This window comes from Bombina bombina, chromosome 9, assembly GCF_027579735.1.
Source record: "Bombina bombina isolate aBomBom1 chromosome 9, aBomBom1.pri, whole genome shotgun sequence".
In the NCBI taxonomy this organism is placed as follows: domain Eukaryota; kingdom Metazoa; phylum Chordata; class Amphibia; order Anura; family Bombinatoridae; genus Bombina; species Bombina bombina.
Window position 1 is genome coordinate 170,100,629 of NC_069507.1, and position 72,089 is coordinate 170,172,717.

Here is a 72,089-nt window from a genome sequence, read left to right on the forward strand (position 1 = left end):
TATGTGTGTGTGTGTGAGTATTTGAGGGAGTGAGTATATGTGTGTGTTTGCGTGTGTGTATATGTGTGTGTAAGTGAGTGTTTGTGTGAGTGAGTATATGTGTGTGTTTGCGTGTGTGTTTGCGTGTGTGTATATGTGTGTGTGAGTGTTTGTGTGAGTGTGTGTGTTTGCATGTGTGTAAATGTATGTGTGAGTTTTTGTGTGAGTGTGTGTGTGTTTGCGTGTGTGTGAGTGAGTGTTTGTGTGAGTGTGTGTTTGCGTGTGTGTATATGTATGTGTGAGTGTTTGTGTTTGCATGTGTGTGTGTATATGTGTGAGTGTTTGTGTGTATATGTGTGTGTTTGCGTGTGTGTATATGTGTGTGTGAGTGTTTGTGTGATGGTATTAGTGAGTATATGTGTGTGTTTGCATGTGTATATGTATTTGTGAGTGAGTGTTTGTGTGATTGTATGAATGAGTATATGTGTGTGTTTGCGTGTATATGTATGTGTGAGTGAGTGTTTGTGTGAGTGTATATGTGTGTGTGAGTGAGTATATGTGTGTGTTTGCATGTGTGTATATGTATGTGTGAGTGAGTGTTTGTGTGGGTGTATAGTGAGTATATGTGTGTGTTTGCATGTGTGTATATGTATGTGTGAGTGAGTGTTTGTGTGAGTGTATGAGTGAGTATATGTGTGTGTTTGTGTCTATATGTGTGTGAGTGTGAGTGAGTGTTTTTGTGAGTGTATATGTGTGTGTTTGTGTGTGTATGTGTGAGTGAGTGTTAATGTGAGTGTAAGAGTGAGTATATGTGTGTGTTTGCATGTGTGTTTATGTATGTGTTAGTGAGTGTTTGTGTGTGTATGAGTGAGTATATGTGTGTGTTTGCGTGTGTGTGTGTGTGTGAGTGTGTGAGTGTATTTGTGTGTGTTTGCGTGTGTGTATATGTGTGTGTGAGTGTATGAGTGAGTATATGTGTGTGTTTGCGTGTTTGTATATGTATGTGTGAGTGAGTGTTTGTGTGTGTATGAGTGAGTATATGTGTGTGTTTGCATGTGTGTGTATGTGTGAGTGAGTGTTTGTGTGAGTGTATGAGTGAGTATATGTGAGTGTTTGCGTGTGTGTATATGTGTATGTGTGTGAGTGAGTGTGTGTATTTCCGTGTGTATATGTATGTGTGAGTGAGTGAGTGTTTGTGTGTGTGTATGAGTAAGTATATGTGTGAGTTTGCATGTGTGTGTATGTATGTGTGAGTGTATGAGTGAGTATATGTGAGTGTTTGCGTGTGTGTATATGTGTATGTGTGTGAGTGTGTGTATTTGCGCGTGTGTATATGTATGTGTGAGTGAGTGTTTGTGTGAGTGTATGAGTGAGTAAATGTGTGTGTTTGCGTGTGTGTATATGTGTATCTGTGTGAGTGAGTGTGTGTATATGTATGTGTGGGTAAGTGTTTGTGTGAGTGTATGAGTGAGTATAAGTGTGTGTTTGCGTGTGTGTATATATATATATATATATATATATATATATATACTGTATGTATATGAGTGAGTGAGTTAGTGAGTGTGTGTATATGTGTATATGTGTATGCGTGTGAGTGGGTGTGTGTATATGTGTGTGTTTGCGCGTGTGTTTCTTGCCTGATGAGACAAAACAAGACAGATAATACGATTCTTGATGGATAATGTCTAGGGATATTAGATACAAGCAAACAAACCTGTAAGTTGTAATTTATCAAATTGCCCAGTGATAGATAACACCAAAGTGTTTTCAACACTGTAAGAATTTTTTTACATTCATTTGTGTTTTTATGACATTTTTAATGATTGATTGATTCTTATACACAATTTGTTACTTTTTGTATTCAAGTTATAAAATAGCAGATCCGGGGTGTTTTTCCAAAATAGCGGCATCTAGGTTTCATTAAATGGTATTTTAATTATATATTTGTAAAGTGCTACCAAATTCCATAGTTCTGGATTTATGTTCTAAAAAAGTTTGTTGCTTATAATGTTGCCAGGTACTGGCTTAGAAAAGTGACAGGAACAAAGAAAAAAGGTAACCCCTGTCTGTCTGCAGAGCATCTTGATGCAGAAGCAGATATTAAACCTAGATAGAATATATAGCTAAATGATCATTGCTTGTCCGCTTAAATTAAATATAGAATGTAAGTAATAAAGTCACTGCAGGTGGTAACCAAATAGGGGTGCAAATATAAAGTCTGGCATCACAAAGGATAAACTATATTGGCAGAAGCGCACATTCAGTGTATCAATTATTTCACAAGGACGGAGAAGGGAAGACTGTGCTGTCTTAAAGGGACATGAAGCCCACCAGCTTAAATAAAAAGTGCTTTACCTAGGTGACAGCCATGACAGGCAATTGAAAAAGGCATCTACCACTGATCCTTACCCAACGTGTTTGTAATGCATTTCAGAACATAATTACTTGTTACTATCTCTTTAATTCTGGTTCTGTAACAGGATACCAAATGTAAGCAAAAAAAAGTTAGATTTACGTCTTAACAAAATATTTCACCAAACATTTTTTTCTTTCTTTGTTTATTTTTAAACTGCAGTAGAATAAGAATCTTTGACAAATTATCAATAAAAGAAAAAAATTCCCACATGACCTGGTATCAATTTGTCTATCATTATGTATGTGTGTGTGTGTTTGTGTATGTGTGTGTATGTCTGTGTATGTATGTCTGTGTATGTGTGTGTATGTCTGTGTGTATGTCTGTGTATGTGTGTGTATGTCTGTGTATGTGTATGTATGTCTGTGTATGTGTGTGTATGTCTGTGTATGTGTGTGTATGTGTGTGTGTATGTCTGTGTATGTGTGTGTATGTGTGTGTATGTCTGTGTATGTGTATGTATGTCTGTGTATGTGTGTGTATGTCTGTGTATGTGTGTGTATGTGTGTGTGTATGTCTGTGTATGTGTGTGTATGTCTGTGTATGTGTATGTATGTCTGTGTATGTGTGTGTATGTGTGTGTATGTGTGTGTATGTGTGTGTGTATGTCTGTGTATGTGTGTGTGTATGTCTGTGTATGTCTGTGTATGTGTATGTATGTCTGTGTATGTGTGTGTATGTCTGTGTATGTGTGTGTATGTGTGTGTGTATGTCTGTGTATGTGTGTGTATGTCTGTGTATGTCTGTGTATGTGTGTGTATGTCTGTGTATGTGTGTGTATGTGTGTGTATGTCTGTGTATGTGTATGTATGTCTGTGTATGTCTGTGTATGTCTGTGTATGTGTGTGTATGTCTGTGTATGTGTGTGTATGTCTGTGTATGTCTGTGTATGTGTATGTATGTCTGTGTATGTGTGTGTATGTCTGTGTATGTGTGTGTATGTGTGTGTGTATGTCTGTGTATGTGTGTGTATGTCTGTGTATGTCTGTGTATGTATGTCTGTGTATGTGTGTGTATGTCTGTGTATGTGTGTGTATGTGTGTGTGTATGTCTGTGTATGTGTGTGTATGTCTGTGTATGTGTATGTATGTCTGTGTATGTGTGTGTATGTCTGTGTATGTGTGTGTATGTCTGTGTATGTCTGTGTATGTGTGTGTATATGTGTGTGTATGTCTGTGTATGTGTGTGTATATGTGTGTATGTATGTGTATGTATGTCTGTGTATGTGTGTGTATGTCTGTGTATGTGTGTGTATGTGTATGTATGTCTGTGTATCTGTGTGTATGTGTGTGTATGTGTGTGTATATGTGTGTATGTCTGTGTATGTGTATGTATGTCTGTGTATCTGTGTGTATGTGTGTGTATGTGTATGTGTGTGTATGTCTGTGTATGTGTATGTATGTCTGTGTATCTGTGTGTATGTCTGTGTATGTGTGTGTATGTGTGTGTATGTCGGTGTGTGTTTGTGAGTGTATATATATATATATGTGTGTGTGTGTGTGTGTTTTTATATAAATATATATATATGTGTACTATTAGTTTTTTAATTAAAATTTATTGCAAAATATTGCTTTTAATATGGTAAATTTGAGAGAAGATGACAGGAAGTCTGTAGGATGAGTCAAAGCTACATACTCCCACTACTGAATCACTGTATTTAAAATATAGGAATCTCTCTTTACAATTCCAGTAATGTTTTTGACATGTGAGTCTTTGCAATCCCCAAAGGCTGTTTATATGTCTGTGTCTGCCATTAAAACAGAGGATTGAGAGGGAGAAAAATCAAACAATACATCAATGTAGCTGTAGATACAACACAAAAAAAGGTTTAACAGCAAAATACAAATAATATAATTCTCATTAAAAGATTACATTTAGTATAAATAATTTTATTAAAGGGAAAATTAAGCCACATTTAAAAATGCTTTTATTTGTCCCTAGCACAACATATAAGATAACATTGCTATATTTTATTATGAAATTCTTAAAGGGACAGTCTACACCAGAATTTTTATTGTTTTAAAGATAGATAATCCCTTTATTACCAATTCCCTAGTTTTGCATAACCAACACAATTATATTAAAACACTTTTTACCTCTGCAAACTGCCCCCTTATTTCAGTTATTTTGACAGACTTGCATTTTAGCCAATCAGTGCTGACTCATAGGTAACTCCACGTGCGTGAGCACAGTCTCATCTATATGACACACATTAACTAACACCCTCTTGTGGTGAAAAACTGTCAAAATGCATTCAGATAAGAGGTGGCCTTCAAGGTCTAAGAAATTAGCATAAGAACCTCCTAGGTTTAGCTTTCAACTAAGAATTCCAAGAGAACAAAGCAACATTGGTGATAAAAGTAAATGGGAAAGTTGTTTAAAATGATATGCCCTATTTGAATCATGAAAGTTTATTTTGGACTAGACTGTCCCTTTAACCTTTCAATGTCTTTATTTAACCCCTTAACGACCGAGGACGTGCAAGGTACGTCCTCAAAAAAAAGGCAGTTAACGCCTGAGGACGTACCCTGCACGTCCTCGGTGTGGAAAGCAGCTGGAAGCGATCCTGCTCGCTTCCAGCTGCTTTCCGGTTATTGCAGTGATGCCTCGATATGGAGGCATCCTGCAATAACCGTTTTAAGCCATCCGGTGCAGAGAGAGCCACTCTGTGGCCCTCTCTGCACCGGAGATCGGTGGCTTACAGCGTTGGTGGGTGGGAGCCGGACCGGGAGGCGGGTGGCGGCCATCGATGGCCCTAGAGGTGTGGAGGGTGGCGGGATCGTGGGCGGGGATGCCAGGGGGCACGCACTGACGCGCGCACGTGCACGGGAGGGTGGGGGCGGGCGCGTGCACAGGGAGGGAGCGGGTGGGAACCGCTACACACAGAAAAAAAAGTGTAGCAAAATGGAAAAAGATTGTATAAAAAAATAAACAAATCGGATAAAAAAGAAATCAGTTAGGTGGTGGGGGTTGGTCTGTGGGGAGGGGGAAGCTACACTACAGAAAAACAGGGCAAAAAGTAAAAAAAAAACATATTTTTTTGCAAACTGGGTACTGGCAGACAGCTACCAGTACCCAAGATGGCCCCCAATAAGGCAGAGGGGAGGGTTAGAGATCGGTTTTGGGGGGGATCAGGGAGGTTGGGGGCTAAGGGGGGGATCCTAAACAGTAGCATATGTAAATATGCTATAAAAAAAAGTTTATTATTTTTAAAAACCCTTTTATTTCAGTACTGGCAGACTTTCTGCCAGTACTTAAGATGGCGGGGACAATTGTGGGGTGGGGGAGGGAAGGGAGCTGTTTGGGAGGGATCAGGGGGTGGGATGTGTCAGGTGGGAGGCTGATCTCTACACTAAAGCTAAAATTAACCCTGCAAGCTCCCTACAAACTCCCTAATTAACCCCTTCACTGCTAGCCATAATACACGTGTGAGGCGCAGCAGCATTTAGCGGCCTTCTAATTACCAGAAAGCAACGCCAAAGTCATATATGTCTGCTATTTCTGAACAAAGGGGATCCCAGAGAAGCATTTACAACCATTTGTGCCATAATTGCACAAGCTGTTTGTAAAAGATTTCATTGAGAAACCTAAAATTGTGAAACATTTTACGTTTTTTTTTTTAATTTGATCGCATTTGGTGGTGAAATGGCGGCATGAAATATACCAAAATGGGCCTAGATTAATACTTGGGGTCGTCTACTACACTACACTAAAGCTAAAATTAACCCTACAAGCTCCCTAAAAGCTCCCTAATTAACCCCTTAACTGCTGGGCATAATACACGTGTGGTGCGCAGCAGCATTTAGCGGCCTTCTAATTACCAAAAAGCAACGCCAAAGCCATATATGCCTGCTATTTCTGAACAAAGGGGATCCCAGAGAAGAATTTACAACCATTTATACCATAATTGCACAAGCTGTTTGTAAATAATTTCAGTGAGAAACTGAAAGTTTGTGAAAAAATTTGTGAAAAAGTGAACGATTTTTTGTATTTGATCGCATTTGGCCGTGAAATGGTGGTATGAAATATACCAAAATTGACGTAGATCAATACTTTGGGATGTCTACTAAAAAAATATATACACATGTCAAGGGATATTCAGGGATTCCTGAAAGATATTAGTGTTCTAACGTAACTAGCGCTAATTTTGAAAAAAATGGTTTGGAAATAGCAAAGTGCTACTTGTATTTATGGCCCTATAACTTGCAAAAAAAGCAAAGAACATGTAAACATTGGGTATTTCTAAACTCAGGACAAAATTTAGAAACTATTTAGCATGGGTGTTTTTTGGTGGTTGTAGATATGTAACAGATTTTGGGGGTCAAAGTTAGAAAAAGTGTGTTTTTTTTCCATTTTTCCTCATATTTTATAATTTTTTTATAGTAAATTATAAGATATGATGAAAATAATGGTATCTTTAGAAAGTGCATTTAATGGCGAGAAAAACGGTATATAATATGTGTGGGTACAGTAAATGAGCAAGAGGAAAATTACAGCTAAACACAAACACCGCAAAAATGAAAAAATAGCCTTGGTCCCAAACGGACAGAAAATGGAAAAGTGCTGTGGTCATTAAGGGGTTAAGTCAGGGAAACAGCAAAATCTGATAACTAATTAAAGGGTCAGGGTACTATAAAAATGCTTCCCCTTATTGTGTCCTCCATGACTTGTCATACCAGGTGCAGAGTATTAAATGTATTGGATATGGCTCATTTATGTTTACTTGTGCACTTGAAATAGCATGTTTTGCTAATTGAAACACAGTTTTATGCTAATTCTTTTTTACAAGATGATATATAGCAAAAGTATGTAAGTGATGTGCTAAATGAAAGCCAATGCAGGATTTTGTAAAGTTACATATTTTTAACCATTTTACAATTGCCAAATATTGGCAACTATGTAAACAAGGCTGTAATTAAAGGGATAAGAAAGTCAAAATTAAACTTGCATGATTCAGATAGAGCATGCACTTTTAAATTCACTTCTATTTTCAAATGGGCTTCATTCTGTTGGTATCCCTTGTTGAAAAGGAATATGCACATATCCTATACTAGTGGGAGCTAGTTAGCGGATTGGTGCCTGCACACATTTGTCTCTTGTGATTGGCTAACTAGATGTGTTCAGCTAGCTGTCAGTAGTGCAATGCTGTTCCTTCAGCAAAGGATAACAAGAGAATGAAGCAAAATTGATAATAGAAGTAAACTGGAAAGTTGTTTAAAATTGTATTTTCTATCCAAATCCTGAAGAAATGTTTGGGGTTTCTGTTCCTTTAAACTTATGCACCAGACATGCTCCCAACGGGTTCCTAAGTGGTACATGCAATAAGCAGTTGCTAAATAATAAAATACTTGAACAAATTAGAACATTTCATTTATATTTATAGACTAGAAGGCACCTTTAAAGGGACACTGAACCCAAATTTTTTCTTTAGTGATTCAGATAGAGAATGCAATTTTAAGCAACTTTCTAATTCACTCCTATTAGCAAATGTTCTTCATTCTCTTGGTATCTTTATTTGAATAGCAAGAATGTAAGTTTAGATGCTGGCCCATTTTGGTGAACACCCTCGGTTGTTCTTGCTGATTGGTGGATAAATTCATCCACCAATAAACAAGTGCTGTCCAAGGTTCTGGACTTTCTTTTTCAAATAAAGATAGCAAGAGAACGAGGAAAATTGATAATAGGAGTAAATTAGAACGTTGCTTAAAATTTCATGCTCTATCTGAATCAGAAAAGAAAAAATTTGGGGTTCAGTGTCCCTTTAAAGAATGTAAAATGAAAATGCTAAATGACTGAAAATTGTTTGACCATTTCTTCATGGGAAATATTTAATATTTTTATCAGCAATGAAATGGCCAACGCTAAGCTATACATGCAGGTAGGTCTGCACTGCTGCCTTGTACAAAAATGTCTCTTCTGTTTAACATGCCTAAGTCTCTTTATATCCCGTGCAAGTCTGCCCTGGAGGGAATCCTAGGGAAAATACTCTGTGACTGACACTAAGGTCAACCTATTTAGCACTTTAAATTAAGAGCTTTACAAAAGTTAAAATGTTCATTTTGTACTCCTAATAGGTCAGAAAAGTCCCAGGGCAATTTAGGATCAACTTGTTTTCATTCATAGGCAATGGGGCAATTAGGCTGAACATTTTAATATATATAGGGCATGTGGTTTTGCCAGTTACTGGAAGAACAGAATGTATTGTTTATAGCAACATGATTTTGTATATTATTCCACAGTAATCCTAAAGGGTGACATAAAGTGTAAAAACAAAACGTAATAAAATGTGTTAGAGCACTTTATTCTTGAATATAACTGTGCTTATTCATTACAAGGGGTTAAACACATTTTTCAAGTCATCTCCAGAGGAGGAAAGTGCTACTGGGAGCTAGCTGAATACATCTGGTGAGCCCTGGTAAGCAAATGACAAGAGGCATATGTGTGTAGCCACAAGTCAGCAGATAGCTCCTATTACTGCATTGCTGCTTGTGAGCCTACCTAGGTATGCTTTTAAGCAAAGGATACCATGAGAACAAAGCTAATTTGATAATAGAAGTCAACTAAAAGTTTCTTGAAATTGCATGTTCTATCGGAAATATGAAAGTTTTAGTTTGACTTTAATGTCCCTTTAATAAAAAACCTGGGTCAAAATACATTCACAGAGACATAACAGGGGGGTCTTTATAGTGCATCAGTATCAAATATACCATATAATATTGCTACAAACATTGTTGCAATCACGGCTGAAGACACATTCATGCCCCTGAGCCTACTACCTAGGTAGGAAATGAACTATCAACAAATGATACTAAAAGACTGAAGTAAAATGTTTGAGATAAGTCGATTGTAGGCATGTATATTAGTTTTAACAAAACTAATATCTGAATGAAAGCAGAAACTAATTTAAAAAGAATAATTAATATAATTTATGAGTATATTCATTATTCTTTAAATTAAGTGTATTACTAACCTGTAGGGTGCTGGGGAGCTGAGATAATCATCTTCTTCATAGATTCCGGGGCCACACTAATGCTCATATAAGCGCGGGTCCCCTGTGTAATACAGGTACATAGGTATAACGGATCCCTTCTCTTTTAAAGCAGACGAGGTGGAGAATCCAACCATCTGTACAGAGACCAGGGCCACGCTAATAGGAGAATTAGGTCCTGGGCAATGTGAAGAAGGGTAGGATAAGTGCACACACCCCTGCACGCCTGCGCTAAAGGAGAAGGTATCATATGTGCTTATGTACCGAATAGTGCAGCACATTAATATTCTGAAAAATTAATTCATAATAATTATTTCAACTGATTTTTCTGAAATGGATTATTCAGTGCTGCACAGGTCTAGGAAATTGAAAACGATTTTGAAAATTGCACATTCTAGATTAATCATGAAAGTTTATTTTTAACTCTTACGTTTTTTTTTAAATACTGATCTATACTTTGCTTATACAAAAACGAGCTGTGTCCTTTTAAATTGCATTAGTAGTGTTGGCTTAAAATTATATTGATTGATGAAAAATAGGCTAAAATGTCACATTATGGGCAAGATTACTAGTGGAGCACAAACGTTTGCGCACAAGCAATAATGGGTTTATCGTGAGTGTTTGTGCTCATTGGGCTTATCACTCATATTATGAGTTGAAAGTAAACAAGATCACTTGAGCGCAATCACGATTTACGCTAGAATGATTAAGGCGACTGCAGAGATCTGGTTAACTGTTTTGCAAAACTAAAAAGTTGCACAAAACACGTAAAAATGCATTAACTATAGTTACACTCAAAATAACACTATCTAAAAATGTATTAAGAAATAACATTGCACAAAAAGTTATAAAGGCTCAAAAATCAACATAGTGATACATACATATACATGTCTAAAGATGTAAATGTATGTATATATATATATATATATATATATATATATATAGATATATATGTCTAAATATGTATACATTTGTATTTATTTATATATATATATGTATTTACAGACATATATACACATATAAACATATAAATACATATGTACACATATATAGACATATTTATAGAAGTGCATTGGATCCCTTTGCAGTTAAGTAGATGAAAACATAAAAAAGCATTTATGCAATATTCATATTTAATAAAGTGTTTAATGTATTTACTGTAAATATTTTGCATTTCAATGTTCTGCACATAGCAGAATATGTTTTATGTATTTATAAATATTCATATATATATATATATCGACCTATATATAATCATGTTTATATATAGATATAGATATATATTTTAAAAACAAACCATCAGGTATATGTAGAAATATTCTTCTGTGTGAAGAACATTGGAATGTGAAATATTCATATTTTCATGTAGGGTTAGCGCACATGAGACTATGCAAACGGGTTTGCGCGAGAGTAGGGTGTTAGTTATTTTTACACTTTTTTGTTTTGTTTTGTTACGGGAACACGCACAAGATATTCTAACTTTGGTTTTTTTTTTCGCTCGTCGGGATAGTGTATGAGCAAAAAAAGTTTACTTTCAACTCATAATACGAGCTTAACCTGAGGAGTGCAAAAAGCATACTTCTAGCGCAATTCGAGATGGAGCGTTAATTAGCGCTCCACCTATAATCTGGCCCTTAATCATGAGAGCTATGATTGATCCAATACAATGTACTTGTTGGGCCTATGAACTAGGCTTTCTAGCTCTGGGTTGTACATTTTCTCCACTGACTGCCATAGGGACATGCTCTCCCTCTGGATACTTCTCAAAAATGACTTCCCACTTCAATGTTCCTAATGAATCCAAGGTACCCATCAATATGAATTTCACCCCTTAGTGATGAGACCAGAGGTTGTTCTAGGAGGTTAAATGCATTTATCTAGCACTGCCAATCCTCAAAGGTGCCAACTGCCCTGAATTTGCAAAATAGTAAAGATGTGCATCCAGGCATCGGATTTTGTAGATTCTTCTAGTCACGTGATATACGAACAGCCAAATATATTATTGGGGAAAAGAGATGAAAAATAAATTATTGTTTTAAAAGATCGACTTGTTCATTCATTCCATTTGGTGCCAAAAAAAGCAGCAAGAATGGATGGGGGGAGTTATAATATTTGGTTAATAAGCTCCTTTGTTTGTAATGATATACAGGGGGTATGACCAATCATTTGTCTTACTAATGACATATGTTAGGGACAGACGGTCATACACTAAATGTTGGATTTTAGTCATACAGGAGTTGTATGTTTTTTTATTACTACTATTAATTTAACATGTTATGTGAATTTCATTCTTGAGTTTAATTTTCTTTTAATTTATCTGAGCCCTGCTTAAAAATACAAATGATATGGAAGTTTCCTGGAAATGTATTTCAAGAATCTAGGCTACTAAATACTATCAAATCAAAGTCAATGTACAGGGACAGTTTTAAATAAACAATATACTCAAGCAAGCAGCTAACAATAGTTACTTGTATTCAAAGCAGCTGCAGGAACACCCATTCAAATAGACTGGACTCTCTCCTACTCCGGCTGGGAGGTCGATTTCTGCAGCTGCCTGATAGTTAAATAGCTTTTCTATAGTCAATACTGCAGTATTGACATTTTCAGTATAAGTTGTAATTTCAACAGGCAAAATCAACTGTTTCAAGTAAAGGAGATTTTTATAAACACTTTAATACACTTCAGCAGATAATTGGGAACACATTAGAGAAGGGAAAAGTTTACAATCCAATGTACCTTTGATTTTGAAGTCACTGCATGTGACATGGTGACAAAAGGGGGTGAAGTTAAAAATGTATCTTGTCTTCTATGACAAGGGAAATATTTTGAACTGACTTTATGCCCTTCTCAGTTTTAAATGATAGTCATTCAAATCCCATAGCTAGCCACAATTACCTCATACCTACTTTCAGTAACTCTTCGCTCACAAAGCAAATCAGTGTCTTCTTGATGCAATAATTGCCTTGGGCAAGTGGACAGTCTATTTTCTAATCTAAGTTGAAATCAGAACTCTTTATGCACCATTTAGTCATATAATAACAGATACCCTTTAAATTCACAAATAATTGGTACAAACAATGCTCTAATTTATTGAAAGCATGTTAAGCCCAAAAACCATCCTAAAATCTGTAATTAAAATGACATTGACAATCTATTGGTTTTGTGTAAAATTGTGCTTTACCTCACACTCCTGAGAGAGGTCAAAAGCAAATTCTGTTACCTGCAAATAGTTGTTATAGGCAATTTGAAGCATTTTAAAAACAAGGGTTACAGATTATGCTATTTGGCACCTCTATGGAACGCGGCACAAAGCATGTTTTTTTTTTACATAAAACCAATAGGTGTTTAATGTCCCTTTAAAGGGACACTCAAGTCAAAATTAAATGTTCATGATTCAGATAGAACATGCAATTTGAAAAAAACTTTCCAACTTTCTTTTTATATATACACTTTTGAGTCACCAGCTGAACATGTGCAAGAATTCAAAGAATACAGTATCCAACAAAAGTTAGTACACCCCTCACATGTTTGTAAATATTGTATTATATCTTTTCATGTGACAACACTGAAGAAATGACACTTTGCTAAAAAGTAAAGTAGTGAGTGTAAAGCCTGTATAACAGTGTAAATTTGCTGTCCCCTCAAAATAACTCAACACACAGCCATTAATGTCTAAACCGTTGGCAAAAAAAGTGAGTACACCCCTAAGTGGAGATGTCCAAATTGGGCCCAATTAGCCATTTTCCCTCCCCGGTGTCATGTGACTCGTTAGTGTTACAAGGTCTCAGGTGTGAATGGGGAGCAGGTGTGTTAAATTTGGTGATCACTCTCACACTCTCTCATACTGGTCACTGGAAGTTCAACATGGCACCTTATGGCAAAGAACTCTCTGAGGAGCTGAAAAAAAGAATTGTTGCTCTACATAAAGATGGCCTAGACTATAAGAAGATTGCCAAGACCCTTAAACTGAGCTGTAGCACGGTGGGCAAGACCATACACCGGTTTCACAGGACAGGTTCCACTCAGAAAAGGCCTCGCCATGGTTGACCAAAGAAGTTTAATGCATGTGCTCAGCATCATATCCAGAGGTTGTCTTTGGGAAATAGACGTGTGAGTGCTGCCAGCATTGCTGCAGAGGTTGAAGGGGTGGGGGGGTCAGCCTGTCAGTGCTCGCACCATACGCCACACACTGCATCAAATTGGTCTGCATGGCTGTCATCCCAGAAGGAAGCCTCTTCTAAAGATGATGCACAAGAAAGCCTGCAAACAGTTTGCTGAAGACAAGCAGACTAAGGATATGGATTACTGGAACCATGTCCTGTGGTCCGATGAGACCAAGATAAACTTATTTGGATCAGATGTTGTCAAGCGTGTGTGGCGGCAACCAGGTGAGGAGTACAAAGATAAGTGTGTCTTGCCTACAGTCAAGCATGGTGGTGGGAGTGTCATGGTCTGGGCCTGCATGAGTGCTGCTGGAACTGGGGAGCTACAGTTCATTGAGGGAATCATGAATGACAACATGTACTGTGACATACTGAAGCAGAGCATGATCCCCTCCCTTCGGAGACTGGGCCACAGGGCAGTACTTCAACATGATAAGGACTCCAAACACACCTCCAAGATGACCACTGCCTTGCTAAAGAAGTTGAGGGTAAAGGTGATGGACTGGCCAAGCATGTCTCCAGACCTAAGCCCTATTAAGCATCTGTTGGGCATCCTCAAACGGAAGGTAGGGGAGCACAACATTTCTAACATCCACCAGCTCAGTGATGTTGTCAAGGAGGAGTGTAAGAGGACTCCAGTGGGAACCTGTGAAGCTCTGGTGATCTCTATGCCCAAGAGGGTTAAGGCAGTGCTGGAAAAAAATGGTCGCCACACAAAATATTGACACTTTGGGCCCAATTTGGACATTTCCACTTAGGGGTGTACTCACTTTTGTTGCCAATGGTTTAGACATTAATGGCTGTGTGTTGGGTTATTTTGAGGGGACAACAAATTTACACTTTTATACAGGCTGTACACTCACTACTTTACATTGTAGCAATGTTGTCACATGAAAAGCTATATAATAAAATATTACCAAAAATGTGAGGGGTGTACTCACTTTTGTGGGATACTGTATTCGAATATGCATTTGTGATTGGCTGATAGCTGTCATATGATACAGGGGGAGTGGAAATAGACATAACTAATAGTTGTCAGAAAAAGTCTGCTACTCATTTGAAGTTCAGGCTAAGGGGATGATTTATTATGGCCCGTATTGTGCCTAATGCACCTGTTTCCGCACGAGCCTTCAGGCTCGCCGGAAACAGGAGTTAAGAAGCAGCGGTCTTAAGACCACTGCTCCTTAACTCGTCCGCTGCCTCTGAGGCTGCGGACATCAATCCACCCAATCTCATACGATCGGGTTGATTGACACCCCCTGCTAGATAGATGTCTGGCGGACATGAATGATACAGCAGATCTTGTCCGCCAGACACTTGACAAATCAGCCCCTAAGTACTATTGCATTGTCTTGTTATCATGCCTTTGTTGATTATGCAAATCTACTGTATCTAGTGGTCTTTTAAGCATAGTCAAAATAATAAAGATGGCTCCTGGACATGGGAGAATCAGTAGTGGGACGGGGCTTTCGACCCCTCAAAGCAAATTAGGCCTCTTTTGGGTTGTAAGAGGTTGGGCTAGAGGAGAGTGTATTTAAGGAGGAGCACGGAAAAGGCTGCATCCTGGTGTCTCAGGAGCAACTAATGTTTTCCCTCCTGCCCTCCCCTTTTTTGTTATTTTGTCCTGGGTATTTTTGTCACAGCTGGAGGGGGTGCTAGTCCTCCTCCCTTCAGTAACAAAATCAAGGTCTGTTATGTGTTTTACTTTGTTTTCCTAAGATTAACCTCTACAAAACTGTGTTATTCCAATCCCCAGTGATGCTGAAATATATCCTACACACCAGATCACATTGCTGTCTCCAACTCTGCTACATGCTACACAGTGATTATTTTGATTAGTGCACACTTTGATTTGCATCTGGCCGTTGACCTACCACAGCAAACCAAAAAATCATGTTCAAGGTGGGTTTTCAATGGGATAAGCGAACTGTTCTAAATTTGCAAAACTGTAAAGTTTGCTAAAAAATATTAATTTTAAAACATTTATTTTATACAAAGAACTTTTGTAATGTGCTGCCTAATTACTAATACATGTGAAGCAACTCTCCTTCAGATATTTGCAGTGAAACCTAATGTAAAAAATGGCACCACCTATTATTAGAGAGAGATTGATGAAATGTATTTAGTCATTAATGTCTTTTTAAAGTGCAACAAATATGTTATTTAAAAAGCACGTCAGCACATTTCAGACTGTGTTAGAATACATTTTGCACTATATTTTTACTTTGAAAAGTTATAGCTTTTGCCTAGAAGGGTAGGAGGGTGAGAAACAGGAGGTGAGGATTACAAGGATGAGAATGATGATAATACAGATTTAGAAGAGGGCAATTATTTGGAAAGTGGAATTTTTTGTTAATGATTTGGGTGGTGTACTTCCCTAAACAAAATGTCTTTAGGGAGTGTTTAAAATAATGCAAATTAGGGGAAAGTCTGACAATGTGAGGAAGTGTGTTACACAGGGTTGGTGCAGCAAGGCAGAAGCCTTGAAGGCTAGCATGGGAAGAGGTGATAATAGAAGATGTAAGTTATTTTTGGATCTTAGGGGGCGGGTTGGAGTATATTTGTTGATTGGTGAGGACAGATAGTGGGAGTGGTTAAGGGCTTTGTAGGTGAGGGTGAGAATTTTGAATTTAATTCTGCTGTGAATGGGGAGCCAGTGAAGGGACTTGCACAAAGGTGCAGCAGATACACATTGTTGGGAAAGGAGGATTCCTATCCTAGCTGGCAGAGATAAAACACCTCAAACTCACTTGTTTGGTAAGTTTTGACAGGGCCTGTTTTCATGCAATTGGCTGACCAAGAGCCAGACTGAAACAACAGAGCTCTTCTGTAGTCTTAATTTTTGCCGAGTGGCGATTGTGGGTGAAGTGGACAGGATTTCTGCTTGAGAACTTGTCTGCCTTCAGCTTGATAAATTTTCCTGTTAGACATGCTAGAATCAGTCTAAGGGGCCGATTCATTAACCTCCGAATGGAGCTTGATGCAGCTGTTTCAGCGCAAGCCTTCAGGCTCGCCGGAAACAAGACTTAAGAAGCAGCTGTCTTAAGACCTCTGCTCTTTAAGTCCTCCGCCTGCTCTGAGGTGGCAGACAGCAATCCACCTGATCGCATATGATCGGGTTGACTGATACCCCCTGCTAGCAACCGATTGGCCGCAAATATGCAGGAGGCGGCATTGCACAAGCAGTTCACCACTACAGCGGATCATGTCTGTCCGCACTTTCATAAATCAGCCCCTAGGTGTAATGATTGAAAAAAGGTCTTACTGTCTCCAGGTTAATCTGTTTTATATATTGTCACCAATTATGCAGAGCCACCACTGATTTGTTATGTTGTGCAGAGCCACCACGTTTGTACTTTATGTCATGTAGAAATTAATCATAACTATTATAGTGTAAATTAATCAGAAAAACAGTCAAGAGCTTGATGTGATATCGGAAATCAATTTTCTGTATCATAGATAAAAGCATAATGTATGTAAGAACTTACCTGATAAATTAATTTCTTTCATATTGGCAAGAGTCCATGAGCTAGTGACGTATGGGATATACAATCCTACCAGGAGGGGCAAAGTTTCCCAAACCTCAAAATGCCTATAAATACACCCCTCACCACACCCACAATTCAGTTTAACGAATAGCTAAGTAGTGGGGTGATAAAATAAGGAGTAGAAAAGCATACAAAAAGAGGAACTGGAAATATAATTGTTTTTTAACAGAAATCATAACCACCAAAAAAAGGGTGGGCCTCATAGACACTTGCCAATATGAAAGAAATGAATTTATCAGGTAAGTTCTTACATAAATTATGTTTTCTTTCATGTAATTGGCAAGAGTTCATGAGCTAGTGACGTATGGGATAGAAATACCCAAGATGTGGAAGACCACAGTAGAGTCACTAGAAAGGGAGGGATACAATAAAAACAGCTATTTCCGCTGAAAAAAATAAATCCACAAAAAATAAGTCTTTCTCATAAATTACACATAAATTTCAAGAAAAAACTTAAATCATAAGCAGAAGAAACAAACTGAGACAGCTGCCTGAAGAACTTTTCTACCAAAGACTGCTTCAGAAGAAGCAAATACATCAAAATGGTCAAATTTACTAAATGTATGCAAAGAAGACCAAGTTGCTGCTTTGCAGATTTGATCAACCGAAGCTTCATTCTTAAAAGCCCAAGAAGTGGCGACTGATCTAGTAGAATGAGCTGTAATTCTCTGAGGCAGAGACTGTCCTGCCTCCAAATAAGCCTTGTGAATCAAAAGTTTTAACCAAGATGCCAAAGAAATGGCAGAGGCTTTCTGACCTTTCCTAGGACCAGAAAAAAGGACAAATAGACTAGAAGTCTTCCTGAAATCTTTAGTAGCTTCCACATAATATTTCAAAGCTCTTACAACATCCAAAGAATGTGAAGATGTTTCAAGAGTATTCTTAGGATTTGGACACAAGGAAGGAACAACAATTTCCCTACTAATGTTGTTAGAATTCACAACCTTAGGAAGAAATTTAAATGAAGTCTGCAAAACAGCCTTATCCTGATGGAAAATCAGAAAAGGAGACTCACAAGAGAGAGCAGACAATTCAGAAACTCATCTAGCTTTCCAAGAAAGTAGTTTAATATCCAAATAATGCATAGGCTCAAAAGGAGAAGCCTGCAAAGTCTTCAAAACCAAATTAAGACTCCAAGGAGGAGAGATTGATTTAATAACAGGCTTGATATGAACCAAAACAGTGAATATCAGGAAGTTTAGAAATCTTTCTATGAAATAAAACAGAAAGAGCAGAGATCTATCCCTTCAAAGTACTTGCAGACAAACCTTTATCCAAACCATCCTAAAGAAGCTGTAAAACTCTAGGAATTCTAAAAGAATGCCAAGAGAACCTATGAGAAGAACACCATGAAATATAGGTTTTCCAAACCCGATAATAAATCTTCCTAGAAACAGGCTTACGAGCCTCTAGCATAATATTAATCACTGAGTCAGAGAAACCTCTATGACTAAGCACTAAGCATTCAATCTCCATACCTTCAAATTTAGCGATTTAAGATCCTGATGGAAAAACGGCCCTTGAGACAGAAGGTCTGGCCTTAAAGGAAGTGGCCAAGGTTGGCAACTGGACATCCGAACAAGATCTGCATACCAAAACCTGTGAGGCCATGCTGGTGCTATCAGAAAAACGTGATTGTTCCATTATGATCTTGGATATTACCCTTGGAAGAAGTACTAGAAGCGGAAAAATGTAAGCAGGTTGGTAAAACCAAGGAACTGCTAACACATCCACCATCTCCGCCTGAGGATCTCTGGACCTGGAAAGGTACCTGGGAAGCTTCTTGTTTAGATGGGAAGCCATCAGATCTATTTCAGGAAGACCCCACATCTGTACAATCTGACAAAATACATCTGGATGGAGAGACCATTCCCCTGGATGTAAAGACTGACAACTGAGATAATCCACTTCCCAATTGTCTACACCTGGGATATGTATCACAGAAATTAGACAGGAGTTGGATTCCACCCAAGAAAGTTTCCGAGATACTTCTTTCATCACTAAAGGACTGCAAGTCCCACCCTGATGATTGACATATGCCCCAGTTGTGATATTGTCTGTCTGAAAATGAATAAATGATTCTCTCTTTAATTGAGGCCAAGCCTGAAGAGCCCTGTAAATAGCATGGAGTTCTAAAATATTGATTGGTAACCTCGCCTCTTGAGGATTCCAAACTCCTTGTGCTGTCAGAGACCCCCAAACAGCTCCCCAACCTGTGAGACTTGCATCTGTTGAAATCACAGTCCAGGAAGGACGAACAAAAGAGGCCCCTTGAATAATCCGACGATGGTCTAACCCCCAAGTCAGAGAGAGTTGAGTGTTGGGATCTAAGGATATCAATTGTGAGATCAGAGTATAATCCCTGCACCATTGATTCAGCATGCAAAGCTTCAGAGGTCTCATTTGAAAATGAGCAAAGGGAATTGCGTCCGATGCTGCAGTCATGAGACCTAAAACTTTCATGCACATAGCCACTGAAAGGAGTGATCGAGTCTGAAGGTTTTGACAGACAGAAACCAAAATTTGTCTCTTGTCTGTTAAAGAAAGAGTCATGGACACTGAATCTATCTAGAAACCTAAAAAGGTGACCCTTGTCTGAGGAATAAAGAAACTCTTTGGTAAATTGATCCTCCACCCATGTCTTTGAAGAAACAACACAAGTTGATTAGTTTGAGATTCTGCTAAATGAAAAGATTGAGCCAGTACCAAGATATCTTCCAAATAAGGAAATACCAGAATACCCTGCTCTCTGATTACAGATAGAAGGGCACCTAGAACCTTCGAAAAGATTATTGGAGCCATCGCTAAGCCAAATGGAAGAGCAGCAAATTGCTATTGCTTGTCTAGAAAAGAGAATCTCAGAAACCGATAGTGGTCTGGATGAATCGGAATGTGAAGATATGCATCCTGTAAGTCTATTGAGGACATGTAATGGCATTGCTTAACAAAAAGCAGAATAGTCCTTATAGTCACTAATCTTGAAAGTTGGGACCCTTAAAAATTGATTAAAAAACTTCAGATCCAGAACTGGTCTGAATGAATTTTCCTTCTTCAGGACAATGAATAGATTTGAATAAAAACCCAGACCCTGTTCCAGAAGTGGAACTGGTACAATTACCCCTGAAAGCTCCCGATCTGAAGCACACTTCAGAAAGGCCTGAGCTTTCACAGGATTTGTTGGAACATGAGAGAGAAATAATCTTCTCACCGAAGGTCTTATTCTGAAACATATTCAATACCCCTGAGAAACAATATTCTGAATCCAAGGATTCTGAACGGAACCTGCCCAAATGTCTTGAAATAATTTTAATCTGCCCCCCACCAGTAGAACTGGATTGAGGGCCGCACCTTCATGCAGATTTGGGGGCTGGCTTTGGCTTCTTATAAGGCTTGGATTTATTCCAACTCGAAGATGGCTTCCAATTGGAGCCAGAGTCCTTAGGGGAAGGAGTGTTTTTTTGTTCTCTATTCTGACGAAAGGAACTAAACCGATTAGAAGCTTTAGATTTACCCTTAGACTTTTTATCTTGGGGCAAAAAAACTCCATTCTCTCCGGTAATAGTGGAAATAATAGAATCCAATTGGGAACCAAATAAATTATTACCCTGCCACGATAGAGATGGCAACCTAGATTTAGATGCCATGTCAGCATTCCATGATTTGAACCATAAAGCTATTCTAGCTAAAATAGCCAAAGACATAGATTTAACATCAATCTTGATCTGAGAATATAGCCAGAATGTAAATAAGCTTTCCTTAGAAAAGATTTAATTTTCCTATCTAAAGGATCTTTAAAATAATTACTATCTTCCATAGGAATAGTAGTACATTTAGCAAGAGTAGAAATAGCCCCATGAACCTTAGGGACTTTTTCCCAAAACTCTAATTTAGCCACTAGCAAAGGATACAACTTTTTAAACCTTGAAGAAGGAACAAAAGAAGTACCAAGCTTAGACCATTCCTTAGCAATCACATCAGAAATAGCATCAGGAACAGGAAAAACATCAGGAGTAGTCACAGGAGGTTTATAGACAGAATTTAAACATTTACTGGATTTATTATCAATCAATAACCAAAGTTATCAACACTTCTTTTAACAAGGAACGAATATACTCAATCTTAAAAAGATAAGATGATTTATCAATGTCAATGTCTGAAGTAGGATCTTTTGAATCAGAGAGATCCTCATCAGAGGTGGATATATCAGTATGTTGTCGTCATTATAAATTTAATCAGTAGTATAAGAAGTTTTAAAAGACCTTTTACGTTTATTTGAAGGCGGAATAGAAGACATAGCCTTCTGTATCGCATCAGCAATATAATTTTTCATATCAACAGGGATATCATGTACTTTAGATGTTGAAGGAACAACAGATACTGTACTAGCACTAATAGAAACCTTTTCTGCATGCAAAAGCTTATCATGACAACTGTTACATACTACAGCTGGAGATATAATCTCCACTAGCTTACAACAGATACACTTAGCTTTGGTAGAACTGTTTTCAGGCAGCATGGTTCCTACAGCAGCTTCTGAGACAGGATCAGCTTGGGACATCTTGTAAAATGTGAAAGAAAAAATAACATTTAAACAAAAATATCTTATTTCCACATATAGCAGTTTCAGGAATGGGAAAAAAATGCAAATGCTAAAATTGACAAAAAAAGCAAATAGCATAGCCCTCTGAGCATGAAGAAGGCAAGGAGATAGGAAGGGAGGTAAAATAAACTAAAAACATTTGGCGCCAAGTATTACGCACGACGCAAAAGGAAGTTGAATTTTTTTTGCCACTAACAAACATCCGGAAATGCTGCAACTCGCGTCATTAAAAACACAATTTCGCGCCAATTAATCTGGCGTCAACTAAGACGCAGGAAATGACGAACTTGCGTCATTACAGACGCACATTTGCGCCAAAAAAATTCTAGCAATAATAATGACGCAATAAATAACAGCATTTTGCGCCCTTTGCGAGCCTAATTTCCCCGCAAGTTTTTCAAAAGAAAAAACAAGTCAAATTGGAAAAAAAGACTATACCCCAGGTAAGACAAACTTAAAACATGATTCCCATAATGAAACGGCCAGACTGCAAAGGGAAATACACATAGACCTGACTCATGGCAAATATAAGTAAAATACATATATTTAAAGCTTTCTAATAATACATAAAGCGCCAAACCATAGCTGAGCGTGTCTTAAAGGACCAGTCAACACAGTAGATTTGCATAATCAACAAATGCAAGATAACAAGACAATGCAATAGCACTTAATCTGAACTTCAAATGAGTAGTAGATTTTTTTTCTGACAATTTTAAAAGTTATGTCTTTTTCCACTCCCCCTGTACCATGTGACAGCCATCAGCCAATCACAAATGCATACACGTACAATGTGACAGCCATCAGCCATTCACAAATGCATACACACTTATTCTTGCACATGCTCAGTAGGAGCTGGTGACTCAAAAAGTTTAAATATAAAAAGACTGTGCACATTTAGTTAATGGAAGTACATTGGAAAGTTGTTTAAAATGGCATGCTCTATCTGAATAATGAAAGTTTAATTTTGATTTGAGTGTCCCTTTAAATAATGATACATACTTACCGAAAGACACCCATCCACATATAGCAGATAGCCAAACCAGTACTGAAAACTTTCAGCAGAGGTAATGGTATATAAGAGTATATAGTCGATCTGAAAAGGGAGGTAGGAGATGAATCCCTACGACCGATAACAGAGAACCCTTGAAAAGATTTCCTGCAAGGGAAACCATAAAATCAACAGGCAATACTCTCTTCACATCCCTATGACAAACACTGTACTCTGAGAGGAATTGGGCTTCAGAATGCTTAGAAGCGCTTATCATAGAAAAAATCATAAAAATCAAGCACAAACTTACTTCACCACCTCCATAGGAGGCAAACTTTGTAAAAGTGAATTGTGGGTGTGGTGAGGGGTGTATTTATAGGCATTTTGAGATTCAGGAAACTTTGCCCCTTCTGGTAGGATTGTATATCCCATACATCACTAGCTCATGGACTCTTGCCAATTACATGAAAGAAATAGTTATCAGTATCTGCTTAACACACCCCTAGAACATTTTGTTAGAAATCAGTAATTGCAGGGTATATCATTTCTATGGGGGTTGCAAAATGTGTCTTCACTTGTGTAGCCAAAAATCCTAGCACCGACCCTGCATGTGTTGATCAATAACTAGCACCGCTTGTTAAATTGTCCCATTTTCCGTTATAAAAAAAAAAAAAATCAAAGTAGATAAGAAGATACTAACAATTAATTTCTGATCGGACCATTTTAGCCAAGCTTTACATTTTTAATTTTTTTTTTACAAATACTAATTAACAAGTTATTTACTGATTACATGGCCATTAAAGTAAAACAAATTAAAAATTACATACTCTAATTTGTTAGAGAACATAATTTACAACTAGCAAACCTTTAATTCTATGTGTTTAACCTCTGCAAAGGGTTAAACACATAGTAGAATCACCGCTAGGGGCACACCGAGCACTGCTGGTCCCAAGAGGAAACTGCAGCTGATCCAATCAGCTGCGCTAGTTGCACAACTCAGCTATGTGACCAGCACTCCTGATTTAGGGTGCACCTTATTTACAAGGTGATGCAGGGGTTTTATTATTAGATCACTAGGCACAATTGTATATATCAGCATTTAACCACTACATTGAAAAAGATCTACATACAATATAAGCATTTTAAAGGCATTTAAAACTGTAATTATGCCAGTAAAAGTTGCATGGTTTTACAGTCCAGGAACAAACTTATTGAAAACATTTTGACAATGACTACATTATCTCCATTGGTGCTGCCAATTAGGAACATACAGTATATAAATGGACTTCTGCCCTGATAAAACTACAACTGTGTAGAATGCTACAGGGCCAGAGATGCTGTTATTACACCCCCACAGATAATAAATAATGTATGGCTCAGCATCCTTAGTACATCTATCTATAAGCTTGTACCAGAAGGCCACGTTACCTGCAACTGACCATTTGTTACTGCAGATCCCTCTGTAAACATTTACTATTGTGTCTGAGAAATAAGTTTGCTGTTTTTCTCTGGGTCTCCCAGGAATCTATCCCAAGAGAGATTTATAATCTCCACAGAAACTAGTGTTTTGGGCCACCAAGAGGAAAGAGGTCATTGGTCACTAGTTGGCAGTGCGTTTGGCCTTATGCAGTTTAACAGCTGCACAATAATTTCATCTGCTGCTAGATATGTTAAGGTCTGTGGTTGGTGTTTAGTGAAAGCAGCTGTGTGTGTGCTCCATAGAAGGTCTATGGAATCTGTGTTGGAGACTGTCAGATGGGTCTTTGGTCAACAGGGGTCGGAGCATGTTGCAAAACAAACAGTTGAGCTGGTGCGGTCTTGAAGAGTTCCTTGTACAACCTTGAGATCTGAACCAGCTGCTGTAACACTCAGAGACATTTGACACTCCATAACTTCACATGGCAAAAGGATTCCTCCTATTTAAACACAAATTGACTCCTTAATATCCACAAAAAAGGGGACATTAAGCACTGAATAAATCATTTAGCAAAGGTTAGTCTGAGAATAATGTATACATGTATTTTTTAAAATGACATTAGTTGTTTAAATATTGAACAAATAAGGGTAACATTATAATGTTCATAAAGCAGTGGGTGCCACCTTATTGTAACTTAGGTTTCTTTTTCTGCTATGGCAAACTATGGACAGTTATTAATGGCTTACTAGCGTGTGCAACCAATGACTTTGCGGAATACAGCTGGGTCTTCACTTCCCCTATTAACAGGAATTTGGGAAGTCAACAATATTAAGAATTAAATTATAGGAAAAGGGTACGAAATAAAAAAGAAAGTATATCGCAAAGCTGTTTTACTACATATAATTAAACATTTTATGTTAATATTTCAAAGTGTTTAATATCCCTTTAAACTCATAACAAAACCATAGCACAAGAAATAGTGAAGTGGTCAAAAAACGTTGTGTTGGGACGTTACTTCTTTCTCTAAGTTTCGAATCAGCTACTACTAATTGAGGGTTAATTTATCAATGACCTTCATGTCTCAGCAATGGTAAATGGAAATTATTATTACTGTTTTTGAAAAGTTAAAATATCCGGTATCTACTGATCATAGACATCTTTTACAAACTGTTGCTGATAGTGTTTTAGCATTTTTTCATTTTACAAGATCTGTTGAAATATTAGTGAATACAAGAAGCAGATTTTGTGAATTCTTAAATTAAAATCTCATAAAAAAGTGAGAAGTTAAAGCGAGGGTAAACACCTTATAATTACAAGACAATTCGGTTGTGTTGCTATAGAATAATATCAGCCATGTTTTAACTTTTTTTGTGGCACCAAAACAGTTAAAAATGTGGGCTTTGGGGACTTCTAACAGGTGGCCATACAAGGTAACCACAACTCAAAAGAGTTCTCTGAAGGAAACAATAACAGACATTTGTAGGAAAATTATGATTGTTTGTCATAAATTTATATGTGGCCCTTAAAGACTCGTAAAATATTACTCTGCATGTGTTAAGAAGTTGGCGCTCACTGATGTAGTTAATTCTGTTATCACTATTATAAGTCTTAACAATTTTAAAATAAATTAACATTCTTTTTACTGTAATTATTTTTCAATAGCCAAACACTTTAGTGATCTATTTCTAACTGTAACTAATTGGCCAAAGCAGAGAAAGTAACCTAAGTTACAACATGGCCGATCCCATTGTTTTATAGACACTAAAACTTTATTCTTATTTTGACAATATTTAAACAACTAATGAAACTTTAAAATATTGCATCTACATGTTATTCTCAGACTAATATTTTCTATCTAGCATTTTATTTAGTGTGTAATGTCCCTATAAGCCCACAGACAACAAGGCTAGTCACTGTCATAAAGTTACCATAAAATGCATTGTTTTGTTGTAGTCTGATAAATCTAATTAGGAACCTTTATGTGACAGAGTTAGCCTTGGTAAGCCAGCAAGGTGTATTTCAAGTCCTCCAAATTGTATTTTAGGTCTACAAAAAGGGCAAAATAAGTAATGAATAGATACTGCAAATTTGTTTCATTATCCATAACCAAACATTTTATAGGTGCTTATTGTCCCTTTACAATCTATTCCTGTTCTACTTGGTTTTTACAACAATGCAGCAGTGCTTGGCAGAAAAGGGGACACACTAAATACTGGAAGTATATTGCAGCATTTGTACTACACATATTTAAACATTTATATTAGAAACTAGTCTTAAAGCCTGTGCACACGGGCCAAAATGTGTAAGTCCAGGTGTGTTCCCCTCTCCCGATCCCCTCTCCCTCATCCCCCCTCCCTGTCGCTATAAAGATTTTTTTTTCTGTAGCATAGCGGTCCCACCCAATTCCGCCCCCCCCCCCAGCGATGGGCCACCCACCCGCCTCCCTCCTAACCATCCCACGCCACCAACTATCTGCACCACCGCTGCCCGATGCAAAGAGGGACACAGAGTGTTCCTCTCTGCTTCGATACCTCTACAAGACTATTTCTGCACTGCCCCACTCGTTCAAAACAGCCAATAGGATGAGAGCTACTGAAATCCTATTGGTTGTTCAAATCAGCCAATAGGATTTCAGTAGCTCTCATCCTATCGGATGTTTTGAACAGCCAATAGGATTTCAGAAGCTCTCATCCTATTGGCTGATTTGAAAGGGCTATTGGTAGTTTATTATAGGCTAGGGGGTATTTTTATTTTGGGGGGTTGTTTTTACAGGGCTATTAGATAGGTGTAATTGTTTTTATTTTTTATATTTTCGTTTATTTTTTGGAATCTTAGTGATTTTTATTTTTCGTGATTTTAGTGTTAATTATTTTTGGTAAACTTAGATTCTTTAAATTTTTCATAAGATTTGGGTTTATTTTTTAGTTGTAATTTAGATTTTTTAATATTTTTCGTAGTGTTAGTTTTTTTTTTTAATTTTTAATTTTGATATTTTCATTGGTAGTATTTTTTTATTTTATTAGATTAGTTATGTTAGGCTAATTTATAGTTTAATGTTAGGTTTATATTTATTTCACAGATTATGGGTTAATAACTTTATTTAGGTGTCAGCGATGTCGGGGCGGCATATTAGGGGTGTTTAGACTTGGGGTTTATGTTAGGGTGTTAGGAGTAAACGTAACTATTTTTTCCCCATAGACATCAATAGGGTTGCGTTACGGAGATTTTTCATTCTGCACTTCAGGTGTTTTTTTTTTCTAACACTCTCTCCCCATTGATGTCTATGGGGGAAAGTGTGCACGAGCACATCAAAGCAGCCCTTGGCTTTTGTGCGGTATGGAGCTTAACGCCACCATATCACACGTGCAAGGAGGCTTTTCAGGAACTCGTAATGGCAGCGATATGGAGGGTCGTACCCTGTTTAGTGCAAAACTCGTAATCTAGGTGATTGTTAATTAGCCAGGTATAACATTGTAGAGAGTAAATAAGTATCTATAAGCTCTTTCACCTGTTCCTCTAGGTCAGAGAGGGAGGGAGATAAAATCTCCTAGAGTTCACATACCCTTTAGCCAAAACTCTCTATTAAAGGGACAGTCTACTCCAAAATTTGTATTGTTTAAAAAGATAGATAATCCCTTTATTACCCATTCCTCAGTTTTGCACAACCAACACAGTTATATTAATATACTTTTTACCTCTGTGATTACCTTGTATCTAAGCCTCTTCTGACAGCCCCCTGATCACATGACTTTTTATTAACTATTGACTTGCATTTTAGCTAATTAGTGCAGTGTCAGCCACAACTCCACGGGAGAGAGCACAATGTTATCTATATGGCCCACATGGATTAGCAGTCTCTTGTTGTGAAAAGCAAATAAAAAAGCATGTGATAAGAGGGCATCTCTAGTGACTTAGAAACAGGCAGAAATTTAGAGGTTTAAATGTTATAAAGTATATTAATATAACAATGTTGGTTGTGCAAAGCTGGGGAATGGATAGTAAAGGTGTTATCTATCTTCTTATACAATAACACTTTTGGTGTTGACTGTCCCTTTAACTAGTGCAGTGCAGCAGGCAATCACTTTTTTTTTACATTGACCATTTGTTTTATTAGAGAGAAATGCAACCCGTAATTTGAAAACCCAGAATCCAATTTTTCAAGTGAGGGGTTACTTTAGGTTTTACAATTGATAAAATATGACCTCCTCCTGCTGCATAAGGAATCAGAAAAATGACATCTAAACTGCTATAGGGATACTAGGAATGAAGAGGGACTAGAAATTAAGGACAGAGGTGCACTTGGAAGACAAAATGAAGACAACCCTCATACAGAGCAAGGTAACAAGGATAGTTTCTCCCTTGTGTTCTTCACACCCAAGTATTTAACAAACACATTAACAAGAGTTATATGAGCGATAAAAAGATAAGGAATTATTACACATTTAGTTAAACCTCACCCAGCAGTATATGAGTGTTTAGTAGCTGTCATCATAACATATTAAGACACAAATTTCTTACCCCCACACACTTTACAGCAGTGAATGTGTAGAAGATAAAATATAACAATTCACATCTTTTATTGAATAGTATTTTCTATAAGTAATCTTTAGAGGCATACAAAATGATATCCACATTCAATTATAACAAGAGTTTTGTCTAGGATATTCTTATTAGGTTATTTTAGCTGTGTTTCCTTTTCTACTTTTCTGATAGTTAGAAGAGTTTATCTTGTAGGCGGCACCCTTACAGACATTAAAGTCAAAATGTATGTTTGCTGCCATAAAAAATCAATACTTCCATGGGAGTCCATGGGGGGCAAGATAAAGAAAATTACTCCCTACTTTTGGGCACAGACCATAAGTTTAATATAGAGTTTAGGTAGTGCAAGAGCTCTAAACTCACCTATGTGCCACTTAAAGGGTCACATGACCTAATCAGGAAGAGTAGAATCTTCTCTTTGAAATGAGGCATCACATTACTCTCAAGATAAAGTGTTGCCAATATAAATATTGCAATTTCATAACCAATTATATGGAATCTTTAGAGTAATAGAAATAAATTAATTCATCCATGAGACCTCAGAAGTAAAAAAGTAAAGGCTTCTTTTCAAATCGATAAAAGGATCATCTGACCCTCTCTATGTCACGTTATGGTTGAAAAAAATTATAAATATTTAATCCTGTAAAACACTAAGTTTAAAAAGAATGGATTGCACAAGGAAACTATGTCACCCTAGCAAGAATAAAACAAGGCCCCCTGAAACCACGGGGTCGATCATAATCCTTGAGAAAAACTTATCAAAATTATTTTCAATAGAAACCCCCTTTAAAGTCTATAGGAATTTATGTAGATAAGTCATTTGATAAGCTTTTCTAAAGGATTCTGATTGACCCTATGGGGTATATTTATCAATGCGAGCGGACATGATAAGAAGTAGCGTATCATGTCCGCTGCACATCAATAAATGCAGACAGCTTTACGCTGTCGGGATTTATCATTGCACCAGCAGTTCTTGTGAACTGCTGGTGCAATGCCGCCCCCTGCAGATTCGCGGGCCAATCGGCAGCTAGCAGGGGGTGTCAATCAACCCGATCCTATTTGAGCAGGCGGATAAGTTATGGAGCAACGGTCTTTAGACCGCTGCTTCATAACTTTTATTTCCAGCGAGCTGAAACAAGGGGCCTCAAGCTCCAAACGGAACTTGATAAATATGCCCCATTAGTCTCTTTTCTTCTTGATTATAATCTTGATTGGTCACATGACCTTCTAACTATCATGTGGTTGAAAAAAAACAGCCAATAACATACCTTATTACTGTATATACTTGCTGTAGCATTTTAAAATGGCATTATACACACTGATGTTGTTATGTTGGGGACATTTTATTTGTGTAACTATTTATCTATTTTTGTATTTATTGTTTTGCCACACTCAAAATAAATTCTACAGACATCCACGAATGTCATATCTGTCCTAGAGATATTCACATGAAATCAGTGCTCATTTTACCCCAAGAAATGGCAGATACATATTCCAGTTCCAACCATGCCGGCTTTTATACTTTTGAGCTGTCAATCTTCATTTAAATGAGACGCTCAATACTAAAAACAGTTGCTGCAGACTTCTAAGCGTAAATAAAGACCCGGGAGAGCTGAGTCATCTGTTCTCCCTGCATACTTTGACATTTGTAACTTGCTGTAGTTCTTAGCACTTGAGAACAAGCCTTATCTAAACAAACCAATCCCAGACAAACTAATTTTTTACACTTTGGAGGAGATGAAAAGTTCACATTGAGACTGAGATTTCAATTAAATGTCTAGAATAAAGGGGGATTTAATTTCTCCCAAGGTTGAGACTATTTTTACTTGTTGGTACTATTTTAAGGGGTATTAAAAGTCATTTCCTTTATTTATATCTTAAAGAATCGTTAAATAGACAATTGCAAAATAAAAAGACAATGCAATAACAGACTGAAATTCAAATGAGTAGTAGGTTTTGTTTCTGAGAAATTTTAAAGTTACTAACGTTTTTCCAAGCCTCTTGTATCATGTGAGAGCCATCAGCCAGTCACAAAAACACATATATGTATTTACTGTAAACTCTTGTTCAGTAAGAGCTAGGGCCTCAGAAAGTGTGCATATACATGAAAAGATTTTACATGTTTTGATAATGGAAATAAACTAAAACGTTTTTTTTTTAAAATTGTATGATCTAAATTAACCCTTTGAGTGCTAAGCTGAATTTAATATTTTTCTACTATTTTAAAAAAACATTTTTTTTTACTTTTTTATTTTTCCCCCCAGATACCCAAGACTTATACCATTGGAAAGGTTAGGCAATTGCCTTTCCAATGGCGGGTCTTGGGGGTCTGTAGCTGCTTAGATACCTGAGATACAGGTTTCTAAGCAGCATGCCCCCTTTCCCTATACTTTGTATTGACAATTTTAAATAAAGTTGCACAGTGACGTCATCACATCATTGCGTGTCACGTCACCACACGTAATGGGAAGCCTCGGCGATGCCTCTCACTATGCAGGCCCGATCGCCAGGATAGGAGTGGGTGGGGGCCCCCAGATTGCAAAAAAAGGTAATTTCATCGGCTCCACTCAGCCAGTAGAGGTACATGAAATCCCCAAATTTTCCTTCATGATTCAGATAGAACATACAATTCTAAACAACTATCTAGTTTTTTTTCTATTATCAAATTTTCTTCAATATCTTGGTATCGTTTGTTCAAATAACAGCAATGCACTACTGGGAGCTAACTGAACATATTGGGGCCTATTTACTATGGTGCGAGCGGACATGATCCGATATAGCGGATCATGTCCACTGCACATCGATAAATGCCAACGGCATACGCTGTCTGCATTTATCATTGCACCAGCAGTTCTTGTGAACTGCTGGTGCAATGCCGCCCCCTGCAGATTCACTGCCAATCGGCCGCTAGCAGGGGGTGTCAATCAACCTGATCGTACGGAGCTTGATAAATTGACACCATTGACACCATGGGTTAACCAATGACAACAGGCATAGATGTACAGTAACCAATCAGCAGCTAACTCCTAGGAGTGCATTGATGCTCCTGAGCCTACCTAGGCATGCTTTTCAATGAAAAATAACAAGAGAACAAAGAAATTAGATTTAAAAGTACATTAGAAAGGTGAGCCTTCTCGTCTATATTTTAGTCTCCCTAAATTGAAAAGTTGTTTAAAATTGCATGTTCTATCTGTATCATGAAAGTTTAATTTTTTACTTTTAATACTGGCAGCAAAACAGGCAAGGGCTAAATGCCCCCAAATAGCCCTCTGTGTGATAGTAATAGTACTACCTATTTACACATAGCGTTCACACCTTTTTCTGAAAAAGAAACAGGCAGTGCTAATTAGCATAGATTTGCATACATACTTATGCAGCATAAACCAGGAGCTAAAACTGCTAATACTGATTTAAAATGATTATTTATAATTAGCTGAAATTACCACTAAAATTTTGACCATAATAGCATGTCTATTACTATATTAAAGGGACAATCAGGTTAAATTAAATTTTCAGGATTCAGATACAGCATGTAATTTTAAACAACTTTCCAATTTAGTTCCATTAAAAAAAATGTGCACAGCCTTTTATATTTACAATTTTTTGAGTCACCAGATCCTACTGAGCATGTGCAAGAATTCACAGACTATATGTATATGCATTTGTGATTGGCTGATTGCTATTACATGGTACAAGGGGAGTGGAAATATACATAACTTTGAAATTTGTTATAAAAAAATCTACCACTCATTTGAAGTTCAAACTAAGTGCTATTGCATTGTCTTGTTATCTTGCATTTGTTGATTATGCAAATCTAATGTGTTGACTGGTCCTTTAACTCTTTATTTTCAACTTTAACCTTAACCTTAAAAATACCGGCCATGTTGATAAAATCCCGGCTGGGTGACAATCCTAGGCTATTTACACAAGACCCTACTACTAATTAAAAAAAAATTACATGTTACTTGCTGTCTTTAGGCTTCTCAAGAAAAATGAACTTTTCTATGAATTTATATATAATTGTGCTGATTTAAACAATTGACTAAAACATATTGTCTTTTTCTTTAGATAATGGTAGTAATTTGCCCATCCCATAATAATCATGATCTCTGTTAGGCAGTGGGAGAACATGATACTTAGTTGATCACCCAGCAAGATCTGTGAGGATACACTTGACCATCTAATGTAATGGCTGAGATTGTGCATGTTTTAGAAACTCTTCAGATCTTCCTGGAAGTCTATTGTAGTTGTCTAGAGATCGTCCTTGTCAAAGCAATCACCCAAAAGCCCGAAGTTGCACGTCAAGCTCCATTTGATTAATGTGTTTTGCCATCTTCATGGGAGGCCAAAACTTGGACTTTTAAAATGTAGCCCCTGCTGTTAGAAGAGCGAGTAAGATTTACTGGATGCCTGAGATTATATGGTTGCCTGGATGTCAAATACTCTTCAATTCAAACCCAACATATATCCATAGCTTCAACAAGTCTTTTTTCTGCACTCTTTATTCTTTCTCCTCTGGTTGTTGGTTGGCTTTATGTTTTTCTGTATTTTGCTAGAGGATATAAGCACCTCTTGCTTTTGTGCAAAAATTGTGCTCTTCCTCTTTACCCTAGAGAGGCCAAAAAGCAAACCCTGAAATCTGTCATTGCTGCAAATCAAGTTGCTGGTTTAGGAAGTTTGCAGCATTTTTGAAAACCTAGGTTATATATTTGCTTTTTGGCCTCTCTAGGAAGTGGTTAAGGATGGGCGAATGTGCTGTAAGTGCAACTCGTTTGGCAGAATGAATAGTCCTGTAGACATTCGTTTGGACAATCAAATGTTGAAGGAAAATCCATTAAAATTTGATATTCAAATGTTATTTCCGGTTTTCGAATGTTACTTTCGTTTTCGTATGTTCGTATTTAGGTTGAATATCCACATTCAAAATTTCAATGTAACATTCAATTCAACAAACACTGTTCAGAAGTTCAATAGTTCATGTTGTAGGGAATAAGTAAATTGATACATAATAGATACAAATATATCAGTTTGAATATAGCATCATTTGGATAATACATTTAAAGAGAGCGTTAGAAATGCTATTACATTAAACAAATGTTAGAATGTTGTACAAACATTCAAAATTCTAAGAGAACGAACAAATGTGTTAAAATTATTTTTATTTTTCGAATGTTGCAAAACATTTGCCTATCCCTAGAAATGGTTGGACTTAGCACAATGTTTACATAAAAGAAAGAGGTGATTAATTCAACATTCAAAATTAAATGGATTAGACAGAGCTTGAAATGTTAACCAACTTTCCATTTGACCTCTCTTGTCAATTTTGCCTAGTTCCCTTGGTATCCTTTGTTAAAGGGTATTCTTAACTGAGCTGAGGAGCCTGTACGTGTCTTCAGCCATTTGTCAGCTGTGCTTGCAACAATTGTTATATCTATGTTACACTTAGCTAAATACATGTGCACGCTCCTCAGCTACTATCAGCCTACCTAAGATTACTCTTCAAGGAAGGATACCAAGAGAACAAAGCACATGTGATAATAGAAGTAAATGCGAAAGTTATTTAAAATTGCATGTTCTGTCTGAACCACAAACATTTAATTTTGAGTTTACTGTCCCTTTAAAGCCAAACTTAATATATTTTATACAGAACAAGAACAAAATATAATTCTACTTTTCAGAAACTGTTATCATTACACAAGAAATATAGAGGACACCTCAGCGAAATGTTGTCCTGTGTTACTAATTCACTACTTTGCATTAATAAATTTGTATCCAAACAGGCTTCTTATATTTCAAAGAAACCAAGTAATGGGGATGTAGAGGAGGACGATAGTCATGTACTATACATGTGGATGCTAAAACTAGGGTAAAATGAAACTAGCTTGTATGGTTCCTCTTACAAGAGACCTTCTGTCCATGCACTGGCCGGTATTCTTAGTTCAAAGGGATATCATTTCTTTAGAACATATTACTGTGTTTATGTCACTTAACTTCCACTATGAACTAAAGACTACTTGCTAGAATTAACAACTAAATTCTACTTGCTAGGCTTTTACTGTAGTCAAAGTTTTTTTAAGGTTTAATCAATATTATTCTTATTTTATCACCGCAAATAAACTATGTAAAATCATATTAGAATTATTGAAACAGTTGGGTATTTTTATTCCTTCCAATGAAATAGTCTAAATAGATACACTGACCAATTAAATAAATTTGTGATACAAGTGCAGCTGTCTTAATTTCACTATAATAACATTGAGACAGTCTAGTCAACATTAAACATTCATGATTCAGATAGGGCATGTCATTTTAAACAACTTTCCAATTTACTTTTAACATAAATTTTTTTGTTCTCTTGGTATTCTTAGTTGAAAGCTAAACCTAGGTAAGCTCATATGCTAATTTCTAAGCCCTTGAAGGCCACCTCTTATCTGAAGGCATTTGACAATTTTTCACAGCTAGAAGACATTAGTTCATGTGTGCCATATAGATAACATTGTGCTCATGCCTGTGGAGTTACTTATGAGAGGGCACTGATTGGCAAAAATGCAAGTCTGTCAAAAGAACTGAAATAATGAGGCAGTCTGCAGAATCTTAGATACAAGATAATCAAAGAGATAAAAACTATCGGCTAGATTATGAGTTGTGCGTTAGCCTTAAAAAGCAGTGTTGAGAGGTCTTAACGCTGCTTTTTTCCTAACGCTGGTATTACGAGTCTTGCAGGTACAGGTGTACCGCTCACGTTTTTGGTCAGACTCGAAAATACCGCAAATCCACTTACGTCAATTGCGTATCCTATATTTTCAATGGGACTTGCATAACGCCGGTATTACGAGTCTTCCAAAAAGTGAGCGGTACACCCTCTCCTGTCAAGACTGATACCGCATTTAAAAGTCAGTAGTTAAGAGTTTTATGGGCTAACGCCGTAGTATAACACTCTTAACTAAAGTGCTAAAAAGTACACTAACACCCATAAACTACCTATTAACCCCTAAACCGAGCCCCCCCCCCCCACATTGCAAACACTAAAATAAAATTTTTAACCCCTAATCTGCCTAACCAGACATCGCCGCCACTATAATAAATATATTAACTACTAAACCGCCACCCTCCCGCATCGCAAACACTAGTTAAATTTTATTAACCCCTAATCTGCCGTCCCTAACATCGCCGACACCTACCTACATTTATTAACCCCTAATCTGCCGCCCACAACGTCGTCGCAACTATATTAAATGTATTAACCCCTAAATCAAAGTCTAACCCTAACCCCCCCAAACTGAAATATAATTTAAATATATCTAAATAAAATTAATACAATTCACTAAATAATTCCTATTTAAAAATAAATACTCACCGATAAAATAAACCATAAGCTAGCTACAATATAACTAATAGTTACATTGTAGCTAGCTTAGGGTTTATTTTTATTTTACGGGCAACTTTGTATTTATTTTAACTAGGTACAATAGTTATTAAATAGTTATTAACTATTTAATAGCTACCTAGTTAAAATAAAATCAAATTTACCTGTAAAATAAATCCTAACCTAAGTTACAATTACACCTAACACTACACTATAATTAAATTAATTACCTAAACTAAATACAATTAAATACAATTTAAATAAATTATCTAAAGTACGGAAAAAAAAAACCACTAAATTACAGAAAACCGGCCCGGTTGGGTGAAGACTTCTCAAGGTAGGGTGATCTTCAAGGGGTTAGTGTTAGGTATTATTAAGGGGGGATTGGGTGGGTTTTAGAGTAGGGTTGGGTGTGTGGGTGGTGGGTTTTAATGTTGGGGGGGGTATTGTACTTTTTTTTACAGGTTAAAGAGCTGATTACTTTGGGGCAATGCCCCGCAAAAGGCCCTTTTAAGGGCTATTTGTAATTTAGTATAGGGTAGGGCTTTTTATTATTTTGGGGGCTTTTTATTTTATTAGGGGGAATAGATTAGGTGTAATTAGTTTAAAAAACTTGTAATTATTTTATTATTTTCTGTAATTTAGTGGGGGGGTTTCATACTTTAGATAATTTATTTAAATAGTATTTAATTGTATTTAGTTTAGGTAAATTTTTATTTGTAAATTGGGATTTTATTTTAACTAGGTAGCTATTAAATAGTTAATAACTATTTAATAACTATTGTACCTAGTTAAAATAAATACAAAGTTGCCTGTAAAATAAAAATAAACCCTAAGCTAACTACAATGTAACTATTAGTTATATTGTAGCTATCTTAGGGTTTATTTTATAAGTAAGTATTTAGTTTTAAATAGGAATTATTTAGTTAATGATAGTAATATTTATTTAGATATATTTAAATTATATTTAAGTTAGGGTGGGTTAGGGTTAGGGTTAGACTTAGGTTTAGGGGTTAATAACTTTATTATAGTGGTGGCGACGTTGGGGGCGGCAGATTAGGGGTTAATAAGTGTAGGTAGGTGGCAGCGACATTGGGGGCGGCAGATTAGGGGTTAATAAATAAAATGTAGGTGTCGGCGATGTTGGGGGCAGCAGATTAGGGGTTAATAGGTATAATGTAGGTGGCGGCGGTGTCCGGCGCAGCAGATTAGGGGTTAATAATATTATGCAGGTGTCGGCGATGTCGGGGGCGGCGGAATAGGAGTTAATAAGTGTAAGATTAGGGGTGTTTATACTCGGGGTTCATGTTAGGGTGTTAGGTGTAGACATTAAAAGTATTTCCCCATAGGAATCAATGGGGCTGCGTTAGGAGCTTTACGCTGCTTTTTTGCAGGTGTTAGTTTTTTTTTTTTTAAGCCGGCTCTGCCCCATTGATTCCTATGGGGAAATCGTGCATGAGCACGTTTTGCCAGCTCACCGCTACCGTAAGCAGCGCTGGTATTGAGGTGAGATGTGGAGCTAAATTTTGCTCTCTGCTCACTTTTCTGCGGCTAACGCCGGGTTTCTAAAAACCCGTAATACCAGCGTTGTCTGCAGGTGAGCGGTGAGGGAAAACTGCTCGTTAGCACCGCACACCATTACAGACAAAACTCGTAATCTAGGTGTATATTAATATACAGCAACTGTGTTGGTTATGCAAAACTGGGGACTGGGTAATAAAGGGATTATCTATCTTTTTAAACAGTATAAATTCTGGAGTAGACTGTCCCTTTAGAGAGTTATAAAAGTTAAAATTAGATTTTTCATGGTTTATATAGTGCCAATGCCAATAACATATGTGTATAGTGACCAATGAGCAACTACCTCCCAGTAGTGCATTGCTGCCCCGGAGTCTACATAGGTATAGTCTTCAACAAAGGTTACCAAAAGAACAAAGTATATTTGATTTCCTTCTCATCAGGAAATAGTGAGGGTGTATACCTTGTTGTAGGTGCATCACCTGAGTAAAGTTAAGATTGTGTTAATGTGGGTTCTTCTGACAAACGCTGAGCAAGAGGACACAGATGACTGAAAATCTCCTATATAGTGAGAATATGTCTATAGAATATTTCTAATCAAAGTACTATTTAAATAAGATGTTTAACCCCTTAACGACCGAGGACGTGCAGGGTACGTCCTCAAAAAAAAGGCAGTTAACGCCTGAGGACGTACCCTGCACGTCCTCGGTGTGGAAAGCAGCTGGAAGCGATCCTGCTCGCTTCCAGCTGCTTTCCGGTTATTGCAGTGATGCCTCGATATGGAGGCATCCTGCAATAACATTTTTAAGCCATCCGGTGCAGAGAGAGCCACTCTGTGGCCCTCTCTGCACCGGAGATCGGTGGCTTACTTAGTTGGTGGGTGGGAGCCGGACCGGGAGGCGGGTGGCGGCCATCGATGGCCCTCGTGATGTGGAGGGGGGCGGGATCGTGGGCGGTGATGCGAGGGGGCGCGCACTGACGCGCGCACGTGCACGGGAGGGTGGGGGCGGGCGCGTGCACGGGGAGGGAGCGGGTGGGAACCGCTACACACAGAAATTTTTTTGTAGGAAAATGAAAACAAACACTGAAATTAAATAAACAAATTAGAGAAAAAATACAATCAGTTAGGTGGTGGGGGTTGGTCTGTGGGGAGGGGGAAGCTACACTACAGAAAAACTGGGCAAAATAATAAAAAAAACCATATTTTTTTGCAAACTGGGTACTGGCAGACAGCTGCCAGTACCCAAGATGACCCCAATTAAGGCAGAGGGGAGGCTTTGAGAGCGGTTTTGGGGGGGATCAGGGAGGTTGGGGGCTAAGGGGGGGATCCTACACAGTAGCATATGTAAATATGCTAAAAAAAATGTTTTATTATTTTTAAAAACCCTTTTATTTTAGTACTGGCAGACTTTCTGCCAGTACTTAAGATGGCGGGGACAATTGTGGGGTGGGGGAGGGAAGGGAGCTGTTTGGGAGGGATCAGGGGGTGGGATGTGTCAGGTGGGAGGCTGATCTCTACACTAAAGCTAAATTTAACCCTGCAAGCTCCCTACAAACTCCCTAATTAACCCCTTCACTGCTAGCCATAATACACGTGTGAGGCGCAGCAGCATTTAGCGGCCTTCTAATTACCAGAAAGCAAAGCCAAAGTCATATATGTCTGCTATTTCTGAACAAAGGGGATCCCAGAGAAGCTTTTACAACCATTTATGCCATAATTGCACACGCTGTTTGTAAATGATTTCAGTGAGAAACCTAAAATTGTGAAAAATTTAACGTTTTTTTTAATTTGATCGCATTTGGCGGTGAAATGGTGGCATGAAATATACCAAAATGGGCCTAGATCAATACTTGGGGTCGTCTACTACACTACACTAAAGCTAAAATTAACCCTACAAGCTCCCTAAAAGCTCCCTAATTAACCCCTTAACTGCTGGGCATAATACACGTGTGGTGCGCAGTGGCATTTAGCGGCCTTCTAATTACCAAAAAGCAACGCCAAAGCCATATATGCCTGCTATTTCTGAACAAAGGGGATCCCAGAGAAGAATTTACAACCATTTATGCCATAATTGCACAAGCTGTTTGTAAATAATTTCAGTGAGAAATTGAAAGTTTGTGAAAAAATTTGTGAAAAAGTGAACAATTTTTTGTATTTGATCGCATTTGGCGGTGAAATGGTGGTATGAAATATACCAAAATTGGCCTAGATCAATACTTTGGGATGTCTACTAAAAAAAAATATATACATGTCAATGGCTATTCAGGGATTCCTGACAGATATCAGTGTTCCAATGTAACTAGCGCTAATTTTGAAAAAAATTGGTTTGGAAATAGCAAAGTGCTACTTGTATTTATTGCCCTATAACTTGCAAAAAAAGCAAAGAACATGTAAACATTGGGTATTTCTAAACTCAGGACAAAATTTAGAAACTATTTAGCATGGGTGTTTTTTGCTGGTTGTAGATATGTAACAGATTTTGGGGGTCAAAGTTAGAAAAACAGAATTTATGCTTACCTGATAAATTACTTTCTCCAACGGTGTGTCCGGTCCACGGCGTCATCCTTACTTGTGGGATATTCTCTTCCCCAACAGGAAATGGCAAAGAGTCCCAGCAAAGCTGGTCACATGATCCCTCCTAGGCTCCGCCCACCCCAGTCATTCGACCGACGGACAGGAGGAAATATATATAGGAGAAACCATATGGTACCGTGGTGACTGTAGTTAGAGAAAATAATTCATCAGACCTGATTAAAAAACCAGGGTGGGCCGTGGACCGGACACACCGTTGGAGAAAGTAATTTATCAGGTAAGCATAAATTCTGTTTTCTCCAACATTGGTGTGTCCGGTCCACGGCGTCATCCTTACTTGTGGGAACCAATACCAAAGCTTTAGGACACGGATGAAGGGAGGGAGCAAATCAGGTCACCTAAACGGAAGGCACCACAGCTTGCAAAACCTTTCTCCCAAAAATAGCCTCCGAAGAAGCAAAAGTATCAAATTTGTAAAATTTGGCAAAAGTGTGCAGTGAAGACCAAGTCGCTGCCTTACATATCTGGTCAACAGCCCTAGTGGAGTGAGCTGTGATTCTTTCAGGAGGCTGCCGTCCGGCAGTCTCATAAGCCAATCGGATAATGCTTTTAAGCCAAAAGGAAAGAGAGGTAGAAGTCGCTTTTAGACCTCTCCTTTTACCAGAATAAACAACAAACAAGGAAGATGTTTGTCTGAAATCTTTAGTAGCCTCTAAATAGAACTTTAGAGCACGGACAACGTCCAAATTGTGTAAAAAACGTTCCTTCTTTGAAACTGGATTCGGACACAAAGAAGGTACAACTATCTCCTGGTTAATATTTTTGTTAGAAACAACTTTAGGAAGAAAACCAGGCTTAGTACGCAAAACCACCTTATCTGCATGGAACACCAGATAAGGAGGAGAACACTGCAGAGCAGATAACTCTGAAACTCTTCTAGCAGAAGATATTGCAACCAAAAACAAAACTTTCCAAGATAGTAACTTAATATCTATGGAATGTAAGGGTTCAAACGGAACCCCTTGAAGAACTGAAAGAACTAGATTTAGACTCCAGGGAGGAGTCAAAGGTCTGTAAACAGGCTTGATCCTAACCAGAGCCTGAACAAAAGCTTGAACATCTGGCACAGCTGCCAGTCTTTTGTGTAGTAAGACCGATAAAGCAGAGATCTGTCCCTTTAGAGAACTTGCAGATAATCCTTTCTCCAAACCTTCTTGAAGAAAGGAGAGAATCTTAGGAATTTTTATCTTATTCCATGGGAATCCTTTGGATTCACACCAACAGATATATTTTTTCCATATTTTATGGTAAATTTTTCTAGTTACAGGTTTTCTGGCCTGAACCAGAGTATCTATCACCGAATCTGAAAACCCACGCTTTGATAGAATCAAGCGTTCAATCTCCAAGCCGTCAGTTGGAGGGAGACCAGATTTGGGTGTTCGAATGGACCTTGAACAAGAAGGTCCTGTCTCAAAGGTAGCTTCCATGGTGGAGCCGATGACATATTCACCAGGTCTGCATACCAAGTCCTGCGTGGCCACGCAGGAGCTATCAAGATCACAGAGGCCCTCTCCTGATTGATCCTGGCTATCAGCCTGGGAATGAGAGGAAACGGTGGGAATACGTAAGCTAGGTTGAAAGTCCAAGGTGCTACTAGTGCATCTACTAGAGTCGCCTTGGGAACCCTGGATCTGGACCCGTAGCAAGGAACCTTGAAGTTCTGACGAGACGCCATCAGATCCATGTCTGGAATGCCCCATAATTGAGTTATTTGGGCAAATATTTCCGGATGGAGTTCCCACTCCCCCGGATGAAATGTCTGACGACTCAGAAAATCTGCTTCCCAATTTTCCACTCCTGGGATGTGGATCGCAGACAAGTGGCAGGAGTGATCCTCCGCCCATTGAATTATTTTGGTCACTTCTTTCATCGCCAGGGAACTCTTTGTTCCCCCTTGATGATTGATATAAGCAACAGTCGTCATGTTGTCTGATTGGAACCTTATGAATTTGGCCTTTTTGAGGCCAAGCTCTGAGAGCATTGAATATCGCTCTCAGTTCCAGAATGTTTATCGGGAGAAGAGACTCCTCCCGAGACCATAGACCCTGAGCTTTCAGGGATTCCCAGACCGCACCCCAGCCCACTAAACTGGCGTCGGTCGTGACAATGACCCACTCTGGCCTGCGGAAGCTCATTCCCTGAGACAGATGGTCCAGGGTCAGCCACCAACGGAGTGAATCTCTGGTCTTTTGATCTACTTGAATCATTGGAGACAAGTCTGTATAATCCCCATTCCACTGTTTGAGCATGCACAGTTGTAATGGTCTTAGATGAATTCGTGCAAAGGGAACTATGTCCATTGTTGCAACCATCAATCCTATTACTTCCATGCACTGCGCTATGGAAGGACGAGGAACAGAATGAAGCACTTGACAAGAGCTTAGAAGTTTTAATTTTCTGACCTCTGTCAGAAAAATCCTCATTTCTAAGGAATCTATTATTGTTCCCAAGAAGGGAACTCTTGTTGACGGGGACAGAGAACTCTTTTCTTTGTTCACCTTCCATCCGTGAGATGTGAGAAAGGCTAGAACGATGTCCGTATGAGCCTTTGCCTTTGACAGGGACGACGCTTGTATTAGAATGTCGTCCAAATAGGGTACTACTGCAATGCCCCTTGGTCTTAGAACCGCTAGAAGGGACCCTAGCACCTTTGTGAAAATCCTTGGAGCAGTGGCTAATCCGAATGGAAGAGCCACAAACTGGTAATGTTTGTCCAGAAAAGCGAACCTTAGGAACTGATGATGTTCCTTGTGGATAGGGATATGTAGGTACGCATCCTTTAGATCCACGGTAGTCATAAATTGACTTTCCTGGATGGTGGGTAGAATCGTTCGAATGGTTTCCATTTTGAACGATGGTACCCTGAGAAATTTGTTTAGGATCTTCAAATCCAAAATTGGTCTGAACGTTCCCTCTTTTTTGGGAACTACGAACAGATTGGAATAAAATCCCATTCCTTGTTCCTTTATTGGAACTGGGTGTATCACTCCCATCTTTAACAGGTCTTCTACACAATGTAAGAATGCCTGTCTCTTTATTTGGTTTGAGGATAAGTGAGACTTGTGGAACCTTCCCCTTGGGGGTAGTTCCTTGAATTCCAGGAGATAACCTTGAGAAACTATTTCTAGCGCCCAAGGATCCTGAACATCTCTTGCCCAAGCCTGAGCAAAGAGAGAAAGTCTGCCCCCCACCAGATCCGGTCCCGGATCGGGGGCTACTCCTTCATGCTGTTTTGTTAGCAGTGGCAGGCTTCTTGGCCTGCTTACCCTTGTTCCAGCCTTGCATTGGCTTCCAGGCTGGTTTGGGTTGTGAGGCATTACCCTCTTGCTTAGAGGATGCAGAATTAGAGGCTGGTCCATTTCTGCGAAAGGGACGGAAATTAGGTTTATTTTTAGCCTTAAAAGACCTATCCTGTGGAAGGGCGTGGCCCTTTCCCCCAGTGATGTCTGAAATAATCTCTTTCAAATCAGGTCCAAATAAAGTTTTACCTTTGAAAGGAATGTTAAGCAATTTTGTCTTGGATGACACATCCGCTGACCAAGACTTTAGCCAAAGCGCTCTGCGCGCCACGATAGCAAACCCTGAATTTTTCGCCGCTAATTTTGCTAATTGCAAAGCGGCATCTAAAATAAAAGAGTTAGCCAATTTAAGTGCGTGAACTCTGTCCATAACCTCCTCATATGGAGTTTCTCTACTGAGCGACTTTTCTAGTTCCTCGAACCAGAACCACGCTGCCGTAGTGACAGGAACAATGCATGAAATTGGTTGTAGAAGGTAGCCTTGCTGTACAAAAATCTTTGAAAGCACAACTATCTTCGATAGGAATAGTAGTGCGTTTGTTTAGAGTAGAAACTGCCCCCTCGACCTTGGGGACTGTCTGCCATATGTCCTTTCTGGGGTCGACCATAGGAAATAATTTCTTAAATATAGGGGGAGGAACAAAAGGTATGCCGGGCTTTTCCCACTCTTTATTTACTATGTCCGCCACCCGCTTGGGTATAGGAAAAACGTCGGGGGGCACCGGAACCTCTAGGAACCTGTCCATCTTGCATAATTTCTCTGGAATGACCAAATTGTCACAATCATCCAGAGTAGATAACACCTCCTTAAGCAGTACGCGGAGATGTTCTAATTTAAATTTAAATGTCACAACATCAGGTTCAGCTTGATGAGAAATTTTTCCTGAATCTGAAATTTCTCCCTCAGACAAAACCTCCCTCATGGCCCCTTCAGATTGGTGTGAGGGTATGACAGAACAATTATCATCAGCGTCCTCTTGCTCTTCAGTGTTTAAAACAGAGCAATCGCGCTTTCTCTGATAAGTAGGCATTTTGGATAAAAGATTTGCTATGGAGTTATCCATTACAGCCGTTAATTGTTGCATGGTAATAAGTATTGGCGCACTAGATGTACTAGGGGCCTCCTGCATGGGCAAAACTGGTGTAGACACAGTAGGAGATGATGTACTATCATGTTTACTCCCCTCATTTGAGGAATCATCTTGGTCAATATCATTATTTGTGGCAGTACTGTCCTTACTTTGTTTGGACGCTATGGCACAATTATCACATAAATTTAAATGGGGAGACACATTGGCTTTCATACATATAGAACATAGCTTATCTGAAGGTACAGACATGTTAAACAGGCTTAAACTTGTCAACAAAGCACAAAAAACGTTTTAAAATAAAACCGTTACTGTCACTTTAAATTTCAAACAGAAAACACTTTATTACTGAATATGTGAAAAAGTATGAAGGAATTGTTCAAAAATTACCAAAATTTAACCACAGTGTCTTAAAGCCTTAAAAGTATTGCACACCAAATTTCAGAGCTTTAACCCTTAAAATAACGGAACCGGAGCCGTTTTTCAATTTAACCCCTATACAGTCCCAGATATAGTCTTTGCTAAGACCCAACCAAGCCCTGAGGGGAATACGATACCAAATGACGCCTTCTAAAAGCTTTTTCAGAGATTCTTAGATCCTCACACATGCATCTGCATGCCCTGCTCTCAAAAAACAACTGCGCATTAATGGCGCGAAAATGAGGCTCAGTCTATGACTAGAAAGGCCCCCTGACTGAAAAAGGTGTCCAATACAGTGCCTGCCGTTTTATAAACGTTCCCCAAGATTATAAATGCCAATTATTAGCCTAAATCTGAATAATATGCACAAATAAAGCAATCGATTTAGCCCATAAAAATGTCTACCCGTTTTTTAGCCCATAATAAGCCCTTTATTCTGTTTGTTTTTGACTAAGAAAATGGCTTACCGGTCCCCATGAGGGGAAATGACAGCCTTCCAGCATTACACAGTCTTGTTAGAAATATGGCTAGTCATACCTTAAGCAGAAAAAGTCTGCTAACTGTTTCCCCCAACTGAAGTTACTTCATCTCAACAGTCCTATGTGGAAACAGCAACCGATTTTAGTTACTGTCTGCTAAAATCATCTTCCTCTTACAAACAGAAATCTTCATCCTTTTCTGTTTCAGAGTAAATAGTACATACCAGCACTATTTTAAAATAACAAACACTTGATAGAAGAATAAAAACTACATTTAAACACCAAAAAACTCTTAACCATCTCCGTGGAGATGTTGCCTGTGCAACGGCAAAGAGAATGACTGGGGTGGGCGGAGCCTAGGAGGGATCATGTGACCAGCTTTGCTGGGACTCTTTGCCATTTCCTGTTGGGGAAGAGAATATCCCACAAGTAAGGATGACGCCGTGGACCGGACACACCAATGTTGGAGAAAAGTGTGTTTTTTTCCATTTTTCCTCATATTTTATAATTTTTTTTATAGTAAATTATAAGATATGATGAAAATAATGGTATCTTTAGAAAGTCCATTTAATGGCGAGAAAAACGGTATATAATATGTGTGGGTACAGTAAATGAGCAAGAGGAAAATTACAGCTAAACACAAACACTGCAAAAATGTAAAAATAGCCTTGGTCCCAAACGGACAGAAAATGGAAAAGTGCTGTGGTCATTAAGGGGTTAAAGAAAAAATAAAGCTAACCCATTTGCCTTTCTAATGTATATATAGAACTTATTTAACAAAATGGACAAGCACTTTAGAAGCATTGTAGTTTAAATAAAAATGCTATAACCTTAAGAATGTGTTCTATGGAAACCTGACATTCCACTTTGTTTAATTAGGGGCTCCACAAAAAACTGTTTTGTTTCTGTGCAAAGGGACATACGAGGAGGAAGACAGCAGCAGGTGTACAGTTTTATGTAGTATTTTCTTCTATGTGAAGAACATTGGAATGTAAAGTATTTATAACTACCTTCGGCTTAAGCGCTGTTGGTCTAATGTGGTGTCGGGTTAGCGCACGAGCGATAAGTGTTTTTTTGTTTACAGTGTGCCCCATTGAAGTCTATGGAAAAAGAAGTTAGCTCATTAAAGTTAGCCCCTCATTAAAAGGGGAAACTTCCCTCTTTCAAAACAAGGATCAATTTGTCCGTATGATGCAGCTAATCACAGTTTCTAAAGAGGGGTTTTATGTCCCTAAGTAATTTTTGGAGTTGAGATATGGAAATTTAAAGCCATTTTCTCAATCCGCAGAGACTTCTTTGTTTACCATGATGTCATCACTAATGTACATGGTGACATCATGGGGGGTTCCCACAGCAGCATGTGATGGGTTAGAAGACTGCAGTCTCCTCTCTCAGCTGCAGTGTGTGAGGTACTCAGAATCTGCATCAAAAGGGGACTCCCAAGAATGGCAACACACAGGCCCCTAGTTATCAAGCCGTCAACCTCAAATACGCTGGAATTCCGCAGCGTATTTGTGGCGAGGCTGATTCGCCTTAGTTATCAAGCCCTAGATACCGGCAAAAGTAGAATTTAGTGTCGTAAGCTTCAATCCGCCGGACTCAGTCCGACACAGATCGATTCTTACGTCACTCCAGATGTTCCGCACACAAGTGCGGCACAATCTGACTACTTTTGCTAGCTATCAAAAAACTAGCAGGTACGCTCGTCACTTTTCCCGCCCTGGAGGCGGCGGATCCCATAGAAATCAATGGGAGTCTGACCATAGCGAAAGTTCATGTTCGCTGCTGCCAGACATCCCATTGATTCCTATGTGAGCTGTCTACACCTAACACCCTAACATGTATTTTGGGGGGCTTTGTTATTTTATTAGGGGGCTTAGATTAGGTGTAAGTAGCTTAAAATTGTTGTAATATTTTTTAAATGTTTGTAACTTATTTTTTTTATTTTTTGTAACTTAGCTTTTTTTTATTTTTTGTACTTTAGTTAGTTTATTTAATTGTATTTAATTGTAGTTATTTGTAGGTAATTTACTTAATTAATTTAATGATAGTGTAGTGTTAGGTTTAATTGTAACTTAGGTTAGGATTTATTTTACAGGTAATTTTGTATTTCTTTTAGCTAGGTAGTTATTAAATAGTTAATAACTATTTAATAACTATTCTAACTAGCTAAAATAAATACAAAGTTACCTGTAAAATAAATATAAATCCTAAAATAGCTACAATGTAATTATTAATTACATTGTAGCTATCTTAAGGTTTATTTTACAGGTAAGTATTTAGTTTTAAATAGGAATAATTTATTAAAGTATAGTGTAGTGTTAGGTGTAATTGTAACTTAGGTTAGTTTTTATTTTACAGGTAAATTTTTCTTTATTTTAGCTAGGTAGCTATTAAATAGTTAATAACTATTTAATAGCTATTGTACCTAGTTAAAATAAATTAAAAGATGCCTGTAAAATAAAAATAAATCCTAAGATAGCCACAATATAATTATTATTTATATTGTAGCTATATTAGGGTTTATTTTAAAGGTAAGTATTTAGTTTTAAATAGGATTAATTTAGTTAATAATAGAAATATTATTTAGATTTATTTAATTAATATTTAAGTTAGGGGGTGTTAGGGTTAGTGTTAGACTTAGGTTTAGGGGTTAATAATTTTATTACAGTGGCGGCGGTGTAGGGGGGGCAGGATAGGGGTTAATAAATTTATTATAGGTGGCGACGGTGTAGAGGGGGCAGATTAGGGGTTAATAAGTTTAATATAGGTTGCGGCGGGGTCCAGGAGCGGCGGTTTAGGGGTTAAACTATTTATTTAGTTGCGGCGAGGTCCGGGATCCGCAGGATAAGGGTTAATAACTTTATTATAGGTGGCGGCGATATAGGGGGGGCAGGATAGAGGTTACTAGGTATAATGTAGGTGGCGGCGGTGTCCGGGAGCGGCGGTTTAGGGGTTAATACATTTATAAGAGTTGCGGCGGGGTCTAGGAGCGGCGGTTTAGGGGTTAATAACTTTATTGAGTTGCGGGGGGCTCCGGGGGGTGCCGGTATAGGGGGTAGAACAGTGTAGTTAGTGTGGGTGCTTAGTGACAGGGGTATCAATAAAGCTGTCAAAAAGCCGAAGAGCAGCAAGATCGGATGAGTGATAACTCTCACAGTCCGCTGCTCATCGCCCCGTACTTGGTGCGCGGCTTTTTGACAGCTTTTTTGTTAACTTAGGCTAAATTTTGCAGGTCCGCGGCGGTGATGGTAGGCGAGCTTAGGCGGGCGTATTGAACCGGCAAAGGCAGGTAAAGTAGACGGCTTGATAACTACCCCCCATGGTCTTTATCTGCACTCTGCGCATATATAGATGGAAGTGGGTATAAGAAAAAAGTTAAAATATTTAGCAACAAGGGGAAGATGGAAGTTTAAAATTGAGCCACGAGAAGTAAAAATGTGATTGGACGTAGAGGCACACTGAGGTAAATTATAGAAAGAAAAATAGTATAAAGTTTTAAAAGTATAGAGAAATTACAAAAAAAAATATCTTAAAATGAAAATTGTCATATTTGGGACTAGATTACGAGTGGAGTGCAAATTAGCGCTCCCGCATGTTAACTCCTCTAGAAGTAAGCTTTTTGCATGCATCAGGTAGCATGCATATTGTAAGTTGAAAGTAAAAAGTTTTTGCGCAAGCGCTAACCCGAAACTTGCAAAAGGCTGAACTTCGAATATCGTGAACCCTACTCACATGCAAACCCGATTGCGTTTAACCAAAGTGCACTAACCCAATTTGAATATTCTTCACATAGCATAATTGGTTCTATTTATTCTTAAATACATATTTCTATATACGGTATATATATATATATATGATGTTTTTTGGTAATATATATAGCTATTTATAAAATACTTCCCCTATATGAAGAACACTGGAATTTAAATACTTACTTTATTAAATATGAATATTGCATTAATATGATTTTACATGTTTTCTACTTACCTGTAAAGGGCCCTAATGCACTTGTGTAGTTACAGTTGTGCTCATAAGTTTACATACCCTGGCAGATTTTATGATTTCTTGGCCATTTTTCAGAGAACATGAATGATAACACAAAAACGTTTCTTTCACTCATGGTTAGTGTTTGGCTGAAACCATTTATTATCAATCAACTGTGTTTACTCTTTTTAAATCATAATGACAACAGAAACTACCCAAATGCCCCTGATCAAAAGTTTACATACCCTGGTGATTTTGGCCTGATAACATGCACACAAGTTGACACAAAGGGGTTTGAATGGCTATTAAAGGTAACCATCCTCACCTGTGATCTGTTTGCTTGTAATTAGTGTGTGTGTGTATAAAAGGTCAATGAGTTTCTGGACTCCTAACAGACCCTTGCATCTTTCATCCAGTGCTGCACTGTTTCTGGATTCTGAGTCATGGGGAAAGCTAAATAATTGTCAAAGGATCTGTGGGAAAAAGGTAGTTGAACTGTATAAAACAGGAAAGGGATATTAAAAGATATCCAAGGAATTGAGAATGCAAATCAGCAGTGTTCAAACTCTAATCAAGAAGTGGAAAATGAGGCAGTCTATTTGATAACATACTGCATTCATCTTGCCATCAATTCTGACCAAATTTCCTGTGCCTTTGTAGCTCACACATCCCCAAAACATCAGTGATCCACCTCCGTGTTTCACAGTAGGAATGGTGTACCTTTCATCATAGGCCTTGTTGACTCCTCTCCAAATGTAGCGTTTATGGTTGTGGCCAAAAACCTCAATTTTGGTCTCATCACTCCAAATGACTTTGTGCCAGAAGGTTTGAGGCTTGTCTCTGTGCTGTTTGGCGTATTGTAAGTGGGATACTTTGTGGTATTTGCGTAGTAATGGCTTTCTTCTGGCGACTCAACCATGCAGCCCATCTTTCTTCAAGTGCCTCCTTATTGTGCATCTTGAAAGAGCCACACCACATGTCCTGTATTTCACCTGAAGTTATTTGTGGGTTTGTCTTTGCATCCCGAACAATTTTCCTGACAGTTGTGGCTGAAATTTTAGTTGGTCTAGCTGACCCTGGTTTGGTTTCAACAGAACCCCTCATTTTCCACTTCATTATTAGAGTTTGAACACTGCTGATTTGAATTCTCAATTCCTTGGATATCTTTTTATATCCCTTTCCTGTTTTATACAGTTCAACAACCTTTTCCCACAGATCCTTTGACAATTCTTTTGCTTTCCCCATGACTCAGAATCCAGAATAATCAGTGCAGCACTGGATGAAAGATGCAAGGGTCTGTCAGGAGTCCAGAAACTCATTGACTTCTTATACACACACACTAATTACAAGCAAACAGATCACAGGTGAGGATGGTTACCTTTAATAGCCATTCAAACCCCTTTGTGTCCACTTGTGTGCGTGTTATCAGGCCAAAATCACCAGGGTATTTAAACTTTTGATCAGGGGCATTTGGGTAATTTCTGTTGTCATTATGATTTAAAAAGAGTAAACACAGTTGATTGATAATAAATGGTTTCAGCCAAACACTAACCATGAGTGAAAGAAACGTTTTTGTGTTATCATTCATATTCTCTGAAAAATGGCCAAGAAATCATAAATTCTGCCAGGGTATGTAAACTTATGAGCACAACTGTATGTATCTCTATGTTAAAGCCCTTTCAGGCCTGATACCTCATATCTTTGAGCCCTTTTTTGTGCAATTTTTAAAAAAAAAATATTTTATCAGCTAGTGTTATTATGAGTGTAGCTGTACTGTTCAATGTATTTTTTGCTGAGTTTTGTGCAACTTTTCTTTTTCCGTGTAACAGTTTACCAGTGCTCTGAGGTCGTGCTAACCCGATGCGCGGTAAATTAAATTGCTCTCAAGTGAACGTGTTTCCTTTCAACACGTAATACGTGCGCTACATCTGATGCGCACAAAGAGCTGCAGTAAACCCCTTATCGCGTGCACGCAACAGTTAGCATGCCACTTGTAAGCTAGCCCTTAGAAAGGGTACAATGGGGTACATATAAATAGCACATAGAGGTAACGGGGATATGAGATTTTCTACTGTCTCATAATATATCACCAAAATATACTGAAAAAAAGCCTAACTCTCAATATAAAAATGACGTTTTTGAAAGAAAGAGTTGCTTCATCAGAAATTAAATAGCTCTCTTGGTAAACCATGCCATTAATGTCAAAGAACTAGCGTATGTATACTAGACATATGATAAAATAAACTGAAATAAATGGGCACATCCTTAAAAGAAATCTATTTGTCTTTGATTTTTCCAGTTGGTTTATATTAGTTGTAAAATATCCTGGGGGGAAATCCACTGAGGTTCCCTTCTTATATTATTTCATTGTTATTCATTTTAAAAAGCACTGCTGAGTGATGAAAAGTTGTATTTATGTTTGGCATTGCACCAAAAATACAAATAAAAAAATTGTTGAGCAGCGTATAGGATCCTTGAGATATGTGCCAAGCAGGTGGTGGCAGCAAACATTTGATGTGTGCTAAATGCTTTCTCAGAAATCACCTGCTACATACACAAAAAATGTATATCTTGGTATATAAAACTATCCACTTGCATCATTCAGTCCAGACTATAAGAAAATGCTATTTAAAGGGGCATGAAAGTCAAAATTGAACTTTTGAAGGACATGAGATTTGCATAATCAACAAATGCATGATAAAAACACAATGCAATAGCACTTAGTTTGAACTTCAAGTGAGTAGTAGATTTCTTCTAACATATTTCAAAGTTCTATCTATTTTCACTCCCCCGTATCATGTGACAGCCATCAGCCAATCCCAAATACATATACGTATATTCTGTGTATTCTTGCACATGCTCAGTAGGAGCTGGTGGTTTAAAAAGTGTAAATATAAAAAGATTGTGCACATTTTGTTAATGGAAGCAAATTGGAAAGTTGTTTAAAATTGCTGCTCTATCTGAATCCTGAAAGTTTAATTTGGACTTGAGTGTCCCCTTAAAGGGACATAAAACAAGCTGGGATAGAGACAAAAGATAATAATATGCACTTTACCTGCAAATTTATACTGCAGTGCCTCGTCATTAACCCTTTCTTTTTACTTTCTGAATTGTAAAGCTCTAACTCCCCCCACACATTTTCTTCTATGGCTGTATCTAAAACTATTGTTGTTTTGGTAGAATGTAAAAGTGCATAGGGATTATCTGCTGGAGCATGCCTAGAAGCTGTGAACTCAGTTGAAATACAATGTCTGTGTCTAAACACTGATATGGGGGGTGGAGTTGGCTGCTCCAGGCAGCTTAGCTATGTAATTCATTTTGCTTATTTTTTAAAATTATGTTAAAATACTTGCCAGCAATTGTTAAACAATTTTTTTATGCAAACTATTTTTTATTAATTAGCCCTTTTAGGATATGCACAGATTTAAATCTGTTTTATGTCCCTTTAAAGTTAAATTTCAAGAGACTTTGCAGTTTACTTCTATTATCATATCGACCTTAATCTCTTGGTAACCATTGTTAAAAATTATAACTAGGTAGGCTCAGGAGCTGCAATGCATTATTGTAAGCCAGCTGGTGATTGGTGGATACGTGGACACCTGTGCCTCTTTTTATTGGCTCACCAGATTTGTTTAGCTAAGTCCCAGTAGAGCATTGCTTCTCTAGAGCTGACTTTAAATATGTGTTTAACTCATTTGCAGGCATTTAAAACACAGTAATATGAAGTAATATGAAAGCAATAGTTTCTTTTTCTTTTTGCATATTTATGCCCCATTAAGGGCTAGATTACAAGTGGATCGTTAATTTATCGCACACACGTATTGTATTGTATTGGGTACTTGTAAAGCGCGGCTAATCACCCGTAAGGGTCTCAAGGTGCTGCTCACGTAAAAAGGCGTGCGATAAATAACCAGCCATTAAAGTGACTGGTTAATACTACTGCAGGCTTACGGTAGCAATTAGTGCTCAAAAAATTAACCAGAGGTTAGACCTCTGGCCAATTTTTAAAATGTGCACCAAATGCCCCTAAAATAAAACGTAATGGGGCCGATTTACCAACCCCTGTATCAGCCCCAATGTAACTGATTACGTGCAAGCGTTTAGGTTCGCCGGAAACAGTAGTTAAAAAGCAGCGGTCTTAAGACTGCTGCTCCTTAACTCGTCCGCTGCCTCTGAGGCTGCGGACATCATTCCACCTGATCGAATACAATGGGGTTGATTGACACCCCCTGCTAGCGGCCAATTGGGTGCGAATCTGCAGGAGGCGGCATTGCATAAGCAGTTTACCAGAACTGCTTGTGCAATGTTAAATGCCGATAGCTTATCGGCATTTAGCGATGCAGGGCGGACATGATTCGCTATAGCGATAAATCTACCCCTAAGTCTCTTTTAGAAAATAAAAACACGTAGCATCTTTTTTTTATTAAAAAAAACTGCACTAAGCAGTTTTTAGGGGTTATAGTTAGCGGGTGTGGGGTGTTGGAAAACAAATTGCACTGAAACGTGCCATTACATTGCGGTCTATGGGAAGTGTGGTATTACTATAAATATATATGTATATGAATATATGAATATATACATACATATTTATGTATTAATATATGTATATACACATATAAACACATAAATATATATGTATATAAGCATATACATGTATATTTCAATCTGCTGCCTATCTCTGTGCTACTTACCCTGACGACATGAGAACAAGGCTCCCATTGGAGCCTATGGAAGTGCACTCTCATGAGTTCAAAGCTTCCCAGCAATGCAAACGCAAGGTCACGTTTGCATTGCACCTAACTTGTGCGCTGGTATTACTAAGTGAAGCGCAAATATCAATTTCTCGAAAGCGATATTTTGCCCTCCACTTGTAATCTAGCCCTAAATTATGAGGTAAATATATTTTCATTTTACCTTTATAATATATCATATATATGTATAAAATATTTTCAAGATCTGAATTTGCCACAAGGTAAGTTGAATGAGGAAGAAAGGAGTTATATACATGATTAATAGCCAAAGATCTAACACTGTAAAATTCATCTTTTTTGTTGTGTTTTCTTAAATATATTGTATTATGTCAGACTTTCTGGAACTTGAAAGCAGACCATTCTCTGTTGGACAGTGTTGAGAGTTTAACCTTTCAAAAGCTGTCTTTTTGGGAATACCTACAAAACGAAAATTACCCATCTGGAAAGTAAACTGTCACTCTATTCAAATCACTCTAAGGTAATAAATAAACTCTTTTACTTTATTTCCTCTCGCTCTCATAATAGTTCAGAAGCAGTACTGGGCTTTGCTTTTTGTAACTGGAAACCTTTTTTTATTTTCTTTTAAAAGGACACTATTGTGAGAAATTCAATAGAATTTTTAAAAGAATGATTAAGTCAGAATAAATTGAGAATTATGAATACATCTTACATGTATGTTTATTTATATTCTGAAAAAGTTTCCTTGTAGATTTAAAGTATAGCAAGCAGCAATTCACAAAGTTGTTAGTTTTGTTATAAAAAAAAGCATATTCACAGGATACTACTGTCATTTTTATAAATATTTGAATCAGCAATTAATCACGTTACTGAATCTGCATTGATTTACAAAATGTGCCTTGTTTTGCAATCCAGGAACACAGCCCTTGAAAAGCATTGTGAGTGTTTATCATTCTGTATCTCCTTTGCTGTGGCCAAATAGGGACAGGTACAAATGAGTTTCTGAATATAACGACCCTTGCTCTCTCTCTCCCCCCTCTCTTTTGCTCTCTCTCTCCCCCTCTGTTTTGCTCTCTCTCTCCCCCCTCTCTTTTGCTTTCTCTCTCCCACCCTCTCTTTTGCTCTTTCTCTCTCCATTTGCTCTCTCTCTCCAACCGTCTCTTTTGCTCTCTCTCTCCCTGCCTTTCTTTTGCTCTCTCTCCCACCCTCTCTTTTGCTCTCTCTCCCACCCTCTCTTTTGTTTTCTCTCCCACCCCTCTTTTGCTCTCTCTCATAGCCACACCCAGTCCCACCAGGCCAAGCTCACCGGCCCCCTCCCGCCCAGTCAGGCCCCCATCACGGTGGTCACGCATGGCCATGCTCCCTCGTCAAGGGTGCGCCCCACCACGCCCCCATCACGGAGCTCCCTTGCGGCCTCTCTGTAGCTGCTGTCTGATCGTAACGGGCAGGTATGTTTGTCCTTGTGCAGTCTCTACTGTGCATGACAGCTTCAGACAAACATACCAGGCCTTTTATATTATAGGATGGGAAAATACATTTGAAAGCAAAATAAATAATACAAGTGTATTGCAAATAGTGTGAGCTATGTATAATTATATATTTTGGGGCTACATTACATCTGGTGACTGTGGAGGCCATTGCAGTACAGTGAATTCATTGTCATGTTCAAGAAACCAGTTTGAGATGAATTGAGCTTTGTGACATGGTGCATTATCATGCTGGAATTAGCCATCAGAAGATGGGTACACTGTAGTCATAAAGGGATGGACATGGTCAGCAACAATACTCAGGTAGGTTATGGCTTTTAAACAATGCTCAATTGGTATTAAGGGGCATAAAGTGTGCCAAGAAAATATCCCCCACACCATTACACCACCACCAGCCTGAACTGTTGATACAAGGCAGGATGGATCCATGCTTTCATGTTGTTTACGCCAAATTCTGACCCTACCATCTGAATGTCACAGCTGAAATAGAGATTTATCAGACCAGGCAAAAATTTTTCCAATCTTCTATTGTCCAATTTTGGTGAGCCTGTGCGAATTGTATCCTCAGTTTCCTGTTCTTAGCTGACAGGAGTGTAACCCGGTCTGGTCTTCTGCTGCTGTAGCCCATCTGCTTCAAGATTCAACATGTTGTGCGTTCAGAGATGGTATTCTGCATACCTTAGTTGTAACAAGTGGTTATTTGAGTTACTGTTGCCTTTCTATCATCTCAAACCAGTCTGCCCATTCTCCTCTGACCTCTGACATCAACAATTCATTTTCATCCACACAACTGCTGCTCACTGGATATTATCTCTTTTTCAGATAATTCTCTGTAAACCCTAGAGATGGTTGTACTTTAAAATCTCAGTAGAACAGCATTTTTTTAAATACTCAGACCAGCCCGTCTGGCACCAACAACAATGCCACATTCAAAGTCACCTAAATCCCCTTCCCCATTCTGATGCTTGGTTTGAACTTCAGCAAGTCGTCTTCACCATGTCTAGATGTCTAAATGCATTGCTGCCATGTGATTGGCTGATTAGCCATTTGTGTTACCAAGCAATTGAACAGGTGTACCTATTAAAGTGGCTGGTGAATGTATACATATATATAATCATCAATAGATATAGGTATAGATAAATATTTTACCAAAAAAATATATATTTTTCTGTGTGAATATTATTGGAATGTGAAATACTGTATTTATATTTCATGTTGGGTTAATGCACTTGAGTAAACGTGTTCAGGTTCGGTATAGATATATGCCAATTATTGTGGTGATCTGAGACATAGCAACGGAGGAACTGTTCCAGAGCTTGATTAGACCGTTTCGCAGCCCCATTGGATTGAGAGTGATATGCTGAGGAGAAGGAAAGCTGGATCCCCATTTGAGCACAAAAGGAACACCAAAATCTGGAGACAAACTGGCTACCCCGGTCCGACACTATCTCCTTGGGTAATCCATGTAAATGGAAGACCTCCCGGGCAAAAATTGAAGCAAGCTCCTGAGCGGTAGGCAGCTTCATCAAGGGAATGTAATGTGACATTTTCGAAAAACGGTCAACCACCATAAAGATAACAGTATTGCCATTGGAAACAGGGAGCTCGACAATGAAGTCCATGGAAAAATGTGTCCAAGGAGGCTCACCATTAGCAATAGGTTGAAGAAGACCCACAGGAAGACATCTAGGAGTCTTATTCTGTGCACAAACTGAGCAGGAGGCAACATACGCAGCAACATCAGAACGAAGACCTGGCCACCAGAATTGTCGAGTGACAGACCAAATCATTTGGTTCTTGGCTGGGTGACCTGCGGCTTTAGGATAGTGGTAAGTGTGCAAAAGTTTAGTTCGAAGATTCTCAGGAACAAAACACTTACCACTAGGTTTCTCAGGCGGTGCATTGGTTTGTGCATCCAAGATCTCCTCCCCCAAAGGAGAAGTCAAATTAGTACGTATGGTAGCCAAAATATGGTCAGGAGGTATAACAGGAGTAGGTACAGACTCCTCCTTGGACAGAGGCGAAAATTGTCGAGAGAGGGCATCAGCCCTAACATTCTTACTACCAGGCAGGTAGGAGACCACATAATTAAATCGAGACAAAAATAGCGCTCATCTGGCCTGTCAGGGCGACAAACGTTTTGCTTCAGATAGATAAGTTAAATTCTTGTGGTCAGTAAGAATGAACACGGGCCCGCTAGTACCCTCTAGAAGATGCCTCCATTCCTTGAGTGCCAAAATTATGGCCAGTAATTCCCTGTCGCCAATTTCATAATTGCACTCCGCTGGAGACAATTTCTTAGAGAAGAAACCACACGGATGCAAGGAACCGTCAGGCGTAGGATGTTGAGACAAGAGGGCACCTACTCCAGTCTCAGATGCATCGACCTCAAGAACAAAAGGCAGGACAGGGTTAGGATGAGCCAGAACAGGAGCGGCAGCAAAGGCAGTCTTAAGACTATCAAAGGCCTCAATGGCAGTAGGTGACCAATGGAGTGTATCATTCTCTTTACGGGTCATGCCAGTGATAGGTTTGACCAAGGAAGAAAAGTTTTTAATAAACTTTCTAAAGTAATTGGCGAACCCCAAAAAATGTTGAATAGACCGAAGACCAACTGGGCGAGGCCACTGCAGAACTGCAGATAACTTGTCAGGATCCATGGAGAACCCTGCAACGGAGATAACATAACCTAGGAATGTTACTTGAGTCTGATGGAACTCACATTTCTCAAGTTTACAAAACAGGCCATTCTCACATAGTCTCTGAAGAACCCGTGTAACATCAGAACGATGAGCCTCAAGTGTGGGTGAGTGTATGAGGATGTCGTCTAAGTACACCACAACACACTGTTGCAAGGAGAACAGCAGAGTCAGGAACAAGCCAGGGATCAGGAACCAGGAAGGACGTCAGGCAGCCAGGTAATACACAGGAACTCTCACAAACAGGTCTCAGACAACGCAAAGGCAAAGCATACTGAACAGAGGCCCTTTAAATAATAAATGATGACATCACAATTCTGAGACTGCATCCTGTCTCACATGGATGATGCACAACAATCTGGCCATAAAAGGAAGTGCAGGAAGTGAGCAGCAACCCCCACAATGCACCAAGTCAGGAAGAAAGGTGAGTAAAATGGCTGCCAGCAGAACATGGCAAACACAACAGGGAAAAACCCTGACACATTTATTGCAGGGGGCTGGGGCATAATTTTATTGCTGGGACATAATTTATTGCAGGGGGGCTGGGGGCATTATTTATTATGGGGTGCTGTGGCATCATTTTATTGCAGGGGGGGCTGGGGCATAATTTTATTGCAGGGGAGCTGGGGGCATCATTTTATTGCATGGGGGCTGCAGGCATCATTTTATTGCAGGGGGGATGCAGGCATCATTTTATTGCAGGGGCTGGGGGCATCATTTTATTGCAGGAGGCATCATTTATTTCAGGGAGCTGGGGGAATCATTTTATTACTGGGGGCATCATTTATTGCAGGGGGGCTGGGGCATAATTTCTTACAGGGGGTCTGGGGGAATCATTTCTTACAGGGGGTCTGGGGGCATCAAGTCTTACAATGGGGATCTGGGGGCATAATTTATTCCAGGGGGAGTGGGGGCATACATTATTGAAGGGGTTCTGGGGGCAAAATCTCTTACAGGGGGACTGGGGGTATAATTTATTACAGGGAGGCTGGTAGCATAATTTATTGAAGGTAGGCTGTGGGTTCATGGTTTATTGAAGGGGGCTGTGGGTGCATTATTTATTACAGCGGGGGCTGGGGGCATGACTTATTACAGGGGGGCTGGGGGTATAATTTTTTTACAGGGGTCTAGGGGCATAATGTATTACAGGGGGGCGGGGACATAATGTATTGAAGGGGTCTGTGGGAGCATAATGTATTGATTGGGGGCTGTGGGGGCATAATTTATTGCTGGGGGGCATAATTTATTGAAGGTGGTCTGGGGGGGCATAATGTATTATGCCTTTGCAGGGGGGCATCATTTATTCCAGGGGGACTGGGGGCATAAGTTATTGAAGGGGTGCTGGGGGCAAAATCTCTTACAGGGGGTATAATTTATTACAGGGAGGCTGGGGGCATAATTTATTGAAGGGAGGCTGTGGGGTCATGATTTATTACAGGGGGGCTGGGGGTATAATTTATTACAGGGGGACTAGGGGCATAATGTATTACAGGGGGGCGGGGACATAATGTATTGAAGGGGTCTGTGGGGGCATAATGTATTGATTGGGGGCTGTGGGGGCATAATTTATTGCTTTGGGGCATCATTTATTGAAGGTGGTCTGGGGGTGCATAATTTATTTCTTATTTACACACATGGAGCTGCACACATTTTATCTATACCCTATGTTTGTCTATAGATATTTGACTAAAGAATAATTGGTTATGAGACAAATAAAATTCTAGAAACTGTGAATTCTAAGTTCATAAGATTTAAGGCTTGTCATAATATATGCAATTTATATAGTTAAAGGGACAGTAAAGTCATAATTAGACATTCATGGTTTAGACAGAGCATACAATTATAAACAACTTTCCAGTTTACTTCTATTATTTAATTTGCTTCCTTCTCTTGTTATCCTTTGCTGAAAGTTTTATTTAGGTAAGCTCAGGAGCAGCAAAGAACCTAGGTTCTAGCTGCTGATTGGTGGCTGCATATATACCGATTGTGATTGCCTCACCCATGAGTTCAGTTACAAACCAGTAGTGCATAGTAGAGAATGAAACAAATTTGATAAAAGAAGTAAACTGGAAAGTTGTTTAAAATTGTTTGTTCTACCTAAATCATGAAAGAAAAATTGCATTTTGTTTATTATTGGTGTCAGTGGGGCCTCATGTTTAAGTTTCGCCTAAGGCCTCGCAAAGTCTAGAGCCACCTCTACACATAATAACACATACATATATATGTACAGTATATACTTATATAGTTATATGTTTAAAAATATGCTACCATCGCTGTACTACTTAGCCCTTCATTTCAGGACAAGATTCTAATTGGAGCCTATGGACACGCGTTTCACATCCCTTTAAGTGAATGGTACAAAACTTCTACAGTGAAGAAAATGCAACTACTGTCTGGTCAAGAGATTATTTGCATATGGTATATGGTTCACATGTAGAAACTCTTTACTTTTGTCAGTAACAAAGTCTTGGCTGTGAATTGAAATTTATGTGGTCAATTAAATTAAATGAAAAAATATGCATAACAGTTGATCAGGAGTGGTTCTAGACCTTTAAATCTTATAATGCCAACAAAATATAATATCAAGGGTGGTGGACGGTATTAGCATGGAGTTATCATGTTCTGATATTGATTCGTGTTTTCAATCCATTTACCTTTCTATGGGGCAGATTACAAGTGAAGGGTTATTTAACGCTTCCGCTCAAGTGTTGACTGCGAAAGAAGTAAGCTTTTTGCAGTCGTTGCGCTCGTATTATGAGTTGAAAGTGTTTTTGCTCGCGCACTAACCTGACGAGCGCAAAAGGCTGAACTTAGAATATTGTGCAAGTGATAACCTATTCCCCCATAGAAGTCAATGGATCAAAACAAGTGGGGGTAAAAAACAAACACGCTAACCTGACATGGAAATATTAATGTTTCACATTCCAATGTTCTTCACATAGAATAATATGTTCTATTTATTCATAAATACATATTTATACATATATCTGTTGCTATTTTGGTACATTATTTAAATATATATATACCTACATATATACACGATTATATATAGGTATAGATATATACAGATATATACATCTTTTTTCTAACTCCTGAGATCTAATTTCTTTGAACCTTATAACTTTTTTGTGCAATATTTTTTTTTAATATTTTTATTAGATGTTGTTATTATAAGTGTAACTGTATTATAAGTGTAACTGTATTATAAGTGTAACTATACTATAAGTGTAACTGTATTATAAGTGTAACTATATTATAAGTGTAACTGTATTATAAGTGTAACTATATTATAAGTGTAACTGTATTATAAGTGTAGCTATATTATAAGTGTAACTGTATTATAAGTGTAACTATATTATAAGTGTAACTGTATTATAAGTGTAACTATATTATAAGTGTAACTGTATTATAAGTGTAACTATACTATAAGTGTAACTGTATTATAAGTGTAACTATATTATAAGTGTAACTGTATTATAAGTGTAACTATATTATAAGTGTAACTGTATTATAAGTGTAACTATATTATAAGTGTAACTGTATTATAAGTGTAACTATATTATAAGTGTAACTGTATTATAAGTGTAACTATATTATAAGTGTAACTGTATTATAAGTGTAACTATATTATAAGTGTAACTATATTATAAGTGTAACTGTATTATAAGTGTAACTATATTATAAGTGTAACTGTATTATAAGTGTAACTGTATTATAAGTGTAACTATATTATAAGTTTAACTGTATTATAAGTGTAACTGTATTATAAGTGTAACTGTATTATAAGTGTAACTATATTATAAGTTTAACTATATTATAAGTGTAACTGTATTATAAGTGTAACTATATTATAAGTGTAACTGTATTATAAGTGTAACTATATTATAAGTGTAACTGTATTATAAGTGTAACTATATTATAAGTGTAACTGTATTATAAGTGTAACTATATTATAAGTGTAACTGTATTATAAGTGTAACTATATTATAAGTGTAACTGTATTATAAGTGTAACTATATTATAAGTGTAACTGTATTATAAGTGTAACTGTATTATAAGTGTAACTATATTATAAGTGTAACTGTATTATAAGTGTAACTATATTATTAGTGTAACTGTATTATAAGTGTAACTGTATTATAAGTGTAACTATATTATAAGTGTAACTGTATTATAAGTGTAACTGTATTATAAGTGTAACTATATTATAAGTGTAACTGTATTATAAGTGTAACTATATTATAAGTGTAACTGTATTATAAGTGTAACTGTATTATAAGTGTAACTATATTATAAGTGTAACTGTATTATAAGTGTAACTGTATTATAAGTGTAACTGTATTATAAGTGTAACTATATTATAAGTGTAACTGTATTATAAGTGTAACTATATTATAAGTGTAACTGTATTATAAGTGTAACTGTATTATAAGTGTAACTATATTATAAGTGTAACTGTATTATAAGTGTAACTATATTATAAGTGTAACTATATTATAAGTGTAACTGTATTATAAGTGTAACTATATTATAAGTGTAACTGTATTATAAGTGTAACTATATTATAAGTGTAACTATATTATAAGTGTAACTGTATTATAAGTGTAACTATATTATAAGTGTAACTATATTATAAGTGTAACTGTATTATAAGTGTAACTATATTATAAGTGTAACTGTATTATAAGTGTAACTATATTATAAGTGTAACTGTATTATAAGTGTAACTGTATTATAAGTGTAACTATATTATAAGTGTAACTGTATTATAAGTGTAACTATATTATAAGTGTAACTGTATTATAAGTGTAACTGTATTATAAGTGTAACTATATTATAAGTGTAACTGTATTATAAGTGTAACTGTATTATAAGTGTAACTATATTATAAGTGTAACTGTATTATAAGTGTAACTGTATTATAAGTGTAACTATACTATAAGTGTAACTGTATTATAAGTGTAACTATATTATAAGTGTAACTGTATTATAAGTGTAACTATATTATAAGTGTAACTGTATTATAAGTGTAACTATATTATAAGTGTAACTGTATTATAAGTGTAACTGTATTATAAGTGTAACTATATTATAAGTGTAACTGTATTATAAGTGTAACTGTATTATAAGTGTAACTATATTATAAGTGTAACTGTATTATAAGTGTAACTATATTATAAGTGTAACTGTATTATAAGTGTAACTATATTATAAGTGTAACTGTATTATAAGTGTAACTGTATTATAAGTGTAACTATATTATAAGTGTAACTGTATTATAAGTGTAACTGTATTATAAGTGTAACTATATTATAAGTGTAACTGTATTATAAGTGTAACTATATTATAAGTGTAACTGTATTATAAGTGTAACTGTATTATAAGTGTAACTATATTATAAGTGTAACTGTATTATAAGTGTAACTGTATTATAAGTGTAACTGTATTATAAGTGTAAAGTATTTTTGATGTGTTTTGTGACACTTTTTTGTTTTACGAAACAGTAAACCAGAGCTCTGACGACGCAACGAGGGTTAACTTGAATTGCGCTTGTGATCACGTTTACTTTCAACTTGTAATACAAGCTGACACCCGCAATATACCCCTTATCGCTTGCGCATAACTGTCAGTGCTCCACTCGTTATCTGGCCCTTTATGTATTGGATAAATAGAAAAAGACACGTGCATTAAGTCTGTAGATGTATGACGTTTGGCTCTGGTTCAGAATTAGGGATGTTAAGAGAATAACTGAGGCTGCTTAGCACCCACTTACACGGTCTACAACGATCAGTTCTCTTGGTACCTACTGAATTTACTAACTATAAAATTCAATATTTACAAGCTGTAGTACTATTGTTGGTTCTGATAAACAAAGATAGATAGATAGATAGACAGTAGATAGATAGATAGATAGATAGATAATAGATAGATAGATAGATAGATAGATAGACAGATGATAGATATATAGATAGATAGATAGATAGATAGAAAGAAAGATAGATAGATAGATAGATAGATGATGATGATAGATAGATAGATAGATAGATAGATAGATAGATAGATAGATAGATAGATAGATAGATAGATAGATAGATATGGATGGATAGATGATGATAGATGATAGATAGATAGATAGATAGATATGGATGGATAGATGATGATAGATGATTATAGATAGATAGATAGATAGATATAGATAGATAGATAGATAGATAGATATAGATAGATAGATAGATAGATAGATGATGATGATAGATAGATAGATAGATAGATAGATATGGATAGGTAGATATAGAGATAGATAGAAAGAAAGATAGATAGATAGATATGGATAGATAGATCATAGATAGATAGATAGATAGATAGATATGGAAAGATAGATAGATAGATAGATAGATAGATATGGATGGATAGATGATGATAGATGATAGATAGATAGATAGATAGATAGATAGATAGATAGATAGATAGATAGATATGGATGGATAGATGATGATAGATGATTATAGATAGATAGATAGATAGATAGATATAGATAGATAGATAGATAGATAGATAGATAGATAGATATAGATAGATAGATAGATAGATAGATAGATTAGATAGATGGATTGAGATGGATAGAGATGGATAGATGATGATAGATAATAGATAGATAGATAGATATTAATAGGTAGATAGATAGATAGATAGATAGATATTAATAGGTAGGTAGATAGATAGATAGATATTAATAGATAGATTGATATTAATAGGTAGATAGATAGATAGATAGATTGATATTAATAGGTAGATAGATAGATAGATAGATAGATAGATATTAATAGGTAGATAGATAGATAGATAGATAGATAGATATTAATAGGTAGATATATAGATATGGATAAATAGATAGATCATTAGAGGATCCTAGGAAGAAAACATAAAACTTTTTAAATATTAATTAAAGTAATATTTATAAATGCATATTATATAATCAGAAACCTAACTATTTCCAGTGCAACCCAGCCAAATTTTAATTTCAGATTTATTTAAGGACTGGTTTTGTTAAGGTTGAAGAAAAATGTTTGTTGTGACTACATATCCTACAAACACTTAGTATAGATGATAGGTAAATATAACAAATAAAAAATAACTCTCAAAACACTTGAGAAAAAAAAGACCCAGTTCTACAAATTCCAAGCGCAGTTTGTTCAAGCTAGAAAGAAACAGTAAGCAATATCATACACTGAAATCAATGTAGTGCAGACTTGTTGGTCTCATGGGGCAAGTTACTGTATTATATGTCAAAGTGTAATTGGAGCATCAAGGAACCTTTACATTTCTCATTGTATCTTTCTCCTGCCTTCACTGACACTCGATATGCAGACATGAGGGACCGGCATATGCAAGTCTTTTAAGGTGGGTGGCGAGGATAGACTTACAGGTGCAGTCTCAAGCCAATTTTGTGTCTGTATTTTTCCAATATATATATTTAAAATTAAGTTACAAAAAACAGAAATCCAGTAGGGATATACTTGAATATTTGCTGGCCTAGGCTCATTGTGAAAAAATGATAATATTCACATTAAACTGGACACACACAGACATCTGTGAGCAATTTTGGCATAACCAGTATTTGAAGTGTTACACATATAAATGTATTACAGCAAAGTAAGGGTAAACACTGCATAGTATTAAAGATGTTTGGTCTGTTTATTAAAGGAGCAGTAAAGTGGAAATTAAAAAGTAATTATTCAGATACAGTATGAAAATTTGAATAACGTTCCAATTTACTTCTATGGTCAAATTTGCTTTGTTCTCTTGGTTTCCTTTGTTGAAGCGCATACCCAGGAATCCTTAGCAGTATCAATGCACAACTGAGAGTTAGCTCATGATTGGTGGGTGCACATATATGCCTATTGTCATTGGCTCTCCTTATGTATTCATTTAGCTGCCATTAGTGCATCATTGCTCCTGAAACTGCATACGCTTATTCTTCAACAAAAGATACAAAAACAACAAAGCAACGTTGATTAATAGAAGTAACCTAGAAAGTTGCTTATGATTAAATCATCTGTCTGAGATTTATTTTGACTTTTACTGTCTCTTTAAAAATATATAAAGCCATTTTGTTCATTCATAATTCAGAGAGAGTATACAGTTTTAGAAAACTTTCCAATTGACTTCTAATATCTAATTTGCTTAATTATCCTGGTATCCTTTGTTGAAAAGTATACCTAGGTGGGCTCAGGAGTGTGCACATATATGGCTCTTGTCATTGGCTTACCAATGTGTTCAGCTAACTCCAAGTAGTCAATTGCTGCTCCTTCAACAAAGGATAAGATGAGAATGAAGTAAATTTGATTAAAGAAGTAAATTGTAAAGTTGTTTAAAATACTAATTAACTGTAGTCAACCTTGAAGTTACATTTAACATCCTTGTGTGAAAATACTTTTTTAATAAGATTGTGCCTGAAAGGGTTAAATATGATCAGATAGAAGAAATTAAAGGGGTGGAGGATCAATGGATCAATAGTACAAAAATAAGTTTATATTAATAGTACATTTATCGTAAATAAATAAAGAAATGCGGTTTTAACTTCTAAAAACATATATTTTAATATGGCAGTGTTTAAAATGGTTTTATTTACCATCACCTTAACTTACTTTAACAAAACTATGGCATCCATTTAGTATAGCACGGATGGACAGGTTCCCAAATGGTGAATCTGATTGTTGGTAGCGGGCAGCGTCGCACTAACCCACATTTATCATTAGACAAGCGGCCAATCGTGAGTGAGCAGGACTGCCAGCTCAGAGCTGGTGGGGAGGTTTAAAATCAGTAGTCTGATGCCGCCCCCTGCTCTTGCACGGCCAACCAGGCTTGAGTAGGGGCTGTCAATCACCCCGGTCAGCCTAGTTCAGGGGGAAACAGTGGCCTCATGCGAGCCTGTACTGAAGGAGTTAGTTCCAAAGCTGCATCCACAGCTTTATAAATGGAGTCCTATGTGCTTAACCCCTGCAAATTGGTTAAACACACAGGTGAAGTCAGCTCCATATCAGTGATACACAGATGGTCCTGGAATTAAAATGGCCAGTAATTAGCAGCCACACACATATGCTGCCCCTGGTTTGTTCAAAGGACATGTTCAGTACTGGACCAGTAGAGCATTGCCTATCCTGAGCTAACTATAATTATATTCACCAAGGAGTTAGGAAAACAGCACACCTCTGTCCTTTTTCTTTTTCAATGGGGCACGGAATAGAGGACTTGCCAGGTCCCAAACAATCCAAGAACAAAGTATATTCCAGCCACCAAATTTCTTTAAAAGAACCTTTATTTCCACATAGGGTCCTCAGCAACAAACATACAACGTTTCAAGCCTCAACAGGCTCTTAGTCATGTATAGTCTAACTATAATTATGGCTCAATTTACAAAAACTAAACTATCCTTATTCATTTTTACAGGGGCAAAAAATATTGCTAGGTGTTAGGTGACATGATTTTTATTCCACATTCAACAGCTTGGTAGTTTTTAGAAGAAAACTTACATGTCAAAAGAAAATGTATCAAGCTGCAAGTAGACAAATTTTCAAGCAAGGAACCTGTCCTTCAGCCATCACCACTCGCAATACAGCATCATATGGCAGAATTTAAGATTGCACAAGACCTCTCTTCTGCTAGCATGCCCTGTGTTCTTGTAAAACCAACCCTGTGTGAGCAGGTCCTGTCAATCACACTGAAAGAACAATTTTGTGTTGTTGTATCACCACCATCTCAGGCAAGCGTGCACCACAATTCTTCAGAAGCCACAAATGGAGCTTGAAAAATGTTCTTTTCAGTATATGTTGCTCAGCAATTTGATGGCATAAATGCTTGTTTTGCACTTGCAACATAGAGGCCGAATTATCAAGCCGTCAACTGTGCTGCATTCGCCGGGACCAATACGCTCGCCTAACATCGCGAAAAGCTGGCAAAAAGCCGCGCACCAGGTACGGGGCAATGAGCAGCGGACTGTTGTTAACTAAAAGTCATCGATCTCGCTGCTATTTGGCTTTTTCCCAATTTTATTTATATCCTGTCACTAAACACCGCCACTATACTAAAATGTTTAACCCCTATCCCGCCACTCCCGGACCCCACCGCAACTTTAATAAAGTTACTAACCCCAATCCCGCCACTCCCGGACCCCGCCGCAACTTTAATAAAGTTATTAACCCCTATCCCGCCGCTCCCGGAGCCTACCGCAACTTTAATAAAGCTATTAACCCCTATCCCACCACTCCTGGACCCCTCCGCAACTAAATAAATGTATTAACCCCTAAACCCCTGGCCTCCCACATCACTACCACTTAATAAACCTATTAACCCCTAAACTGCCAGCCCCCCACATCGTCATTAACTAAATTAAGCTATTAACCCCTAAACCTAACAAGCCGCTAACTTTACACTGTGTGCAGAATTATTAGGCAAATGAGTATTTTGACCACATCATCCTCTTTATGCATGTTGTATTACTCCAAGCTGTATAGGCTCGAAAGCCTACTACCAATTAAGCATATTAGGTGATGTGCATCTCTGTAATGAGAAGGGGTGTGGTCTAATTACATCAACACCCTATATCAGGTGTGCATAATTATTAGGCAACTTCCTTTCCTTTGGCAAAATGGGTCAAAAGAAGGACTTGACAGGCTCAGAAAAGTCAAAAATAGTGAGATATCTTGCAGAGGGATGCAGCACTCTTAAAATTGCAAAGCTTCTGAAGCGTGAGCATCGAACAATCAATCGTTTCATTCAAAATAGTCAACAGGGTCGCAAGAAGCGTGTGGAAAAACCAAGGTGCAAAATAACTGCCCATGAACTGAGAAAAGTCAAGCGTGCAGCTGCCAAGATGCCACTTGCCACCAGTTTGGCCATATTTCAGAGCTGCAACATCACTGGAGTGCCCAAAAGCACAAGGTGTGCAATACTCAGAGACATGGCCAAGGTAAGAAAGGCTGAAAGACGACCACCACTGAAACGTCAAGACTGGGCCAAGAAATATCTCAAGACTGATTTTTCTAAGTTTTTATGGACTGATGAAATGAGAGTGAGTCTTGATGGGCCAGATGGATGGGCCCGTGGCTGGATTGGTAAAGGGCAGAGAGCTCCAGTCCGACTCAGACGCCAGCAAGGTGGAGGTGGAGTACTGGTTTGGGCTGGTATCATCAAAGATGAGCTTGTGGGGCCTTTTCGGGTTGAGGATGGAGTTAAGCTCAACTCCCAGTCCTACTGCCAGTTTCTGGAAGACACCTTCTTCAAGTACAGGAAGAAGTCTGCATCCTTCAAGAAAAACATGATTTTCATGCAGGACAATGCTCCATCACACGCGTCCAAGTACTCCACAGCGTGGCTGGCAAGAAAGGGTATAAAAGAAGAAAATCTAATGACATGGCCTCCTTGTTCACCTGATCTGAACCCCATTGAGAACCTGTGGTCCATCATCAAATGTGAGATTTACAAGGAGGGAAAACAGTACACCTCTCTGAACAGTGTCTGGGAGGCTGTGGTTGCTGCTGCACGCAATGTTGATGGTGAACAGATCAAAACACTGACAGAATCCATGGATGGCAGGCTTTTGAGTGTCCTTGCAAAGAAAGGTGGCTATATTGGTCACTGATTTGTTTTTGTTTTGTTTTTGAATGTCAGAAATGTATATTTGTGAATGTTGAGATGTTATATTGGTTTCACTGGTAAAAATAAATAATTGAAATGGGTATTTATTTGTTTTTTGTTAAGTTGCCTAATAATTATGCACAGTAATAGTCACCTGCACACACAGATATCCCCCTAAAATAGCTATAACTAAAAACAAACTAAAAACTACTTCCAAAACTATTCAGCTTTGATATTAATGAGTTTTTTGGGTTCATTGAGAACATGGTTGTTGTTCAATAATAAAATTAATCCTCAAAAATACAACTTGCCTAATAATTCTGCACTCCCTGTACATTATAATTACCTCATCCCTATCTTATAATAAATTAAAACTTACCTTTAGAATTAAAATAAACTATATTAAACTATTAATTAACCTACCCTAACTATTATACTAAAATTACATTAAACTATATTAAACTATTAATTAACCTACCCTAACTATTATACTAAAATTACATTAAACTATATTAAACTATTAATAACCTACCCTAACTATTATACTAAAATTACATTAAACTATATTAAACTATTAATTAACCTACCCTAACTATTATACTAAAATTACATTAAACTAACAATTAAATTAACTATATTACATATTTAAAAACCTAACCCTACTCAAGTACCCTACTCAATCTACTATTAAAAATTACTAAATTACAAAAAAATAGCAACTAAGTTACAAAAAATAAAAAACACTAAGTTACAAAAAATGAAAAACCACAGTATCAAAAATAAAAAAGAATTACACCTAATCTAAGAGCCCTATCAAAATAAAAAGGACCCCCCAAAATAAAAAAAAACTAGCCTACACTAAACTACCAATGGCCCTTAAAAGGGCCTTTTGCGGGGCATTGCCCCAAAGAAATCAGCTCTTTTACCTGTAAAAAAAAAATGCAAACACCCCCCAACAGTAAAACCAACCACCCACACAACCAACACCCCCAAATAAAACCCTATCTAAAAAATCTAAGCTCCCCATTGCCCTGAAAAGGGCATTTGTATGGGCATTGTCCTTAGCTCTTTTACTGCCCAAAGTCCCTAACCTAAAATTAAAACGCACCTAATAAACCCTTAAAAAATCCTAACACTAACCATCGACGATCCACTTACAGTTTTCGAAGACCGGACTTCCATCCTCATCCAAGCGGCAGAAGTCCTCAGCGAAGCTGGCAGAAGTCTTCATCCAAGCGGGTCAAAGTCTTCATCCAAGCAGGCAGAAGTCTTCATCCAGACGCCATCTTCTATCTTCATCCATCCGGCGTGGAGCTGCTCCATCTTCAAGACGTCTGACACGGAGCATCCTATTCTTCTGATGGTCAACGACGAATGAAATTTCCCTTTAAGGTGCATCATCCAAGATGGCATCCCTTAGATTCCAATTGGATTGAGCTTTCATCCTATTGGCTCATCCAATCAGCCAATAGGATTGAGCTCACATTCTATTAGCTGATTGGAATAGCCAATAGAATGCAAGCTCAATCCTATTGGCTGATTGGATCAGCCAATAGGATGAAAGCTCAATCCTATTGGCTGATTGCAACAGCCAATAGGATTTTTCCCCTTTAATTCCTATTGACTGATAGAATTCTATCAGCCAATCGGAATGTAAGGGACGCCATCTTGGAAGAAGAGGATGCTCCGTGCTGGATGTCTTGAAGATGGAGCCGCTCCACGCCGGATAGATGAAGATAGAATATGCCGTCTGGATGAAGACTTCTGCCCGCTTGGATGAAGACTTCGGCCCGCTTGGATGAAGACTTCGGCCCGCTTGGATGAAGACTTCTGCCCGCTTCACTGAGGACTTCTGCTGCTTGGATGAGGATGGATGTCCGGTCATCGAAAACTGTAAGTGGATCGTCGTGGTTAGTGTTAGGGTTTTTTTAAGGGTTTATTCGGTGGGTTTTAATTTTAGGTTAGGGACTTTGGGCAGTAAAAGAGCTAAATGCCCTTTTAAGGGCAATGCCCATACAAATGCCCTTTTCAGGGCAATGGGGAGCTTAGGTTTTTTAGATTTTATTTGGGGGTGTTGGTTTTTATTGTTGGGTGGTGTTTGTATTTATTTTTTTTACCTGTAAAAGAGCTGATTTCTTTGGGGCAATGGCGCGCAAAAGGCCCTTTTAAGGGCCA